This window comes from Rhinatrema bivittatum, chromosome 5 (genome assembly GCF_901001135.1).
Source record: "Rhinatrema bivittatum chromosome 5, aRhiBiv1.1, whole genome shotgun sequence".
In the NCBI taxonomy this organism is placed as follows: Eukaryota; Metazoa; Chordata; class Amphibia; order Gymnophiona; family Rhinatrematidae; genus Rhinatrema; species Rhinatrema bivittatum.
Genome location: NC_042619.1, coordinates 268319773 through 268391376, shown reverse-complemented (window position 1 = coordinate 268391376; position 71604 = coordinate 268319773). Strand labels below are relative to the sequence as shown.

The 71604-nt window shown below is 44.9% G+C and overlaps 2 protein-coding genes across 3 annotated transcripts; both read left to right on the top strand.

Annotated features, from left to right (window-relative positions):
- Nucleotides 1-34074: 34074 nt before the first annotated feature.
- Nucleotides 34075-44341, top strand: FAM136A (family with sequence similarity 136 member A). 2 transcript variants are annotated; one of them, XM_029604005.1, is made up of 4 exons: nucleotides 34075-34203; nucleotides 34906-35169; nucleotides 35547-35687; nucleotides 42987-44341. In XM_029604005.1, exons 2-4 carry the CDS (start codon nucleotides 35083-35085, stop codon nucleotides 43173-43175), a joined length of 417 nt encoding a protein of 138 aa, XP_029459865.1. In that variant the 5' UTR covers nucleotides 34075-34203; nucleotides 34906-35082; the 3' UTR covers nucleotides 43176-44341. The 2 variants fall into 2 exon arrangements, with proteins under 2 accessions (XP_029459865.1, XP_029459866.1); XM_029604006.1 differs by lacking the exon at nucleotides 34075-34203 and adding an exon at nucleotides 34268-34515.
- Nucleotides 44342-53933: 9592 nt separating this feature from the next.
- On the top strand, nucleotides 53934-62568 carry SNRPG (small nuclear ribonucleoprotein polypeptide G). Its single transcript, XM_029604004.1, has 4 exons — nucleotides 53934-54084; nucleotides 54459-54481; nucleotides 56233-56357; nucleotides 62358-62568. The coding sequence occupies exons 1-4, from the start codon at nucleotides 54053-54055 to the stop codon at nucleotides 62406-62408; spliced, it is 231 nt and encodes a 76-aa protein (XP_029459864.1). The 5' UTR covers nucleotides 53934-54052; the 3' UTR covers nucleotides 62409-62568.
- Nucleotides 62569-71604: the final 9036 nt, after the last annotated feature.

The window sequence follows — 71604 nt, the reverse complement described above, 5'->3', positions numbered from 1 at the left end:
GGTGTGTTTTGCTGCGGCCTTGATCGTAGGGGGTATGGTGATCGTGAAGCCCTGGTCTTTTAAGACTGTAGCCGCTTCTGTGACAGTTTTTATCTTGTAGGAAATTCCTTGGAGCATGAAACGCAGTCCAAACGGAAAGAGCCATCTGTAGCGAACGTTTTCTTTGCAGAGAAAGCTAGTGATTTCTTTCAGGTCTTGCCTCTTTTTTAGTGTTGTAGGAGATATGTCCAAGAACACAGCAATTTCATTGCCTTCCATTGCCATAGATTTTTCTTGCGGGCATTCGCTAAGATCCTTTCCTTAGTGACAAAGGAAAGGAAGCAGCCTATTATATCGCGGGGTCGGTTCTGAGCTCTAGGCCCCAGTGTGCTGTGTACTCTCTCAATCTGCGGTATGGGTGCGGCATTGCCATTGGGGCCATTTTGGGTACTTGCCAGGTTCTTATGGCCTGGATTGGCCACTGTTGGAAACAGGATGCTGGGCTTGATGGACCCATGGTCTGATCCAGTATGGCATTTTCTTATGTTTTTTTTTTCTTATGTAAGAATAGTTCAAGGCATATCTTAGTGATCACTGCTGTGCAGTCCGCAAACTCTGCCGATTCTGGTATGCCGTGAAACCTTAAATTACATCTGCGGGTGCGATTCTCAATATCCTCTAGCTTTTTTGCAAGATGCTCAGCTTCTATCGCGGCAGCCATTTGTTCCTCTCTGATCCGCCATATATCTTCCGCGTGGGTGTCCGTGCAGATTTCTGTTTCTTCTATTCTCCATCCTAAGTCCGAGATTTCTTCGCGTAAGTCATTGATTAACTCGGTGGTCTCCGTTTTATCATTTTTAATGTCCTCTCTCAAATCCCTAAACCACTCGTCGTGGCTGGGCACATCTGAATTATTCTGGCCTTGACTGGATTCATGGTCTAGCCCCGCTTCCTTACCCTCCCCAGTCGCCATGTTCCCCTGGGCGGTTTCCAGTTCCTCAGCGTTTTTAGAATATGAGAATTTGCGGATATCGATTAATTTCTTCCTTACCAACATCTCTGAGTTTCAGGCTTTGATTAGGAGGTGGATTCAGCTATATGCAAGTATGGATGCTTTTGTTTTAGCTTGGATCATACAACCTGGCGAGGGAGCTTGCATTCATGCGACTGTTCACCCTACCCTTCACCCTGATGACGTCATTTCCTCCAAGGGGTCATTTATAAAAGTTTGTCGAAGCAAGATGTATCATAAGCCTCAAGCATGGTAAGCACAACAAGCTTCGCTGCACTGTAGAATTTCACATCTCTAGCTCATTTGCATTTTACACAGCAGGGTGCCAAAGATGCCTTTTTCTAACCTGGTGTACCCTTGCATGCAAATGATGCATATCGATGGGGCCTTAATTCTGACCAAAGCAAGATCGGGTCCACAATGAAACAGGGCGACTTTTGTAGAGAAAAAGATTCTCTTTCAAATGACATAAAAAAAGAAAAGAATTAAAAACTACACAGTAGAGATAACTGCATCTGAAAACTGGAAAAACTTTGCATAAAAAAGTGACATTGTATCTTTATGTAATTATATCTTTGCTTCCAGTTGCCTGTAAAGCCACTTAGTGCAAATCTTGTATGTATATGCTATGGGCCATGACTATTGGTCCAGGCAGGGCCTGAATTAAAGTATAGGTCAGGAGCAATGAGGAGTCAAACTAGGCCTTATATTTCTTTTGTAACATTTTTCACATAATTTGCTGGCCTATAAAAAGGGAGCCAAGCTCATGTTATGTTCCAAACTTTGCACTGGGACTTAACACCAGGGGTTGTATTAATCCACAAAATTTCAGGCCCCTGAGAGGTGTTGTTGGGCTGCAGCACCTGGACAAAATGGCCATTTTAGGTTGCGCAGAACATTATACTCAGAGGTGACCTCCATTCAACTGCCTCTAGCTCTCCAACCAATGGAGATCCAGGTGAATAATTTAGCACTGTTTTATTTGAGACCCCTGAGAACACCCGTGCAAAATTTTGTTCAATTTGGAGGTGGCCAAGCGTGGACTCTTTGTCCACTTGATATGGAAAGACCAACAAGTAAATCAGTTGTTTACTCTTTCCAAAAGTACAAAGACTAAGGAATATGCAATGAAGCTACTGGGTAACACATTTAAGACAAACTGGAGAAAATATTTTTTAACTCAATGCATAATTAAGTTCTGAAATTCATTGCCAGAGGATGTGGAAAAAGCTGATGGTGTAGCTGCACAGTTCTATTGGTCATTTAGCTACTTGAACGTTTCAGTAAGTATGTGCGTACTTGTGAGAGAGATTGAATACTTGCTTCAACAGCAGAGGTTACACTCGTTATGACATCTTCTTTAAGGATATCTTAACATAAAAAAAATGCCATGCTGGGTCACATCAGTAGTCCATTAAGCTCATCATCTTTTCTCCAATAGTGGTCTATTTATTTAAAATGTATAAACCGCCTATCAACATTTCTAGGCGCTTTACACAAGAACATTCATAATAATAAAACAAATATGTACTTGGAAGTACCCAGTAGTTTCTAATGAGGAGATACCTTCCCTGCTGCTCACTCCCAGAAGATTGAGTTGGTGACCCCCACACCTGCCTGGCTAATAATTGTTAATGGATCTGTCCAAGCCTTTAGACCTCACCCCGCTAGGAACATAGTGTAGCCGGTACATTGCCCATCTCACGCCTTCCCTTAAACCCATCATGCATCTTTCAGTATTAATGGTAAGGCTGATTGAATCAGCCTGTGGAAAGTCAACAGATTTACACTAACTCCCTTTGTGTGGCTAAACGAGGTCTGAATGAGACTATATATGGCCGTTTGTGAGCTTTCAATAACTGGAAATCATTTTTTTCTTAATCTCTGCCAGGAAAAACTAACACAATCAGAGGAATGTAAAGGTTACCCAGGGTCATTAGATTCAAGGTTTTTCGTTGCTTACAGTGGGCCACCACACTGACCCATGTGTGTCACCCACGGAGGTCAGCATTCACAATGCTTACCGCAAGCTTCCCAAATTAGGGAGGGCAACTAGAAATTCTTTCTACAGCACTGAATATTTGAAAGGTCTGGATCATCTGTGTGGGGTTGCATGAAGTCAGGAGGGGGTTTGCTTCTACAAAGCACTCCACAGAATTGTCATGGCCAGATCACATTTTTTCCTCCTTCAGAGCGAGGGAACCTGTCTATATCCAGCAGTGGTAAAGAGGAACTTATTGTTCAGGAAGGCAGGGAGAGAATCTATGGACAATCTCTGGGGGTCTTTTTCAACTCAGAGCCCATATAAGGCACTGCTGTAGCTTTATATGGAATGAACCTTTAATTCCAGAACAGTAGTGACGGGAATGACTGATCTAAAGGCGGGCGGTTTCTGATGCAAAAATGGGTATTGCTACAACTGGGTCATTGGACAGTCCTCATTCTTGTACTCAGCATGAGAATGTGCACCATGCTGGGGGTGCCAATGAAATGGAGGTAAAGCCCCCCCCCCCCCCTCCCCACTCAGGTCAATCCAAAGAGGTTGATCTGATCCAGCTCTGATTTTGCCTCATTGCATGCATGGAGATATAGTCCCTTTCTTTCTTAGGGAAATCAGAACTACAAATCCATTCATAAAATGTGGCAAAAGTAGGGTGGGAATGGACCCAGCTCTTCAGGATGATCTAGGTGAGGTGGCAAACATCCTCTACTCCCCCTTCCTCCCTGCCCTGTCATTTCACACTGGTATGTGTGAGAGTCTTTCCTTAAAATATGGCCTTTAATCCTTCTACCAAATCTCAGGTTAACTAAGCATTTCTTTCAAATAGGGAAGCAAAGTCACACCAGTCAGATCCTTTCTGTGCTGTTCCATTTTAAAGATCTGTCCCTGTTCACATCTCCCCCAAGAGCCCTGAAAAACTATGCACTGTTGTGTCACAGGCCCCTTGCTCATGAGAAGCAAATGCTTGCTTTTCTAAACCGTGGCTAGCCTGACTTCAGTGCCAGGAAAAATAGTGGAAAGGGTTCTAAACATCAAAATCACAGAACATATAGAAAGACATGGTTTAATGGAACAAAGTCAGCATGGCTTTACCCAAGGCAGGTCTTGCCTCACAAATCTGCTTCACTTTTTTGAAGGAGTTAATAAACATGTGGATAAAGGTGAACCTGTAGATGTAGTGTACTTGGATTTTCAGAAGGCGTTTGACAAAGTTCCTCATGAGAGGCTTCTAGGAAAAGTAAAAAGTCATGGGATAGGTGGCAATGACCTTTCGTGGATTACAAACTGGTTAAAAGACAGGAAACAGAGAGTAGGATTAAATGGACAATTTTCTCAGCGGAAAGGGGGGTGGGCAGTGGAGTGCCTCAGGGATCTATATTGGGACCCTTACTTTTCAATATATTTAAAAATGATCTGGAAAGAAATACGAATTTGCAGATGATACAAAATTGTTCAGAGTAGTTAAATCACAAGCAGATTGTGATAAATTGCAGGAAGAAAATAAAATGTGCGGCTTGGCTACGTAAAATGTGCGCCTTGGATAAGGGAAAACGCGTGTCCAACAACCGGCTAACAGTGCACTCCGTCGGAGCGCACTGTACTGTATCGGCCTGTTAGAAATTAGCCACTGCTATTACTAGCAACGGTAACATGGGATAGACTTAGTTTTTGGGTACTTGCCAGGTTCTTATGGCCTGGATTGGCCACTGTTGGAAACAGGATGCTGGGCTTGTGGACCCTTGGTCTGACCCAGTATGGCATGTTCTTATGTTCGAAATGTGATTTCAAACATTTGTTCTTGGGGCTTCCTCAAGCAACTTATTTTGAACCATTTGAAGTGGTTTAATGGACCCAGTTTTAAAATAAAAGAAACTTCAAACTTTGCATCAACATGAGGCATTTTCCCCAGATTTGGTGCTGTGTATATGACTCTGAGGTAGATAACAACTCACAGATTAGGGCTAGGTGATGCTCCTTGTTGAGTGAGTACACTGGAGCATTATCTCACCACCCAGCAGTGGTTTCAACATCACCACTGGGAAACCCCCTGGATTATGTCATTCATTCAGGGATGGTGTCAACCCCTGCTGCCTTATTGCTCAACGATGCCTGTTTTCCATATGCGCAAGTTCTAGTAATCTCACCAGGTGCCCTGCACACTCCCTAAACCTTAACCACAGGCCTTCTGATCTCAGTCTAAGATGCTTCCAGGTGAAATAGTTGCAGGACAGATACACAATCAGGTTAAAACAGGTCTAGGTCTCTCTCACTCTCATACCAACTGCACATCAGCCCAAACAAGGCACATTTTGCACAAGATTTCCCCCCACGCTCCTCCCACGTCACAGTGAATGTATTTTGGAATTACAGGGGACCACCCCGGCAGAATTCTTTCAGCGTGATACCTCAGACAGGGGTGGGGTGCACACAAAATGTTTTCAGCATGCCCAGATGCTGCAGCCATACTTAGTAATAGCCCCTAACCAGGAAGCTGTCTGATTGGCAGCTGCGTGGATTGTCACTTTCTCATTACTATAAACACACACAAACAAAAATCAGACACTGAAACTATGAAACAGATCCTAGTGATACATGCCAAAGTTTGAAAGCTTTTGGGGGGGAGGATGCATCTGGAAGAGATAATAATGGTACACAGTAATAGAGAAAAGTATGATCCATCCAGTCTGCCCAGTAGCGATTCATCCAGTTTAGGTAGATGCACACACACATACACACACACACAAAGATCCCTTATATGACCCCCTCATCATCTTCCTCTTCTCCCCAAGTCTTTTACCTGTCCTCTCATTCCTTTTTCCCCACCACTCGGTGGGCTGGCCATGGTCCATCCATTTGACACTTAGGCTCACCCAGGTCTGGCATCTTGCAAGCCATGTGGGCCCAGTGGCCAGGAGGCAGCCAGCAGTGTCAGCATGGGGTCAAAGACAAGGAGGTGGGGGTTATTATCAGCACCCTGAGCATCAGCATTGTGAAAGTCAATGTTGAGTGAAGTAGAAAGACTAGGGGGCACTCCATGAAGTTAGCATGGGGCACATTTAAAACTAATCGGAGAAAGTTCTTTTTTACTCAACGCACAATTAAACTCTGGAATTTGTTGCCAGAGAATGTGGTTCGTGCAGTTAGTATAGCTGTGTTTAAAAAAGGATTGGATAAGTTCATGGAGGAGAAGTCCATTACCTGCTATTAAGTTCACTTAGAGAATAGCCACTGCCATTAGCAATGGTTACATGGAATAGACTTAGTTTTTGGGTACTTGCCAGGTTCTTATGGCCTGGATTGGCCACTGTTGGAAACAGGATGCTGGGCTTGATGGACCCTTGGTCTGACCCAGTATGGCATTTTCTTATGTTCTTATGTTCTTAAGAAGCAGGGTCAGCGTTAGTGCTGTGCAGGCCAAAGAACTGAGAAGAAAGCATCAGCCTCATTGCAGCTGTCCCGCGCGCAGATTTCAGACCTGGGCTGGTTAGACTAGAGCGAATCTGAATGCAGCAGCAGTAAGGGCTCGACTCAGACAGACGAAGTGCTTGCTCAGTTAAGAGACAGAAACTATTAAAGGAAAGAGGTTTCAGTCTTTGAAAGAAACTGCTGGAGGCAGGAGAGGGGAAAAGTGCTAGGATCGGGGAGTGAAGGGGAAAAGAATGCTGGGACGGGGAGCGAGAAAGAAAGATTACCTCTTCCCCTTCCCCCTACCCTGTTAGCCTCAGGCCCCACCAAAAAAAAAAAAAAAAATCTGTTTTACTACATCACTGCCACCAGTGCTCCCCATATCTATCCCAAGCATGCCCGAAATCTGCCAAACTGGTGACCTCCACTTCTTTAATTAGTAGGGCATTTCAGGCCTTGCAATATTCAACTTTGCTTCCAACAAACCCAGTACCCACGTTCTCTTCCCATTACTACAGGGTTTCAATTATTCCCACAACCACCAAGGTTAATGATGCTTCCCCTCATGCTCAATGAGGTCTAGGTTTTAACCGTGGCCCCTTATGAAGGTCACACCAACCTTCTTGGATGCCCATTGACATTGGATGCTCTGCTGTTTATGGTTATAATCACTGCTCCATGCATATTTCCTCCGGTACTTTCTTGGATGTCTACTGCAATCCCACCACTGCTGTTATGGGCTGAACTGCTACTCTGTGCAGTTTACCCTGGGCTTCATTGCCATCCTTTTGTCTCCAGGGATCCTTGGTTTAGCCCATTATTTTCTGAATTCTGTTACTGGTTTTTTTTCTTCACCACCTCTTCCAGAAAGTCATTCCAGACATAAACTATCCTTGTTCTTTGCAGTTTCGTATCATGACCCCCTCGTTCTTTCTTTCTAATGAAAATAGTTTGTTTATGCATCAATACCTTTCAGGAATTTAAATATTTGTATCATGTTCCCCTAATCTTTTCTCTCTTCTAATCTAGGGCAGGGGTGAGCAAACTGGGGGGGGGGGCCCTTCAGGGGGGGGGCTTGCATAATCCTGAAGGGGAGCACTTTGGCTGCCCAATTATGAAAAAAAAATGGCTGTGCTGTTGCATCCCAGAGCTGTCAAGGCACTGCAAACTCAGAAGGGAAGAAGCTGCCTGTTGCGTCCGTCAGTCGCAGACAGCTGCAACATCTCTACCTCACATCTTTTTTGCCTTTCTCCGCCTCCATGGGTAAGATGGCTGCCTCCGGTGCCGAAACCCTCGGCGTCTCCAACTCAGCATGGGCGTCCCCATCCGCCATGCTCCGTCCAGTGGCCTCCTAGGGCGCGCGCGCGCACCCTGCCTACAGCCCACCTACAGCAGGGTGCACGCACACGCCCTGCCTACAGCCCACGTCATGGCAGGAACCTCGGGGGCATCCCCACCACATGACATTCATACCTCCGGGTATTTAAGCCTCCGCTCTGCTCAGAACGAATGAGTTAGCAAGGACTTCGGTTTAGCTACTCTGACTGCTTCTAAGCTGCACGCTTAGACTCGCTACCCTCCGGGGTATCTCGTTCCTGAAGAAGCTCTGGGCACCCGCTCCTCAGGGGCCTCTCACTTCCAACTACCCTTCAGGGTTTCTATCACTAACTAGACAACTGCTCCTCAGGGGTCTTTCTTCTCTTTCAGGGTCACCTGTGCTTCCAGGTACTCGCTCCTCGAGGGCCTACCCAGCTCAAGAGTATCCTACACCACGAACCTTGGGTCCCACATTCATCATCCACCATCCACCAGGGGGATTCCTGCACTAGTCTTCAGTGAGTACCTCTATGATCCCGTTCTCCAATTCCACCCACCAGGTTCGGCTTATCCCGCTCTGCGGAACATTACCAACCTTATACATCTGGGTGAGACCTAGTCATCTGAGGCTGTCTGAACATGTTGGCACCTTGCTGGACTTCAGTGCCACATCCTCCTGCACCATTACCATCAATCTACAGCAGTACAATAAAGCTTGCCATCTCCAGTGTCTGCTCTCTGAGTCTAGCCCATCACTGTGGATCCCCACGGGGCCCCTCCCCGTGGGAGGAGTCATCACCATTGCGACTAAGAGTCCACACTATCCTCTAATCCAACACTGCCAGAACGTACTGACATAATTTTAAGCATCCGTCCAAACAAGAGAGGAAACAAATCACTTGTTATAGAAAAAATCAACACCTATTTAAATATGAGAACAACGTCATCAGACACCAGTGCAATTGATTTTAATCCATTGTCTCTCGCCACGCAATGGGCCACAAACAGCATCAGCTGTTTTAGCACTCTACTGTAATCATTTGACATTGTCTCATGTATAACAAACACTTAATAATTCTTTTAATCAATAACAACTTTAATATATCCCAAAAGAATTATTTTTCTTTTTATCATAGATTATATTATTCTAAAAATACTTAGCTCCCACTGTAGCATTCCAAACACTGCCCACCATGGACCATGTTTCGGCTGTCACCAGCCTTCGTCAGAGGACACATATGTGCAAATCATCAAGACGCCTTGTCTAATATTTCATTCATCATTCAAAGTTTGAACGTTGTGGCGCCATTTATCTGACTAGATAGATTAGAAGAAAATTGAATTCTCCGTTACAGATGAATGAAATATTAGACAAAGCGTCTGGGTGTGTTGTATCTATGCTTTTCACTGTCTCATCTGTCTTGGGGTGGGGTGTCTGTGTTTTTCTGTCTGTGTCTCTGTGCCAGTCTGGATGTTTAGTCTGTCTCTCTCTGTATGAGTATGGGGTAGTTCTGGCAGTCTGTGCATGGAGTCTCTGTATCTATCTGAATATCTGTTTCACTCTGTTGGTCTGATGTGGGATGTCTGTTCTAGGAATGAGGTATCTGTTTCTCTCTCTGTCTGGGTAATGGGTTTCTGCCTCTCTGTACTCATTTGTGTATGTGTGAGTTTACTACTTTCAGAAACTTGAAGAGGAACCAAATAGGGGCTTTGAGCCACTGGTTGGCAGTGTGACTACCTGGTTAATACACTTCACTTATCCATGTGTGTGTATATATATCTATATATAGAGATAACTACTGTATCTATTCCTCTATCTATAAATATAGTTACCCATCTTGAGGGGCCCCAACCAATTGCATGAATGGAAAGGGCAGCCGTGGCTGGAAACGTTTGCTCGCCCTGATCTAGGGTAGAGTTCATATTGAAGTCTTCAGTCTCATCTCAGATGGCTTTTGGTACAGATCCAATACCATGCTGGTTGCCCTTCTCTGAACTGTCTCTAGCATCTTTACATCCCTTCTGAGATTAAGACTCTAGAACTGAATGCTGTACTCTAAATGAGGCCTAACTAATAACCTGTAAAGCGGCATTATCATTACCTTTTTCCTATTAGTTATATCTCTCTCTATGTACCACAGCATCCCTCTGGCTCTGGTCACTGCCTTATCACACTATTTCGTGACCTTGAGATATGATAGAGACATTTTAATACCCCTAAGGTATCCATGCACAGGAGAAGAAGGTACAATTAGATCTTACCTGCTAATTTTCTTTTTTTAAATCCTGACAGACCAGTCTTCACCATGGGTTTTGTCCCTCTAGCAATAGATGGAGGCAGAGTTCCAGACCTCTTTCTTGAGGCTCCATCCTATATAGGCTGGTTCCTCAGGAAAGGAGTCAGTAGATGATGGAATAACAGTGGGACAAACTAAACGGAGCAATTACAAAAGCAACAAATCTATATGTTAGAAAAGTAAACAAAAGTAAGAGAAATAAGAAACTGATCTGGTTCTCAAAGGAGATAGCTAAAAAAATAAAAGCAAAGAGATCAGCATTCAAGAAATATAGAGAATCCCATAATGTAGAGCATAGGGAAAAATATCTGGAGAAACTGAGGGAGACAAAGAAAGTAATCAAGAAAGCAAAACGTCAGGCAGAAGAAAGGATTGCCAAAGAGGCAAAGCAAGGTGGACAAAACATTTTCAGATACATCCGAGAAAAGTCCAAAATGGTATAGTGAAATTGAAAGGTGACAAGGATAAATGTGTGGAGAGAGATGGAGAAATGGTGGAAATATTAAACAAATACTTCAGATTGTGTTCACTAAAGAAGACCCTGGAGAAGGATCATCGCTAGTTTGCAAGACTGTGGATGGGAGTGAAGTAGATGAAACTCCATTACAAAAGAGAATGTATGGGAAGAGCTAGGAAAACTGAAAGTGAACAAAGCCATGGGGTCTTATGAAGCAGACGAACATTACCTTTACCATGCCACTCAAACAAGCTTATCCATAACCTGATGAACATTACCAGTAACATAAGTCTTCGAACTTTACTATGACGAACTTTACTATGACTCCCTTCACAGGCTTTTATTGCACCGTTATTTATTTTATCCCTACGTATATTTATTTTAAATTTTCTCTGGTGTTGATGTATAGTTTCTTGCTTAATTGATGCTTCGTTCTCTAAGTGTCTCTTTGGTTAACAGCCGCTAATTCTACCCCCAGTTTTATTCATTGTTTCTCCCAGTTCTATGTTTATTTATTTATTTATTTATTTATTTAAGTTTTATATACCGGGATACGTTGGGAACATCATCTCGGTTGTAATGCTTGTTGCAATATTGTGTTCCACTGTAAACCGATATATGTATCTTGCCACATGAATGTCGGTATATAAAAGTTCAAAATAAATAAATAAATAAATTATGAGGTTCATCCCAGGATACTGAGAGGGCTCCGAGATGTGCTGGTGGGTCCACTGTGTGACCTGTTCAATAGATCCCTGGAAACAGAAGTGGTGCCAAGCGATTGGAGAAGAGTGGTTGTGAGCCCGCTTCATAAGAATGGGAGCAGTGAGGAGGCTGGAAACTACAGGCAGGTTAGCCTTACCTCGGTGGTGGAAAATTAATGGAAGCTCTGCTAAAGGAAAGGATAGTGAACTATATACAGTCAGTAGGATTGCTGGACCCAAGGCAGCATGGATTCACCAGGGGAAGGTCCTGTCAGACAAATCTGATTGATTTTTTTGATTGGGTGACTAAAGAATTGGTCTGAGGAAGAGCACTCAATGTGATCTACTTGGATTTCAGCAAAGCTTTTGATATGGTCCCGCATACGAGGCTTGTGAATAAAATGAGAAGCTTGGGAGTGAGTGCCAAGGTGGTGGCGTGGATTACAAACTGGGTGACAGATAGAAGACAGCGTGTAATGGTAAATGGAACCTTCTCTGAAGAGAGAATGGTGTTAAGCGGTGTGCACAAGAATCAATATTGAGACCGGTCCTGTTCAATATCTTTATGAGCAACATTGTGGAAGGGATAGAAGGTAAAGTTTGTCTATTTGCAGATGATACTAAAATCTGTAACAGAGTGGATATGCTGGAAGGAGTAGAAAGAATGAGATGTGATTTAAGAAAGCTTGAACAGTGGATGAGAATAAGGCAGCTGGGATTCAATGCTAAGGTCATGCATCTGGGGAGTGGAAATCCAAAAGAGATGTATGGGATGGGGGTGAAGGGCTGTTGTGCACAGAACAAGAGAGGAACCTTGGGATGATAGAGTCTAGCGATCTGAAGACGGCAAATCATTGCGACAAGGTGATAGCTAAAGCCAGAATAATGCTGGGCTGTATAGAGAGAGGAATATCTAGTAAGAAAAAGGTGATAATCCCCTTGTACAGGTCCTTGGTGAGGCCTCACCTGGAGTATTGTGTTCAGTTCTGGAGACTGTATCTCAAAAGGGACAGAGAAAGGATGGAGGCAGTCCAGAGAAGGGCGACCAAAATGGTGGTGGTGGTGGGGTCCTCCATCAAATGACTTATGAGGAGAGGTTGAAGGACCTAAATATGTATACTCTGGAGGAGAGGAGGGGCAGAGGAGATATGATACAGACCTTCAGATACCTGAAAGATTTCAATGATACACAATCAACAAACCTCCGTTAGAAAGAAATCAGTAGAACTAGGGGTCACATAATGAAACTCCAAGGAGGACGACTCAGAAACAATGTCAGGAAATGTTTCTTCATGGAGAGGGTGCTGAAGACAAAAACAGTGAAAAATTTCAAAGGGGCATGGGATAAACTCTGTGGATCCCTAAAGGCTAGAGGATGAAAATGAAGAAAAGAGTGAATGGGGGTAACTTGCTGGTGTGGCAGTTACTACCCTTAACCAATAAGCCTTCATAATGTTGATGCAACTCATTATTGCTCTCTGCTTTAACAGCAGGGGGAAAAGAGTAAAAAGGGGAATTAGATTCAGACAGCAACCAACAAAGACATCTGATTTTACGGTCTGGGAAAACAAATAAGCATGGAGGTAACTTGCTGACATGGCTGTTACTACCCTTAACAAATAAGCCTGATACTTTGGATATAATTCCAACATTGCTCTCTGCTTCAACAGCAAGAGGTAACGGGGAATTGGACTCAGACAGCAAACAACAAGGGCCCAGACTTTGACAGTTTGAGAAACTAAGTATGGGGGTGACCTGTATGGCATCGCAGATGCTACCATAAGCATGTTGGGCAGATTGGATGGCCCGTTTGGTCCTTTTCTGCCGTTATTTCTATGTTTCTATGTTTCACCCTCTAATCCTGTTTACGTACCTTGGGGGAGAAAACATCCTTCCCCTCTTGTTTGCTTTATTTACAATCATCTTGAAAAGAAAAGGAAAAATGCACACCCTGCGCTGGGGATCCTGCCTAGGTGAGCAGACCTCCCACTTTCCTACTGTGGCTAGTGGTGAACTAAAAAAAAAAAAAAAAAGAAGAGAAGGAAATAGGTATGTCCTCGTCACCTGCCCTAAGGGGCTATACTACTCTCTATCTCCTATTCCCTTGTATCCCTCGGAGTGGGATTGTTAACTGGTCTGTCAGGACTCGAGGAAAGAAAATTTGCAGGTAAGATCTAATTGTACCTTCTTCTTTGTCCTACCAGACCAGTCTTCACCTTGGGATGTACCAAAGCTGCATTCATCCTGGGTGGGGAAGGCCTAAGGCTGCTTCCAGGAATCCTATGGCAAATTTTGTCTCCTCTCTTTCATGGAGGTGCAGCCTGTAATGCTTTGTGAATGAGTGTACTGAGGCCCATGTAGCTGCCCTACAAATGTCAGTGGGTGTTATCAATCTAAATTCTCCACAATGCAAGGTATTGAGTGAAGCACTGACACTTCCAACCAAACAAAACTTCACTCCACAATTTTAACAAACAACTTCAAGTATGAGTCTATTCAGATATTTGGAAAATGGAGGAAAAAGACTTCAGAACCTCATGTTTGTTCTATCGCTAATGGCAATTTAGCTCTCTAAATCGCCATTAGCGGTGGGAGACCGCATGAAGAAAAACGATCAGATGTTGAATTTGTTGGATTAAAGTGACTGTCTTGAGACAGCCTTTTTGGCGAAACATTGGCTGATGTCGGCAAACATAATGGACTGACACATGGTGCACACATAAGTTGAACAAATCTGTCTTTATAAATAATGGTTTACAATTTTGAGCAACATATTCAGTGATGATTTTTGTACAACAGTGATGGAATGCAAATTGCATCGATTTTAAGAAAAAACAAAAAAGAAAAAGAAAAAAATTTTTGGCATTAATTATCGTAATAAAAAGTGTGGTTGGTTGGAGGTTTTTAAGACCGATGATTAAAATTACCTCGTACATGTTGTATGTTCTTGATAGAACAAACATGAGGCTCTGAGGTCTTTTTCCTCCATTTTCCAAATATCTGAATAGACTCATACTTGAAGTTGTTTGTGAAAATTGTGGATCAATCTAAATTCCACCTTCTTGTCGTTCACTATGTACACTTGTAATAGAGGCTCTGGAGGTTGCCTCTCCTTTTCCTTTCCCTGTATATAGTATGAATAGCCTATCTGACTTTCTGAACCCATTTGTGGCCTTCAAATATTTTAAGAGGATTCTTCTAACGTGCAGAAAGTGGAGATTCTTCCTGTTACTGCCGTAATCCGCCTTCCTAAAACCCAGTAGAGAGATTGATTGGTTAAAGTGGAGATCTGTCACTACCTTGGGAAAAAAGGATGGGACTGCCCTAATTGTTATCTTTTCTCTTGAGAAAGAGAGATAGAGTTCCCAGCACAATACGGCCTAGAGCTCTGATATCCTCCTCTCTGAGAATATTGCCACCAGACTGTCTTCCAGGCCAAGTCCCTTAACTGGATCTTGTTGAGAGGCTCATAGGGGGCCTTAGCCAACGACCTTAAAATTAGGTTCAGGTCTCATGCCAGTATTAGGGGCTTATGCAGAGGCCGTAAGTGTTTTGCCCCCTTAGGAAGTGGACTATCTCTGGGAGTGATGTTAGGGAGGCGCCATTTACTTGATCCTTGTAGCACGTGATTGCTGCCACCTGGACTCTCAGGGAGCTTACTGTCAGGCCCTTATCTAGGTCATCCTGTAGGAAATGCAGAATCGCTGTCATATCTGCCTTCATTGAGGGGAATATCCCTTTCTGCACCAAAACGCTCAAAGAATCTCCAGATTCTGGCGTAAGATAATGATGTAGACCTTTTCCTTGCACTAAGCAGAGTTGAAATTACCTGTGTGGAGTATCCTTTTATCTTGAACCTGTCCCTCTCAATAGCCATACTATAAGAGAGAATTGAATTGGAATTCCCATCATGACTGGTCCTTGATTCAGAAGACCTGGTGCTGGGCTGAACCTGATTAGATCGTCTATTCTTAGTTTCATCAGGTCTGCGTACCATGACCAGTCTGGTGCCATTAGGATTACCTGCCCCTGGAGGTTCACGATTGTCTTCAGGATTCTCCCTATCATCGGCCGGGGGGGGAGGGGGGGAATATAAAGCATTGGCTCGCTGGGCCATTTCTGGACTAATGCATAGATTCCCTTGGACCCCCATTCTCTTCTCCTCCTGAAGACGTTGGTTGCCTTGGTATTGTTTCTTTTGGCCATCAGGTCGCAATGGAGAAGTCCCCATTGGGTTATTATTTGTTGAAATGCCTTATCCGACAGATCCCATTCTGCTGTGTCCAATCTTTGTTGGCTTAGGAATTCTGCTTGCACATTGTCCACCCCTGCTATATGGGTCGCTGAGATGTCTTGGAGATGTTCTTCTGCCCATCCCATTATTAGGGCTACTTCTTTTGCTACATGCAAACTCCTTGTCTGTTGATATAGGCTACTGTTGTGGCATTGTCCAAGAAAATCTGGACTGGTCTCCCCTACAATTGTGCTCTGAAGTAGTACAGGGCTAGCCCGACTACCCTGGTCCCTAGTTTATTTATCGGGCATTCTTTTTCTTCCTGGGTCCAGAGTCCCTGCATCACTTGTCTCTCATGGTGCTCTCTCCAGCCGCTGTTGCTAGCATCTGTCATTAGTAAGACCCATTGTTAAGGTTCTAAACTGGATCCTCTGGACAGTTTATCCTTCACTTTCCTGGTTTGGAAGCTGCAATTTCCACTCGAAATCCTAACTCTGCAGAGCTCCGCTGGCTAGCAAGTACTCCTGAAGTAGTATCATATGAGCCTTTGCCCAGGGTACCATATTGATGGCTGCCACCATTGACCCTAGTATTTGCAGCTATCTCTTTGCTCTGGGCTCCTTGGTGGACAGTAGTGTCTCTATCTGATCTTTCTCTCTTCCAGTAGGGCTCCCAGATATTTCAGCATTTGGGCTGGACATAAGTGACTCACAATCCACTCCAGTACTTCTAGTTGCTGAATGACTCTTGGAGTTGCGAAGACACCCTCCTGCAGGGAATCTGTTCTCATTAACCAGTCTTCCAGATATGGATGGATTCTGATCCTTCCTTCTGTAAGGAGTCTGCTACCGCCACCAGCACCTTTGCAAAGGTCCTTGGCATCATTGCCAGTCTGAAGGGAGTGCCTGGAATTGATAATGCTGCCCCAAGATTGCTAAACTAAGAATGTCTGGAAGCTTTCTCTCATTGGTATGTACAGAAATGCTTCCGTTAAGTCTAGGGAGGAGAGAAATTAATCTTTTCTTACTGCTGCTTTGACAGTCCTCAGGGATTCCAACCTGAAGTGTGGAACTCTTAAGGCCTGATTTACTTTCTTGAGGTCTAATACCAGATGGTATGAGCCATCCTTCTTTGGGATAACAAAGAATATGGAGTATGTCCCTCTTCCTCTTTTCTGGTTGGGAACCGGGACGATTGCCTAGAAGTCCAACAATCTGGCCACCAAGTCTTGAACTGCCTGCCTTTTTGCCTTGCTGCATGGGGATAGGATTAAATCATTCCTTTATGGTGTCCTTTAGTTCTGGTACTAGCTCTCTCTTATGATGCAAGAACGCATCTGTCTCTTGTTACTGTGACCCACTCGTGAAAAAAATGTTTCAGCCTAACCCCGATTTCTGGGGGCTTTGAATGGGCCCACACACCGTCATTGTGTTCCCTTGCTAGGGGGCTGACTCATGCTGAAAGCTTATCTGGAGCCCCGTCTGCCCCCCCCCCTCCCCCAAAAGGACTGTCTCTAGGGGCCTGGTCTGCCTTCTCTAGGGCCTTGATCATCTAGGCTGTCTGTCATCTGTAGGCCACCCCCTACCCATGCTCCCTCTTTGTGCTTTTCTGCCTCTGTCCTCCAGCAGCCACAATGGTTCAGACTCAAGATGCTTCATTAGTTTTTCCAAATCCTCTCCAAAGAGTAGCCTCAAAAGGTAGCTTACTCAATTTGGCTTTTGACGCTGAATCCGCTGCCCAATTCTTTAACCTTAGCAACCACCTGGCCATTAAACTTATAGTGACCTACTTGGCCGTGATTCTAATTAGGTTATATAGAGCATTGGCTATGTATGCTGCCATGGACTCTGCTTGAGCAGCCTTCAAGTTACTCAGGGATCCTTCCTCATTGCCCAGTGGTGGGACTTGATGAAGTATGCTGAGCAAAGCCCTCACTATGTATCCATCATAAATGGCTGTAGGTAGTGCCAAATTGGACAGATCAAATTCCTTCATAAGAAAAATCTTGATCTTCCTATCTTGTAGGTCTCTGAAGGCAGCATTCTCCTCGATCGGGATGGTGGTTTTCTTGAAGAGGACTGCGATCTTATCTATCCTAGATAAGCACAGCAGGTTATTTCTTCCTGCCTGGTCCATCACACATAGATTCTCCATATTCCCTTTACTAAGCAGTCTCATCTCTGCGAGTGTCCACTCTGCTGCAATCATATCTTGAATTGTGGAGTGGATAGGGAAAGTCTTTGCAGGCTTCTTAATCCGTGAGGTTAGGATTCACTTTTGGCTTTGCTTCCTTAGGCTTTACTCAATCTGAGGACCTGGGAAACACTGAGATAAGCGCTCTTAGCTCTTCTGTCCTGAAGAATCTCATGGCTAAGTCATCCTGTTTTCACACCACATTTTCCTCATCCTCCTCTTCCTCTTGGGAGTCTCTTTGTGAGGAGCTTTCTGGCTCACCTGAGGCCTGTTCCTGGAACAGCCTGGGCTTTTTTCCCTTTTTTTCCCTCCAGCTTTCATTTCTCTCCCCTTAGGGGTTCAAACTCAGGGGACTTTGCGGCAGAGTTGTTTGAGTAAGCTGACTTGCCCATCTGAAACATCCAGAGACTGTTTGGAAGCCTGCCCTGCAATGCTCTCAGGCTCCGGAGCTGAGGGCAAAGCTTGGCTGACAGAGGGAAGAAAAATCACTGGCCCTCTCCCCCACTGCCTTCTCCGGGGGATCCTTTTGAGGCACTATCACAATTGTGGCAAAACATCCCTGTGATGGTAGGGACGCAACACGCTCTGCACGCGAGGCATTTTCTCCTCCTCTCCATCGCATCGTGGCGTACTCAGAGTGGGAGTTTGGGAAATCTGAGCTGGACCTGAGGTGTTAGGCTTCTGAGGCCTCCTTTCCACCACCATAAGCACCAATTCCTGCTCTACTTTTGTTTTAGATCGGGAAATGCAAAGCCTGAGGCCGGATTGCCCAGGGAGAGGAAAATGACCCTAGGAGGACCAGTGCCCGTAGGAGGATCCAACCCTGACTCCTGGGGAAACTGACCTCAGGGAGGCTGTAGCCTCTACCAATTCCTCCCGCTGAACCTGCTCCACCTACCATCTGCTGGAGGCAGGTGACGCCATCCCTATATAAGCAGCCTATATAAGAGGGATCCTCAAGAAAGAGATCTGCAGTTTAGACTCCATCTGCTGGTAGAGGGATGAAACCCATAGTGAAGACTGGTCTGGCAGGATGAAGAGGAATCTCTTTCAATGGAAAGGAGGCTCTAGAATGAAGAATTATTTTATTTATTTTATTTATTTAGGTTTTTTATATACAGGCATTCATGATAAAATCACATGAATAATGGTTAAGAAGTAATCAAAGAAAATATTTATTTACAGAAATGGTGGTAAATGCATAAAATAGATTTCCAGTGGGGGAGGTGGAGACAAACACAGAAGGGCCGATGCAGTATCGTGCGCTGAGGTTACTGCAGCAATTGGATGTGCATTTTGGACATGCTAGGCTAACACCCGATGCAATAAGGGGAAAAATAACCCTTGCTGTAGTTACACGATGTTATGTTCCATATTAGGAGCTACAACCCAGGAAAAGGATCTAGGCATCATAGTGGATAATACATTGAAAACATCAGCGCAGTGTGCTGTGACAGTCAAAAATGCAAGCAGAATGTTAGGAATTATTAGGAAGGGAATGGTGAATAAAACAGAAAGTGTCATAATGCCTCTGTATCGCTCCATGGTGAGACCGCACCTTGAATTCTGTGTACAGTGCTGGTCGCCGCATCTCAAAAACGATATAGTTGCGGTGGAGAAGGTACAGAGAAGGGCAACCAAAATGATAAAGGTGATGGAACAGCTCCCCTATGAGGAAAGACTAGAGGTTAGGATTTTTCAGCTTGAAGAAAAGACGGCTGAGGGGGGATATGATAGAGTTCTTTAAGATCATGAGAGGTCTTGAACGAGTAGATGTGACTCGGTTATTTACACTTTCAGATAATAGAAGGACTAGGGGGCAGTCCATGAAGTTAGCATGTGGCACATTTAAAACTAATCGGAGAAAATTCTTTTTCACCAAGGGCCAGATTTTCAAAGGGGTACGCGAGTAACCCCGAAAACCTGGCCCAAACTCCCCCTGCACGCGCCGAGCCTATGTTGGGTAGGCTCGGCAGCACGCGCAAGCCCCAGGATGCGCGTAAGTCCCGGGGCTTTCCTGGGGGGGTGGCGTTCCAGTGGGGGGTGTCGCGGCCAGCGCGTCATCGGGGGCGTGGCTGCGGCCTCTGGACCAGCCCCCGGACTGGACACTGATGCGCCGGCAGCCAGCCCAATGCGCGCAAGTTACGCCTGCTTCGAGCAGGCGTAACTTGTATAACAAAGGTAGGGGGGGTTAGATAGGGCCGGGGGGGGGGTTAGGTAGGGGAAGGGAGGGGAAGGTGGGGGGAGGCCGAAGGAAAGTTCCCTCCGAGGCCGCTCCGATTTCGGAGCGGCCTCAGAGGGAACGGAAGCAGGCTGCGCGGCTCGGCGTGCGCAGGCTGCCGATTTTGGGCAGCCTTGTGCACGCCGACCCCGGATTTTAATGGATATGCGCGGCTACACGCGTATCTATTGAAATCCTGCATACTCTTGTTCGCGCCTGGTGCGCGAACAAAAGTACTCGTGTGCGTACATTTATAAAATCTACCCCTATATACACAATTAAACTCTGGAATTTGTTGCCAAAGGATGTGGTTAGTGCAGTTAGTGTAGCTGACTTTAAAAAAAGATTAGATAAGATCTTGGAGGAGAAGTCCATTACCTCCTATTAATCAAATTGATTTAGAAAATAGCCACTGCTTTTACTAGCAACAGTAACATGGGATAGACTCAGGTTTTGGGAACTTGCCAGGTTCTTATGGCCTGGATTGGTCACTGCTGGAAACAGGATACTGGACTTGATGGACCCTTGGTCTGACCCAGTATGGCATGTTCTTATGTTCAAAATGCGCATCCAAACTCATACATAACTAATAGCACTTATCACATGTAAGTCCCATGTAGATGAGGCTATTAGCTATTACCCCCGATTCAAAAAATTGCCATGTGCCCGACATGCACTTTTTAACACGGCAAATTTAATTCATCAAGAGCTCACTAAGAAACAAAAAAAAAATCCTTTCTGTGGTTCCTCCTACTTTTAGTATCGTCGCAATGCTAAGTAGGAGGAACCACAGAAAGCAGCAACATGAGAAAAAAAGAAAAGTATTGACAGCAGCCAGCTTAGGAAAACGGACATTCAATTTACCAGCGTCCTTTTTTCCTAACCTGTTGCTGTACACCCAATGCCAAGGACACGCTAGGGATGCACAGTTGATCCCTAGTGTGTCGTTTTTAGTGCTGCACCTCATTACCTTACGGCATCTGGAGCCCAGAAGCCCTGACTGTGCGTGCATTAAAAAAACGGGCACCCAGTTTGGATGCATGTTTTTATGCGTGGCTTAGTGTTTTCAGCCCCAGAATAAGAATTCAAGAACTGGACAAGCACAGGGATCTCTGAAGGAGTGGTAGGGATTATAGAGCTGAGCAGTTGTTGTGGATGCAGTCTAGATAGATGTATGGTCTTTTTATGTCAACATGTTCTAGTAGATACTATGAACATAAGAACATAAGGAAATGCCATACTGGGTCAGACCAAAGGTCCATCAAGCCCAGCATCCTGTTTCCAACAGTGGCCAATCCAGGACATAAGAACCTGGCAAGTACCCAAAAACTAAGTCTATTCCATGTTACCATTGCTAATGGCAGTGGCTATTCTCTAAGTGAGCTTAATGGCAGGTAATGGACTTCTCCTCCAAGAACTTATCCAATCCTTTTTTAAACACAGCTATACTAACTGCACTAACCACATCCTCTGGCAACAAATTCCAGAGTTTAATTGTGCGTTGAGTAAAAAAGAACTTTCTCCGATTAGTTTTAAATGTGCCCCATGCTAACTTCATGGAGTACCCCCTAGTCTTTCTACTATCCGAAAGAGTAAATAACCGATTCACATCTATCCATTCTAGACCTCTCATGATTTTAAACACCTCTATCATATCCCTCCTCAGCCATCTCTTCTCCAAGCTGAAAAGTCCTAACCTCTTTAGTCTTTCCTCATAGGGGAGTTGTTCCATTATCATTTTGGTAGCCCTTCTCTGTACCTTCTCCATCGCAATTATATATTTTTTGAGATGCGGTGACCAGAACTGTACACAGTATTCAAGGTGCGGTCTCACCATGGAGCGATACAAAGGCATTATGACATTTTACGTTTTATTCACCATTCCCTTTCTAATAATTCCCAACATTCTGTTTGCTTTTTTGACTGCCGCAGCACACTGTACCGACGATTTCAATGTGTTATCCACTATGACACCTAGATCTCTTTCTTGGATTGTAGCACCTAATATGGAACCCAACATTGTGTAATTATAGCATGGGTTATTTTTCCCTATATGCATCACCTTGCACTTATCCACATTAAATTTCATCTGCCATTTGGATGCCCAATTTTCCAGTCTCACAAGGTCTTCCTGCAATTTATCACAATCTGCTTGTGATTTAACTACTCTGAACAATTTTGTGTCATCTGCAAATTTGATTATCTCACTCGTCGTATTTCTTTCCAGATCATTTATAAATATATTGAAAACTGCAGGTCTCAACTCACGTCTCAACTCATTTATAAATATATTGAAAACTGCAGGTCTCAACTCTAATCGGTGCTCATCATTCCTTCACCACTTATCACTTACTGCTCCCACAGATTTCTGCACCTCAAATGTGTAACTCTACACTCTTTTACATTCCTCAACCAGGCATTCAACCACTCCTCATTCTGTCTTTTCTCTTAGGGGTGTCCATTTTGTTGTAGATGTGTGTGTCATCTGCAAAAAGCCAAATTTTCCCTCTAAATCCTCACAAAAGATATTGAACAGAATTGGCCTAAAGACTGATCCCCGAAGTACTCCACAAATCACCTGTCTCTCCTCAGAGTGAATTCCATTTACCAATACCCTCTGCTATCTGCCACTGAACTGGTTTTTAATTCAGCCCGCCATCTTGGGATCCACCCCCAGGCTGCTGCAATTTACTAATGAGCGTCCTATGCAGGACGGTATCAAAAGCTTTGCTGAAATCCTAGTAAACCACATCCAGCTCACCCTCTTGATAGAATTCTCTAGTTACCCATTCAAAGAAATCAAATAGATTTGTTTGACACAAATTCGGTGTCCTCTTCTCTTGTGCCTGTCCATCAGCATCTCCACAGAGTTTTTTTTATATGGGCAAATTAACTGCACTCTGACAAGACGCTCTTGAGAAGTTTGATAATAATATCTGGAAACCCTATCTATTATGGTTGCAATCTTGTACCTCTTGATATGGTCTTGCTTCTTTAACTTTCATTATTATATTGTATTATATTATGTGACCTGGGCCTTGCTGGGATCGGGGAGTGGGAGGTGTAGGGATAAGCATGGAGATTTGTATTTGCAGAATTGTGTGCATTTATTCTTTTTCCTTTTCTGTTGGATGCGAACGTGTTTGTATTTTGTCTCAATCAACTTTCAATTCTAAAATAAAATTAAAGATCAGTCTGACACAACCTTCCTCTAATAAAACCTTGCTGCCTCAGATACTGCAATCCACTGGATTTTAGATACATCATTATCCTTTCTTTTAACGGTCTCCATCAACTTTCCTACACAGGCCTGTAGCTTCCACCCTCTTCCACCCTGCCCATTTCCAAAGATCTATTGAACAGAATGTCTCTGAGCTTCCTCCGCATCCTGGGGAGGTGCCACCACCTCCTCCCATCCTGGAAGCACCTCTTTAAAGTAATTCCCTATTGTATCAACATCGGTATTTTTGAAATCCAGGAATGTTAGCTTTCCGTGACTCTTCTCCACCTTGGCTGTTATATCAAACTGTTCTCATTAGAGACCGTCTCCATTTGTAAGTGGATTCCATCACCATTTCTCTTAGGAGAGGCCCTTGAAGGGAGTTCAGGATCTCTCTACTTTAGTCTCCCACTAAAATGCACGGGACTGGAGAATGCAATAATTGTTTTGGGCAGCTGAGCAGAAAAGTTAATAGATTATACATTTTTAGACAAGTTAGGAATTCCCTCTTGTAAATAAGAGAAACTTTCAACTCTGTTCAAATTAACCAAGTTAATTAACTGTTGTCATGCACTGCTACCCAAGACAACATTTTCCTGCCATCCAGTAACCGTCCTTCAATGCTCTGTTGATCAATCAACATGAGATAGCCTCAGTTTCCTCCCACAGCAACAGCTGGAAATATCAGGTATACTCAGTTAAAAGTTTCTGCTTTGGAAGCCAAAAGTTCTATGAATCCAGATTTCATTGGCTTTTATTTTAAAGTCAAAATAATAATAATCTTTAATTAAAAATGAACATAATATAAAAATACAGTTTGGGGATCTGCTGCTGTTGCTTTCTTATTTTAGAGGGCTTTGGAAAATAAAAATATTAAAACTGTTTAATAAATGAAACTGAATATAATGTATTTCTAAATGCTCTAGTGATGTGCAACAATTTTCATACAAGCTGCACTAATTTACACAAGTTGTGTTTCATTGGAAATTGTTAAGACAATTCACTTAATCAAGAAATGGACGCCTTTTCTATAATTAAAGTTAATGCTCTACTGCCACCTGGTGGTAAATGAACAGAAATGTAAATTACCATCACTGATAAAGCATAGAGCCAAGGCCTTAAGGTTCACATGCAGTTGTCACTTCTCAAGGCCTGCCTCAGCATTTTGGGCAGGCAGATTTGGCTAAGGCTGCTGAGTACAGTCATGTCTGGTTCAGTGAAGAACTGGGGATAAGGGGCTCTCTGGAACGCTTTTATAAAATTGTTTTGTGATAGTAGTGGCTAGAGCGGCAGAAAAAAGTCCTGATAACAAACTGACAGCACATTTTTATTTATTTAACATATTTTGTATACCGTACATTCGGTTTTGCCATCATAACGGTTTACAGGGCAGGAAAATTAGGAGAGTAACAGAGTTTTAACCAAGAATTTCACATCACTGATTCTGCACTGCGCACAGTTTGCATAGGGGCCCGCTCTGATAAGAGTCTTTTTCTAAGGAAATGTACAATGGCCACACTGATATGGATGGCTACTTTGATTTTTTTAAATGTATTTATTTCATTGTTTAGTCACTTCTCTAATCACAGCTCCAAGCAATTTATAGCAGATTAAAATAACTACAGATCCATTATCATACAATTAAATCTATATATTTTCTGCCATCATCTATAATGGTAACTATGTTGCTAATAACTCCTTGAATAATACAGCCAACAGTTAAATTCACGGCATACCCAACGACCAATACCAACCAGATCTACTATCCTGCACATATCTCACAATGAGTTCTCTTAACAAATCAAATCTCAAGCTATTATATTGTCATGTAAATAAGCCGTCTTATTACAATGTATAGCCCTATCCTTTACAATGTTTATTACTACATATTATAATCCTATCCTTCACAAAACTATACCTCGCTGTATACTTCGCTCCAGTTTTATATTGCCTCAATGTAAAGATAGTGTGACCTGTAAGCACACTATCTCACTAAACATCATGTAAACCGATGTGATACCCTCGGGTGAATATCGATATGTAAAAACAGATAAATAAATAAATAAATTACCATTAGCATCTGGGTGGATTACAATAAAACCAGTAAAAAAAAAAAAGTACGGCATTAAAAAATTCAAGATCAAATTTTACAAATTAAATATGCCAAAACATAACACATACTCATAAAACATCAACCATTTGGCTGAATCAGTTTCTCAAAACAGTTTCAGTTCCCTGCTTAAAATGCAGGAGCTGGGCATCCAAAAGACAAAGGGGCCGATGAAATACCATGAGCAGCAGCTAGCGCACGGTTTAACACGCAACTGGATGCTCGCTTTGGATGTGCATCCATAACCCCCAATGCAATACGGGGAATAACACGTACAAAACGTGTGTCCAAGTCACCACATAGCTAATAGAGCTCATCACATGCAAATTCCACGTAGAGGAGGCTATTAATTAATCCCCACGATGCAAAAAATGTCCCACGTGGCCAATGCGCCCATTGAAATGCCGCAAATTTTACGCCAGCCCGGGGTTGATGTGAAGGTGTGTCACACTCAAGGGCGCATTGAAAAACAAAAATGTAAATCCTGCTTTCTGTGATTCCTCCTAATAGTACTGAGGCGATACTAAGTAGAAGGAATCAAATAATGTAAGAACATAAGAACATGCCATACTGGGTCAGACCAAGGGTCCATCAAGCCCAGCATCCTGTTTCCAACAGTGGCCAATCCAGGCCATAAGAACCTGGCAAGTACCCAAAAACTAAGTCTATTCCATGTTACTGTTGCAAGTAATAGCGGTGGTTATTATTAGTCAACTTAATTAATAGCAGGTAATGGACTTCTCCTCCAAGAACTTATCCAATCCTTTTTAAACACAGCTACACTAACTGCACTAACCACACCCCCTGGCAACAAATTCCAGAGTTTAATTGTGCATTGAGTGAAAAAGAACTTTCTCCGATTAGTTTTAAATGAGCCACAGGCTAACTTCATGGAGTGCCCCCTAGTCTTTCTATTATCCGAAAGAGTTAAAAACCAATTCACATCTACCCGTTCTAGACCTCTCATGATTTTAAACACCTCTATCATATCCCCCCTCAGCCATCTCTTCTCCAAGCTGAAAAGTCCTAACCTCTTTAGTCTTTCCTCATAGGAGAGCTGTTCCATTCCCTTTATCATTTTGGTCGCCCTTCTCTGTACCTTTTCCATCGCAATTATATCTTTTTTGAGATGTGGCGACCAGAATTGTACACAGTATTCAAGGCGCGGTCTCACCATGGAGCGATACAGAGGCATTATAACATTTTCCGTTTTATTCACCATTCCCTTTCTAATATTTCCCAACATTCTGTTTGCTTTTTTGACTGCCGCAGCACACTGAACCGATGATTTCAACGTGTTATCCACTATGACACCTAGATCTCTTTCTTGGGTAGTAGCACCTAATATGGAACCTAACATTGTGTAACTATAGCATGGGTTATTTTTCCCTATATGCATCACCTTGCACTTGTCCACATTAAATTTCATCTGCCATTTTGATGCCCAATTTTCCAGCCTCACAAAGTCTTCCTGCAATTTATCACAATCTGCTTGTGATTTAACTACTCTGAACAATTTTGTATCATCTGCAAATTCGTATTTCTTTCCAGATCATTTTTAAATATATTGAAAAGTAAGGGTCCCAATACAGATCCCTGAGGCACTCCACTGCCCACACCCTTCCACTGAGAAAATTGTCCATTTAATCCTACTCTCTGTTTCCTGTCTTTTAGCCAGTTTGTAATCCAAGAAAGAACATTGCCACCTATCCCATGATTTTATTTTTCCTAGAAGCCTCTCATGAGGAACTTTGTCAAATGCCTTCTGAAAATCCAAGTACACTACATCTACAGGTTCACCTTTATCCACATGTTTATTAACTCCTTCAAAAAAGTGAAGCAGATTTGTGAGGCAAGGCGTGCCTTGGGTAAAGCCATGCTGACTTTGTTCCATTAAACCATGTCTTTCTATATGTTCTGTGATTTTGATGTTTAGAATACTTTCCACTATTTTTCCTGGCACTGAAGTCAGGCTAACCGGTCTGTAGTTTCCCGGATCACCCCTGGAGCCCTTTTTAAATATGTGGGTTACATTAGCTATCCTCAAGTCTTCAGGTACAATGGATGATTTTAATGATAGGTTACAAATTTTTACTAATAGGTCTGAAATTTCATTTTTTAGTTCCTGGGGTGTATACCATCCGGTCCAGGTGATTTACTACTCTTAAGTTTGTCAATAGGTCTACCACATCTTCTAGGTTCACCGTGATTTGGTTCAGTCCATCTGAATCATTACCCATGAATACATTCTCCAGTACGGGTACCTCCCCAACATCTTCTTCAGTAAACACCGAAGAAAAGAAATCATTTAATCTTTCCGCGATGGCCTTATCTTCTCTAAGTGCCCCTTTAACCCCTCGATCATCTAACGGTCCAACTGATTCCCTCACAGGCTTTCTGCTTCGGATATATTTTAAAAAGTTTTTACTGTGAGTTTTTGCCTCTACGGCCAACTTCTTTTCAAATTCTCTCTTAGCCTGTCTTATCAATGTCTTACATTTAACTTGACAATGCTTATGCATTATCCTATTTTCTTCTGTTGGATCCTTCTTCCAATTTTTGAATGAAGATCTTTTGGCTAAAATAGCTTCTTTCACCTCCCCTTTTAACCATGCCGGTAATCATTTTGCCTTCTTTCCACCTTTCTTAATGTGTGGAATACATATGGATTGTGCTTCTAGGATGGTATTTTTTAACAATGATCACGCCTCTTGCACACTTTTTACTTTTGTAGCTGCTCCTTTCAGTTTTTTTCTATTTTTCTCATTTTATCAAAGTTTCCCTTTTGAAAGTTTGGCACGAGAGCCGTGAATTTTCTTACTGTCCCCCTTCCAGTCATTAAATCAAATTTGATCATATTATGATCACTATTGCCAAGCGGCCCCACCACTGTTACCTCCCTCACCAAATCCTGTTCTCCACTGAGAATTAGATCTAAAATTGCTCCCTCTCTCGCCGGTTCCTGAACCAATTGCTCCATAAAGTTATCATTTATTCCATCCAGGAACTTTATCTCTCTAGCATGTCCCAATGATACGTTTACCCTGTCAATATTGGGGTAATTGAAGTCTCCCATTATTACCGCACTACAATTTGGTTAGCTTCCCTAATTTCTCTTAGCATTTCACTGTCAGCTCACCATCTTGACCAGGTGGACGGTAGTATACTCCTATCACTATAGTCTTCTCCGACACACAAGGGATTTCTACCCATAAATTGTGCATTTAGTCTTGTGCAGGATGTTTATCCTGTTGAACTCTATGCCATCCCGGACAGAAAGCACCACACCACCTCCCTGGTGCTCCTCTCTGTCATTGCGATATAATTTGTACCCAGGTATCCTCCATCCACCATGGTTATCCTCCTTCCACCATGTCTCTGAGATGCCAATTAAGTCTATGTCATCATTCACTGCTATACATTCTAATTCTCCCATCTTACTTCTTAGACTTCTGGCATTAGCATACAAACATTTCAAAGTTTGTTTTTTTGTTTGTATTTTCATTCTGCTTTTTAATTGATAGGGATAAGTTAGAATTTTTTAGCTCAGGTGAGTTTTTAGTTACAGGCACTTGGACTACTTTTCTAATTATTGGAACCTCACTGTCAGGATGCCCTAATTCTAATGCATCATTAGTATCCTTTGAAGATACCTCTCTCCGAACCATGCGCTGCTGAGTGACTGTCGACTTTCCCCTTTGATTTAGTTTAAAAGCTGCTCTATCTGTTTTGTAAAGGTTAGCGCCAGCAGTCTGGTTCCACCCTGGTTAAGGTGGAGCCCATCCCTTTGGAGGAGACTCCTCCTTCCCCAAAAGGTTCCCCAGTTCCTAATAAAACTGAATCCCTCTTCCTTGCACCATCGTCTCATCCACGCAATTAGACTCCAGAGCTCTGCCTGCCTCTGGTGACCTGAGCGTGGAACAGGGAGCATTTCAGAGAATGCTACCCTGGAGGTTCTGGATTTAGGTTTTCTACCTAAGAGCCTAAATTTGGCTTCCAGAACCTCCATCCCACATTTTCCTATGTCGTTGGTGCCCACATGTACCACGACAGCCAGCTCCTCCCCAACACTGTCTAAAATCCTATCTAGGATTCTGGACGCGTAATAGACACACACAAGATACACGGTCCAGCCGTGTGTTTTGTGCATGTCTATGCCGGTAGCAGGAGAAAACGGACGCTTGTAGATTGTGCGTTCATTTTCCAAACCCACTTGACAGCCACCTCTCCTATGTGCCCGATGCCGAGGAAGCGCTAGGGACGCACACATTTTCCTTAGCATCTTCTTTTTTGTGCAACCCCTAATTTAAATATTGGATCATGTGCCCAGGAGAGGTGACTGGGCACGCGTTAAGAAAACGGGTGCTCAAATCCTACATCGACTCCAGAGAGTGTGTGTGTGTGTGTGAGAGGTGGGGCTATCTAGGAGAGACCTAATTTCAAACAGGCCGATATTGTCAAGTGCGCTCGGCTGAGCGCACTGTTTTACCCACAGTTGGATGTGCGTTTTCGACACACATCCACTACCCCTTATACAGTAAGGAGTTTAATGCATCGAAAATGTGCTTCCAACCCCCGTCGCCCCCCCCCCCCCCAACACTAATAGTGCTCATTACATGCAAATGCATGTTGATGAGGCTATTAGTAATCACCCAGGATACTGAAAAAAAATGTTCGGCTAATCCACACATTTTACTCTCAGAGCAGGTGTCAATTTCTGAGCGGCTCGAAAACGTGTACAGAGAAGCAGAAAATACTACTTTTATGTACACCCTTCAATTTAATATCCTAACGATAAGAACATAAGAAATTGCCATGCTGGGTCAGACCAAGGGTCCATCAAGCTCAGCATCCTGTTTCCAACAGAGGCCAAACCAGGCCACAAGAACCTGGCAATTACCCAAACACTAAGAAGATCCCATGCTACTGATGCAATTAATAGCAGTGGCTATTCCCTAAGTAAACTTGATTAATAGCAGGTAATGGACTTCTCCTCCATGAACTTATCCAAACCTTTTTTAAACCCAGCTACACTAACTGCACTAACCACATCCCCTGGCAACAAATTCCAGACCTTAATTGTGCATTGAGTGAAAAAGAATTTTCTCCGATTAGTCTTAATGTTGTGAATCTGCCCGCTTCTGCGGACAGATTCCCTACCTGCTGGCTCCCTCGACGCGGCTGGACGCCGCCAGCTCCGTTTGCCGTAGCCCGGAGGCCATGGCAGTCTCCCTCTCTCTGCGTCAGGACGCCGCCAACGCAATCCTTTCTGGCCTGGAGGCCACAGCAGCTTCTGCCCCACTTGGCAGGGCCGCCCCCGCCGAGCAGTCGCGGACACAGACGCCCGCGGCAGGGCCGCCGCCAGCTCCATCTGTTGCGGCCTGCCCCACCGCCGTGAACCACGGCCTAGAGGCCCTGCTTCCCTACCTCCTCCTCACGGCCTGGTGCCGCCCCGGGTCGGCCTACGCGGCAGGGAGCCGCGTCGTCATGTCTGAGGTCCTTGTTTGGCAGCCTGGAGGCTGCCCCGGGGCCTGCCTGCGTTCCATCCGTCTCCGCGGCGAAGTGCAGGAGAGCACCACTGTCCAGGGTCCTGCTCTCTGCTCCGGCCTTCCTTAGGCGCCGGCGCGCGCCTCTTCACAGCTTTTAAAGGGCCAGCCACAGGAAGTGTTGCTGGTTCCACCTCACGATGACTTCCTGCTTCTGCCCTATAAAAGGGATTCTTCGTCAGTCTCTCAAGGCTTCGGATCGAGTCTCACAGTTGTCTGTGCTCCTTCGTCGATCCAGGTCCTCCATGGTCTCCTTGCTTTGATGGCTTCATGTTCAGTGTCTTCTTGTTCCTTGTTCCCAGTCCTGGTGTTGGCCGAAACCGGATGTCCGTGTCTTCAGCTGTTTCCTTGTTCCAGATATTTATTGTCCTGGTCTTCAGGTCCCTGACGTCTCCTGTCCTTGTCTTCAAGTTCCTGGTACCTGATGTCCCATGTCTCTGTTTTCCAGAGGTCCCTCGTCCAGGCATCCTCTTGTCTCAGCCTTCCTGGTGCTCCAGTGCCTTCCAAGTTTCCTCCGCTCCGGAGTCTTCATGACCTGCAGCTCCATGGTTCTCTGAGTGACACTTCTCCGTCACTAGAGTTGCTGCAGGGGGATTGGTTCCCTGTACTCTGGAGTTGTCATGTCTTGCCAGCTTTTGTTGAGCTCCGGATGACATCGGCTCCGTCATCAAAGTTCTGCCTCGGCTGGATTCTTCCCTGTGCTCGTCCCGCTCTCCTTGTGGTCCGTGGCCAGCCTCCTTGGGCTGTGTAGGGCGCGTAGTGGGATAGGGTGGTCCGCGACCAGCCCATTGAGTCCGCCCGTGAAGGTGGGCTGTGTAGGGCGCCCTGAGAGACAGTGCCAATGTCTACCTTCCCAGCTTCTCGTCTTGTTTGGGATGCCGTTGCATCAAGCCCTCGCCTGTGATGTCTTCGTCTGTGATGCCATTGCATCGACCCTCGTCTGTGATGTCTTCGCATCAGCCCGTCTGTGATGTCTTCGCATCAGTCCCTTGTCTGCGATGTCTTCACATTAGTCATAGTCTCAAGGCTTCTATGTTCCAAGGACTCCGTCTGCCCTCGTCCTCGTTCCTGCCTGCCGCCCATTGCCATACTCAGCGGCAGGTCCGAAAGGGCTTGGAACGGTCGGAGGACTGTTCATCAATCAACATTGCATTGTTGGTTGTCTGGGGTGTGCAGGTCCGGTTGAGGGTCAGACCTTGTATTCTAAGTCCTTGCGCCTGCCATGTCTTGCCATGTACCCATGCTGGCACCAGCTCACATCCCACGGTTTGACTTGGGGCTCCTCCCTGGGTCATGCCGTGGCCCAAGGACTCACAACCCTGCTTAGAGACGACTCGCCTTCATGCCTCGGAGCGTGACGGCCGACGGAGGTCGTGCTCGTAACACTTAAATGTGCTACTTGCTAACTTCTAAATAACTGATTCACATCTACTCGTTCAAGACCTCTCATGATCTTAAAGACCTCTATCATATCCCCCCTCAACCGTCTCTTCTCCAAGTTGAACAGCCCTAACCGCTTTAGCCTTTCCTCATAAGGGAGTTGTTCCATTCCCTTTATCATTTTGGTTGCCCTTATCTGTACCTTCTCCAGTGCAACTATATCTTTTTTGAGATGCGGCAACCAGAATTGTACACAGTATTCAAGGTGCAGTCTCACCATGGAGCAATACAGAAGCATTATGATATTTTCCGTTCTATTAACCATTCCCTTCCTAATAATTCCTAACATTCTGTTTGCTTTTTTGATTGCCAGAGCACACTGAGCCGACGATTTCAAAGTATTATCCACTATGATGCCTAGATCTCTTTCCTGGGTGGTAGCTCCTAATATGGAAGCTAACTACAGCAAGGGTTATTTTTCCCTTTATGCAACACATTAAATTTCATCTGCCATTTGGATGCCCAGTCTTCCAGTCTTGCAAGGTCCTCCTGCAATGTATCACAATCCGCTTGTGATCTAACTATTCTGAATAATTTTATCTGCAAATTTGATAACCTCATTCGTCGTATTCCTTTCCAGAAAAGCACTGGTCCAAGTACAGATCCCTAAGGCACTCCACTGTTTACTCTTTTCCACTGAGAAAATTGCCTATTTAATCCTACTCTCTGTTTCCTGTCTTTTAACCAGTTTGTAATCCACGAAATGACATCGCCTCCTATCCCATGACTTTTTAGTTTTCTTAGAAGCCTCTCATGAGGAAACAAAAATGTTTAAAAAAAAAATGTACCGGACAGTCAGGTTAGGAAAATGGACACTCAATTTTACCAACATCCGTTTTCCTAACCCATGGCTACCAGTGGGTTCGGAAAACCGATGATCGTACTATTGAGCATCACTATTCTGAACCCACTGACAGCCACTTCTCCTGGGCCAAGGAGGTCCTAGGGGCGTGGAATCATCCCTAGTGCCTCCTTTTAATGCAACCCCTCATTTAAATACAGGATCGCATGCCCAGGAGAGGTGGCTGGGCAAGTGTTGGGAGAGCTGATGCTCAACACTGAGCGCCATTTTCCCATGGACCTTACAGAATCAGCCTGAAAGTGAATGGGATCAAAGAAATTACACTCAGCTGACAGACTCCAGCGCCAGCTATGAATCTGCTGCATAGTTGGGCCTTTCCAGGAATGCACAAGCACAGATTAATAACTTGAAATCAAAAGTTTGCATTTCAAGAGAAAACGTCTAGTCTATTCTGTTATGTTTGAAAACTAACTAGGGTTGCCAATTGCCAGGTTTTGGACTAGACAGCCAGGTTTTCAGTTGTGCTGTATAGGGTCAGGTCAGAAGTACTGACTGGACACTGAAAATCCGGTTATTGCAAGAGGCTCCTCTTTCTCACAGCTTCCTGGTTACAGGGAAAGACAGCGCCCAGAGCTGTGCTGTGTCCCCGTCCTCTTGCCTCCTTTCCTCTGTTGTGATTGGCTGGGATGGAGAGAGGCGGCACGGCATAGCACAGCTCTCAGTTGCCAGCGCTCCACAGATCTTGAGGGCAATGCCCTCTGGGTCCTTCCCCCTTCCTTACTGAGAGCTGGGCTGCAGCGACTCAGCTGAGGGAGACCGTCATAGAGGAGGGGAAAGTGGAGAAAGAGACAGTCAGAGTCACAGGGTGGTGAAAGGGTAGAGACAGAGGGGACATGGAGAAAAGGGGAGGGAATGGAGCAAGGGAGGAAACAGACACAGAGAGGGTATGGAAGGAAGGAAGGTCACAGGGAAGGGGAGAGGCACAACTGCAGCATAAGGGAAGGCAGGAGACATAGATGAGGGAAGGAAGAGAGAAGAGGCACAAAGGAAGAGGGGGACAGGAGGAAATGAGATAGAGAGGAAGATGCTGGGGAGGTGAAAGAGACCAGCTGAGGGAGGGGACTAGAGACGGGAGGGTAGTACAAGAGAGGAGTGCACAAAGGAAGGGGAGGGCATATTGAGAGACAGGTGGCACAAGGGAGACACAGATGAAAGGCTGGGAAGGTTTTAAGGAAACAGCGCAAACCACGTGTGTGTGAGAGAGGTAACTGTTTGGGAGTGTACAGTTTGGGAGTGTGTGTGTGTTTATGGGGAAGTATGGAGGTGGGTATGTATTAAAAAGGTTTTAGTTGTAGAGAGTAAAACTGCATGAGAGAGGCTGCAGTTGTTATGCTTATGAGGATAGTTGAAATAACATTTTATAAAACAAAGTAAATCGAGGGGGTACTTGAAAGCCAAGTAATGAGTGGATAGACAACTGACAGTAGTCTTTAGCCTTCCCCCCTCCCAAAGCATGAAGTTTAGTGGGGTGTCCAGTTATGGTCTATGAAAAGGTTGGCCACCTAAAAGAAACGAGGTAGAGTATCAGTGTTTATAAAAATGCTAGTTTGGAAAAGCAAAAATATTTACCCGTAAAAGTGAGTCGTTTTTTCCACTTTCTCCTGTTTTTTGTCTTTGTTGTAATAAGCACTGTTAAATTCATAAGAAAAATAAAATAAAAATTGAAAAATAAGGTCCCTTCTAAAAACAGTTTGGGAAGTACAGATAAACAACCTTGAGAGTTGAGAACCAGGGGCTCGAGTGCTAATCATAGCTCTCTCACTGACTTGGGTTGGGTCTCTGCATCTTTGCTGTACTCTTTGTTGTTTTTAGCACTAGGGCGCTCACACTTGTATTTTGAATTTCTGTTGCACACTGTATTATTTTTTTTGTCACACTCCTGTAATTTGCGGCACCTTTCTTCCAGTTAAGCTCGCGACCACACAATCCTTGCCAGGCCAGCAAAGAGCATTCCTCCCCTTAAAAAAAAAAAATCCCACCTCCCGGAAGTGACGTCCAGGAAGAGAGGGGCGGAAGTCGCTTGCCCTTGTTGCCATGCTGGTGTCCTCGATGCCGGGTGCTTAGTGTCTTGAGTAGCGACAGCATGGCCGAGGAGCAACAGCGACGAGTGGAGAGCGCGGTGGATCACATGGTGAAGGGGCTGGAGCGGGAGCAGATCCGCAAGATGCAGGTAAGAGGCCCGAAGAACTGCAGGGTGAAGGCAGGGGAGGAAAAATGCACCTTATTCACCGAGGTAGGGGGTAAAAGATATGCCCCTCCGTCCTTCAAGGCAATGGAAGGTGTGTACGGCACCTCCCGCAGGGATGTAGGAAGAAGGTGTGACCCAGCACCTGTAAGTCGTATGGGAAAAAAAAATGCGCGCCTTTCTTCCTCTGAGGAATGGAGCAAGCTATAGCCTACACAAATATCCAAAAAGGCCCAAACTAATATCGCATGAGTACTCCTATTTTCGTTCTTTCTGTAACTCTTAGGTAAAGGTAGAGAAAATTTGTAACCAGGAAGCAGTAGACGGTGTGATATGTGTTGACTTTCTGTGCATCCTTCTAGGGGAAGATGTTTCGCTGTAGTGCTGATTGCTGTGACAATGACACTGCCTCTATGCAACAGGTTCATAATTGCATAGAGCGCTGCCACGCACCCTTGGCCCAGGCACAATCTCTTGTAACCAACGAATTGGAGAGATTTCAGGTTAGTGTAACCAGGAATTGATTAAATGATTCCAAAGGAATTTAGTTTTTAAGGAACATTATGGAAGCTAGCAAAAGCTCTTGACACTCAAAAGACTGCAGATCCTCTGTTTCCTTCAGAAATATGTCTGTTTTTGTTGGGTTTTTTTAATTATTATTCACACTCATACATGTAATGTTTGAGGTGGAATGCAAGGAGCCTATACACAATCTAAAAATTAAGAAAACAGCCCAACACCACCTCTTTCCTGCTGATTTCAGGGGCAGTGAGGTAGCCTGGATGACAGGTGTACACTGTGGCTCCTACACTGACTAGTGCACTAGCGTTTTGGTTATCTCACAGCAAATACCATTTTGTGAAGGTGGAGAATTAATTTTGTGGTGATATTGTGTCAGCCCTTGAAGTGAATCCCAGAACTGAACAAGCTTGTCAAATTGAGGATTTGATGGTCAGAAGTGAGGGCTAGAAATCAGGAAGGTGTGAGTTTGAACTCTCTCCCCTTTGCCACTTGCTCACTGTGATACCTTTAAGCTAGTCATTTTATCTCCCTCCACCTCAACTTTCCCAACTGACTAGCAAAAAATTAAATAACACTGTGCTTTTCCCCTTCTGCAGATGTTACATAGCATACATATATTGCAACTACTATGGTATCCATCCCAGACATGGTTGCATGTATCTTTATGAAATAATGTAATTATAAAGTGCTTTGGGATCCTGTTTTAAATTAAAGGCAGAAAGTAAGTGCAAATTTATGACTGCTGCAGAGCAATGGCATAGATAGGCTGATAATAGAATATTGTATCCGTCAACAACTCCATCAACAAGCAGAGCTGAATTAGCCATGATATGTGGGGTGGTGATGTCATCCAGCACTGAATGTACCCATCTCACAGAGCTCAATAAAACCATGTTCTTTCTGTAACTCCTGGATAAAGGTAGAGAAAATTTGTAATCTGGAAGCTATTGACAGGAAGCAGTAGAAGAGGACCGGAAGCATGCACTGGAATTTCAAATCTTTGAGTGAAGATCAATTTAATAGTGGTTAAAGAGGATTGGTAAGTATGGCTTTGGGAAATCTTTGGACTTAAAAAAAAGTTTGGAGAAGGTGAAGTAGTGGGATATACTCTTTAGAGTTTGTGTGTGTCTGAGATAATAAGTGAACCAGAGGTAGTTAATTCTAGTGTCTGTCTTTCCCACCCACTCAACCCTTGATTTTTAAGCAGGAGCACTTTCTCATTAAAAATCAATCAGGCTCTTATCTAAATCATACTATTGTACCATCTTCATTGAGAGTTTAATCATCCCCTTGTATGACACTAGCTGGTTAATTAGTAAATATACCTATACATGTAAAGTACTCTAATTCCAACTCCCTTAGTATCCTAAACTTAACTCAACAAAATTAAGATGAAGGCAGCAGTTCAGCTGCAAGAGGGGGACTTTCCAGTCTTTTGCATTGTGTCACAGGTATGATTTTTTTTTACCCGCCAGTGAGAGATTGTATGTGTGCACCCAGTGCAAAGAGCTCCTAGCTGTCAGGGAACGAGTGCGATCTCTGGAGCCTAGAGTGGCAGACTTGGAGGAGCTGAGGCAGACAGAGAGGTACATTGATGAGACCTTCAGGGACATAGTAGCCAAGTCCTAAATCCAGTCTGGCAGCCCCAATGCTGTCTTGGATCAGAAAGTTCTCCTGGTTTAAGAACATCACCCTAGTGTAACAGGATGTGATCCTATAGCAAGGACCTGCTCTCCAGATTATGTATTGTCCTCTCACACTGAGGACAAGTTTCCCAGGGCTACTGCCCAGGAGGGAAGGGTTAGGCCGGCCATTATAGTTGGCGATTAGATTATTAGAAATGCAGATAGCTGGGTGGCTGGTGGACGAGAGGACCGCCTGGTAACTTGCCTGCCTAGTGTGAAGGTAGCAGATCTCACACTTCACCTAGATAGGATTATAGACAGTGCTGGGGAGGAGCCAGCTGTTGTGGTACATGTAGACACCAACAACATCGGAAAATGTGGGAGAGAAGTTCTGGAAGCCAAATTTAGGATTTTAGTTAGAAAGCTGAAATCCAGAACCTCCAGTGTGGCATTCTCTGAAATGCTTCCTGTTCAACATGCAGGTCCCCAGAGGCAGGCAGAGCTCCAGAGTTTCAATGCGTGGATGAGACGATGTAGGGAAGAGGGATTCAGTTTTGTAAGGGAAGGGGGAGACTTTTCCGAAAGGATGGGCTCCATCTTAACCAGAGTGGAACCAAGTTGCTGGCAATACCTTTTAAAAAGGAGATCGAACAGCTTTTAAATTAGAATAAGGGGGAAAGCTGACAGTCACTCAGCAGTGCATGGTTCGGAGGAATATATCCTTGAAGGATACTAATGAAGCAGGAGAGTTAGGGCATCCCAACAGAGAGGTGTCAATAAAAGCAAACTTGTCCATGTGCCTATATGTAAAAAAATCACGTGCTAAAAATTTCCAAATTATCCCTATCAACTGAAAAGCAGGTTATTAATACAAACAAAAACCACACATTGAAATGTCTAAATGCCAATGCCAAATGTCTAAGAAGTAAGATAGGAGAGTTAGAATGTATAGAGGTAAATGATGAGATTGACATAATTGGAATCTCAGAGACCTGGTGGAAGGAGGGTAACCAATGGGACAGTGCTATTTCAGGGTGCAAATTATATCGCAATGATAGGGAGGATCAACTTGGTGGGGGTGTGGCACTTTATGTCCAGGAGGGTATAGAGTCAACAGGATAAAGATCATACAAGAGACAAATTGCTCAGTAGAATGTATATGGGTAGAAATCCCATGTGTGTGGGTAAGAGTATAGTGATAGGAGTATACTACCATCCACCTGGTCAAAATGGTTGGACAGATGATGAAATGCTAAGAGAAATCAGGGAAGCTAACCAATTTGGCAGTGCAGTAATAATGGGAGTTCCTGAACATCCCCAGATCAGTCCAGACAAGCGGGTTTTATTCATCCCTACCAGCAGATGGAGGTAGAGAACAAAACTGCGCACTGCCACACATATACGAGAGTGCCACCTGCAGTCCCTCACTATCTCTCTACCTCCAGCAGATGGTAGAGGTGCTAACCCTGCAGTACTGACTGGATATTTTAAGGAAAATTGCTCCCCGAGGTGACAGGCTCCTGCAGAAGGGTCGTCCCTCGGGTTGAGCCGGGCGAATGGGGGGGTTGGATGCCCCTGGCCAGATTCAGCCCGCGACCCTGGGACCACTGACAGCCAGTGGTCTGGCTCCCTCGGTGGGCCCAAAGCCCCTCTGCCTGCCCAGGACAGGGAATTACCCTTACTTTTATTTTTGTGCTTTCTTGTGTGTCTGGGCCTTTAAATCTTTGTTGTAAAAAAAAAAAAAAAGTCACCTGTAGCTGTCTGCTCTTGCAACAGCATGTGCAGCCTAGAAGGCTGAAACCCTCGTCGAGATCGTCGGGTGCAGGCCGGGCAGCCAGTGGGTGATTCGGGGGATCATTCGGAGGAGGGTGGTCCCAGTCGGGGCAGATTCACTCCGGTGGGGGCTGGCTATACTCCCGAATGAGCCATGCGGTTTTCAGTCGCGGCAGCAGCCTGTTCACAGCGCCAGCGGAAAATTCTTGGGGCAGTGTACCCTCTTCAAGGTTTGACAGCTGCCGCGTGCTGCGCCCCTCCCCCTCACAATCTGGGCCGCGTGGAAGCGCGGCAAGCATAGGATTGCCTGTTTGGATGTTTATTTTGCCTTGCTTTATTTCTTGGTGCTTGTTATGACAGACAAGCAGCTCAGAGAGACCTCCAGGGCCTGTAGTAGCCCGTCAGTCGGCCTGAATGGCCACCTCCTCTGCACAGAGTGTGCTGGAGGGGGAGAGGGAGAGTCTGAAAGGCAAGCAAAGCCGCAGAGGCATTCGTGGATTGCGGCAGTAGCGCTGGGATCACAGGAGGCAGTGGCTATGGCCGCAGAAGCAGAGCTGGATAGGGGGGCTTTTCCCCAGGGGTCCAGGAGGTCCCCGCTTCTCTTGTCTCCCATGGTTCCACCTGGGGAAAAAGGTCCAGATGTCTCGGGCCCTAGCAGCCCCAAGCGCCCTTCGAGGGCCCCAGGGGGGTTTTTGCCCAAATTCATACTTTTACTGCACGAGGCCTTCCTGGCTAAGAAGGCAGGTAAGTGCGGTGTCCAAGAAGGCCCGACGGGTTCGGTAAAGCGGGAGAAGGTCCCCCTAAAGGTTCCATGGGCCCGCAAACTCTGCCTCCCAAGGGACGGCTAACGTGATTGGAATCTGACTCGAAGATTTGGACGAATCTAAGCAGGAAGATAAGGTCTCCTCAGAGGCCTATCAGGATGGGGACCCGATTGGGGGTCCCCCTCTGGACCCAGGGGACTCTAAAACTGAACAGGGGACCTTGGAGGGTCCGGAGGCTGAAGGCGATGATCCGGCCTTTCAAGAGAGAGGAGCTTCGCCCGCTTATACCTCAGCTGTTGGAGGAGCTGGGGATTAAGCTCACCCTGGAGGATTCAGATGCTGAAGGGTTAATCTGGTTCTGGATGACCTACGGAGACCCCCTAGCGCTTTCCCAATTCCGAAGAAAATCCAGAAATTGATCAACCAAGAGTAGGATTCCCCCGACTCGGGTCTGCGAGTTAGCAGAGCAATGTCCAAGCTTTATCCGCTTCTGCATCACCATCTGGACGTTCTCAAAGTCCCGAAGGTGGATGCGGCAGTTTCGGCAGTCACTAAGAAGATCACTATTCCGATGGCTGGAGCTTCCACTCTGAAGGATGTTCAGGATCGGAAGTTGGAAGTGCATCTTGAGGTCTTGGGACTTGGCCTGCAGGCAGCGGTATGTGCAAGTCTGATGCAGCGGGCCTGTGTTGGATCCAGAAGCTGCAGGACCAGTCGGCCTCCGGGACTCTTTCTCCAGTCCAGGTGGCCCACCTGGAGGCAGGGGCTGCCTATGGCACGGATGCCTTGTATGACCTGGTGAAACCACGGCCTGTGCTATGGTGTCGGTGGTGGTGTCCAGACGACACGTGTGATTACGCAACTGGTCAGCGGATCTGTCATCAAAATTGCAGCTCTGTAATCTGCCTTTTCAGGGGAAATTGCTGTTTGGTGAGGACCTCGATCGTCTGATGAAGTCGCTGGGAGAGACAAAGGGCAATAGGTTGCCAGAGGTTAAAAGGTGAAATGAAAGAGGCTTTTTTAGCCAAAAAAATCTTCCTTCAAAAATTGGAAGAAGGATCCATCTGAAGAAAATAGGAAAAAGCAAAAGCATTGTGAAGTTAAGTGTAAAATATTGATAAGACAGGCAAAGAGAGAATTTGAAATTAAATTGGCTGTAGAGGCAAAAACTCATAATAAAAACTTTTTAAAATATATCCGAAGCAAGAAACCTGTGAGGGAGTTGGTTAGACCTTTAGATGACCAAAGGGTTAAAGTGGCTCTTAAGGAAGATAAGGCTATTGCAGAAAGACTAAATGAATTCAGGGGAGACACCAGTTCCGGAGATGATTTTCAAGGGTGATGAGTCAGATGAACTGAACCAAATCACTGTGAACCTGGAAGATGTAGTAGGCCAGATTGGCAAACTAAAGAGTAGCAAATCACCTGGATCAGATGGTATGCATCCTAGGGTTCTGATGGAACTCAAAAATGAAATTTCAGATCTATTAGTTAAAATTTGTAATCTATCATTAAAATCATTCATTTTACCTGAAGACTGGAGGGTGGCCAATGTAAACCCAATATTTAAAAAGGGCTCCAGGGGCGATCTGGGAAACTATAGACCAGTGAGCCTGACGTCAGTGCTGACAAAAGTAGTGGAAACTATTCTAAAGATCAAAATCACAGAGCTTATAGAAAGACATGGTTTAATGGAACACAGTCAACATGGATTTTCCCAAGGGAGGCCTTGCCTCACAAATCTTCATTTTTTTGAAGGGGTTAATAAACTTGTGGATAAAGGTGAACCGGTAGATGTAGTGTATTTGGATTTTCAGAAGACGTTTGACAAAGTCCCACATGAGAGGCTTCTAAGAAAACTAAAAAGTCATGGGATAGGAGGTGATGTCCTTTCGTTGATTACAAACTGGTTAAAAGACAGGAAACAGAGAGTAGGATTAAATGGTCAATTTTCTCAGTGGAAAAGAGTAAACAGTGGAGTGCCTCAGGGATCTGTACTTGGACTGGTGCTTTTCTGGAAAGGAGTACGACAAGTGAGGTTATCAAATTTGCAGATAAAATTATTCAGAGTAGTTAGATCACAAGCGGATTGTGATACATTGCAGGAGCCTTACAGCCTCTCCTATCCAAGATAGAAGACGTTGTCTTACAGGCTAGTGCATCCTACAAGATAGTTCCACACCAATGCATAGTCCACATCCATTGAGTACATTTGCAAAGCTGCACTTTGGTTGACTGTGCACACCTTCACACCTTGCTACTGTCTGGACAATATATACAGTATCAAGAGGTGACAGTAGTTTTGGACAAGCAGTTTTTCACAGCCTGTTCTCCCAGAAGTCCACTGATGGGGCAGGCTGCTTTTTAAGTAATTGCGCTACTGCAGCCCTCAGCTTGGCACTTGCTATGTGTCATGGCTAATTCAGCCCTGTTTGTCGACAGAGAAAGCAGATTTGCTTACCTGCAAACAAGGTTCTCCAGAGACAACAGGATGAATTAGCCATGCTTAATTTCCTCCCGCCTTGTTGAAGTTAAGCTCTGCAAAAGACTAAGAGGTTCATGAGGCAGTGCAACCCCTGGGAGCTCCCGCACATGCCCGGTAAAATTTTACTAAACTCTGCGAGATGAATCCATTTGGTGCCGTCAGATGACATTCCTCCGCCACCCCTTCCCCAGTGTTTGATATGGCTAATTCATCCTGCTCTGTACATGTAAGCAAACTTGCTCTCTATGATGCTCCTTTTGAACAGGAAATTCCATCCACTTTCAGTTGAGAGCTGACTTGTAAAATCTGATAAGAAAATGGTTCTGCCATTTTAGTTTAGGTGAGGTTCTGGAGACAAAAGAAGAAGAAACATTTTTGGATGGCATCATAGGGAAGTGATGCACAAGAGTTTTTGGGGGCGGGGGGGAAGACCACAGACATGATTTACATGAATGAAGAATTGAAATGAAAAAGCCTCCATGGGTATCTATTTACATTGTTTAAAAAAAAAAAAAAATCATCATCATAGCGATTTCCTGAATAGGTTTTGAGGTGTATATGTGTGTAGGGCGGAATGAGGTTATGATTTTTTTTTATCTGAAATATTTTCTTTTGCTACGTTATTAACTGCAGGATCGGCTGGCTCGTTGCACCATGCATTGCAATGACAAAGCCAGGGATGCCTTTGATGCAGGCAGCAAAGAGCCACAGGTGAAAGTGCAACTAGAGACCTGCATCACTCAGTGCGTGGATGATCACATGAACCTCATCCCCAGCATGACCAGGAAACTCAAGGATACACTGACTACAACTGCGAAGTAGAATCTTCTCCTTTCCCTGCTATTAAAGAATCCTACATTTTTTTATATCTGAGCGGTGTAGAAAAATGCCAGAAATCTGAGAGAGGACAGCACCTTTAATCTTAATGCTGTGCCAACGGTTATCAAAGCTCATATTTTAAACATGCAAAGGAGCCTGTTGGTGGTGGTTTATCAGAGATCAAAGACAGTAACAGGGTCCAGGTTCAAACCCCCCCCCCCCTTGTTTATTGGAGTTGGATTTTATCTTTACACTGGTAATATGGTGTCATTTCTTTAGTCTTTCAGAGAGGTATGTTATCAAAAGCTGTGCAAAAATGGAAATCTTTACCTCCTAATTTCAGTGACACAAAGTATGTTAACTGTAGCAGGCATTTAGTAATTCTGCAGCTCCCAAGCTCCACCATCCTGCTTGCTGCTTTAAAATCCAGATGCAGGAACCCCTTAGCAGGAGGATTAAAAAGCTGTAGTTTGCCATTCAGCATGGGATGTGTGAAGCAGAACCTGGAGCCGGCCATTTTTCTGCTGTGCCACTCAGAGCAAAATGTTTACTGTGCTGAAATGGACATACTACTCAGCTAGGTGGAAAAAACACAGGCAAGAGAGTTTGTGTATGTGTGGCTTTCTCGAGGTCATACAGGACGTTAATTCACACTTGTCTGCTGATTTCATTGCTCTGTGCTCTGAAAGTGGCGGGACAGCCAGCAGGGGAAGCCCTTTTTTTCTTTTTTTACATGACATTTCTCCCAGAGATGACAAATGGAACGTGCTTTGCTGCTCCTGGCCTTCCGAGCTTATGACTGAAGAGGAATCTAATGAAATTGTCAGCGTCCACTGAATAAATTATTTTAATGAGAAGTTCTGCCAGTGAGTTCCAGTATTAGTGCTGCTGTTTCTAATGGGAAATACAGGTCGCTGCTCTCTGTGAATATATATTCAGAAAAATCTGTGGAGAACAGTACCTGTTAATCCTGTCTGACGCACAGAACTACCATGGAGTGTGATACTTCTCTTCTGTTAGCTCTGAAATCTCATGCATACTGTCTCTTCTTGATGGAGCATTCTAGCATTTTGCTCATTTTTCTTTTTATTTTGAAGTATTTTCTAAAAGCTTGATTTGGAACTGGTGTTTCTGAATCAATAAAAGATTATTAATATAATTTGCACACCTCTAATGTGCAGAGTTGTTTTCTTATAACAAAAAGTAAAATATTTCTCCTCCATTCACCTCTGCCAGGGTTATCATGATTCTTGGCTGAAGAGAGAGTTTCTCAGTGTGTATGAACAAGGTGTTTAAGCACTGATTAGCTTGTGTAAGTGAAAAGGAACAAATACCTCATCAGGTGGGGCTGTTTTGAGTATCAGCCTAAAACGTTTTTCAGAAGAGGTGCCAGTATGGTGGTAAAACACAGTTCAACAGGCTGCTCACACAAGCTCTCTATGATAAGTCATATGTTCTGTAAAGCTTCCGAGCTGTGAAAATGGCCAAATAACTGAAAAACCGCTGCCTCAGGTGGTTATTTGGCACCTCTCTTCCCTATGTCGGGCCGATACAGTAAAAGTCGCAGGAGAGCGGGCAATCGCCCACTCTCCTGTGCGCGCGATTCACTAAATTAATTTATTTAAATTAGGGCTCGCAGCAAAAAGAGCGGTGGCTGTCAGCGGGTTTGACAGCCGATGCTCAATTTTGCCGGCTTCGGTTCTCGAGCCCGCTGACAGCCACGGGCTCGGAAACTGGACGCCGGCAAAATTGAGCATCCGGTTTTCGAGCTGTGGGCCGATTTCAAATTTTATTTTTTTTTTTTTACTTTGGGGGCCTCCGACTTAATATCGCCATGATATTAAGTTGCTGCACATTTTACTTACTGTATCGCGCGGGAATACCTAATAGGGCCATCAACATGCATTTGCATGTTGATGGCCCTATTAGGTTCGGGGGGGGGGGGGGGGGTTGGACGCGCGTTTTTGACGCGCTATTACCCCTTACTGAATAAGGAGTAAAGCTAGCGTATCGAAAACGTACGTTCAATCGCAGGTTAACAGTGCACTCCGCCGGAGTGCACTGTACTGTATCGGCCTGTGTGTAATTTCACTGAACGGAGACCTATAGGGTTTGCCAAGTGAAATACTTACTCTGGCATTTTCTTTTATCTTTTTATATCCAACAAAGTGCTGCAAGCCTACAGAAGGGCTTATGCTTATTCCTCAAAGCTGAATGGTTAGTTACTGGAAGCAGACTGTATCTTGCAGTGATAAATCATTAACCAAAATAAACTATGCAGGGATCAGTACACAGTTGGGAGGCCTTTGGACAGTAACAGCAGTACAACACAGCATCAGTTTGACTTCGTATCGAAGACATTGTGGGCTGACAGATACCAGTGTTAGGTTAACCATTAGAAAGCTCTTACTCTTTATCATTGGGCGCAGCTCAGTTATTTTAAGAATGCAACAGACAAAGCTGACAAGGACTGATCTAAGTCAATGGTGGTGAACTCTGGTTTTCAAGTACTGCAAACAGGCCTGGATTTTAGGGTAGTCGAGCTCTTCAAATGAGCCTAGATCTTGGACTGAATGTATGGAAATATATCTCTTGGATATTCTTTGTGGAAACCCTAAAAACCAGACCTATTTGTGGTTTTTAAAGACCAGAATTCACCATTCTTGATTCTAGTCCATGCTGGGAAGTATGAAGAGTAACATTACCCTTTCTTTACCATACATCATAACGCTCACCAGTCTTACATGAATTGCATCACTACTGGGAGGTACTGCATCTATAATATATTACAAGTTACTCTTTGGATTGCCCACAATAATTAATAATAAATTGGTTCACTAAACAATTTTAACCCTAATGGGATTTAAATGCACTTTACAGATAAATCCTAGTATAGAGTATTACTGCTTTTCATTTCTATAGCACTACTAGATGTATGCAGCACTGTACAGATAAATATAAGAAAGAGTTCTGCTCTATGGTGCTTACAATCTAGTTAAGACACACAAATAAGCAAATATAAGATTTCATGAAATGTATTTATTATTACAGTAAACATAGTTAAAATTGACAAAGCTGAGATTAGGAAGAGACAGGATTTAAGATTCAAAAGCAACCTAAAAAAAAGTAGTTGTTTAGACAAGGCAGAGAGGTGGGATAATATATCAACTCAAGAAGGCTGTTCCAGCACATTGTGTAGCAATGTACTGAGAGTTGGCAATAGAGGAAAAGGTTACAGAGGAGAGCAGAAATGATGGGGATGGGTATCGGGGGAGATTAAAAAAAAAAAAAAAAAAGTACTAATAAGGAGCTGCAGAGTGAAGTACTAATGTCCATATTGGTCCTGGACAAATAAAAGACAGTGTTCTGCCTTCACAGTATATTTAAATGTATATATGTTTTCTTGTTATGCTGCCACCTGGTGTTGTTTTATGATATTGTTCAGCTCAAATTCTCTGCATGCTGTAGAGTTCTTTTTTCTTACTGGATACTGTTTGAATGTTGCTGAACTCTTATTGGATATGTTCCTGTTGCTCTCTCTATCTCTCGCTAGCTGTGTGTTCTCTCTTCTCTTCCTATTGCTTGACTCAAAGCAATCTGGGATTGTCTAACTTCCTGCAGAGGTTTCAGTTACAAGCAAATAGCTCTCTTTCACCCCCTTCTAGCTCCTAGAAAGCCATCATCCTTTCACATTACTTTCTCTGTTTGTTTCCCATATGCTGCTAGTCTGCCTTAATTGCTAGTAGCTACAACTTCTGCCACAAGTTGCAGAGGTCCTCGTCTGACTGTTGAGCTCCTGAACTCATAATAGTTAACCAGGCTGCTGTCTGTACGGCTACTTTTCTTACCTTGGTGAAACTTTCTCTTCATTCTTATAAACATTTTTTGGCTTTAAGCACCAACAGCTAGATTTTAAAAGCATTGCTCACGCAAAAACGGCCCCATACACACGTACGTGGGCCACATGCGAGCAACACAAATTTTTAAGAAAGCGGGAAGTACGCACGTACATACCCGTGCACGCATCAAGAATAAGGAGGCAGAAAAGGGGTAGGGCATGGGCGCTTTGGGGTGGGGGCAGACTTACACACACAACCCCTGAATTTTGCAAGTCTGGAGATTTTGAGCCAGAGAGATCCTAAACAGTGGGGGAGGAGAGAGAGAGGGAGACTGTTAGAGAGGCAATCTGACACTACATCCAACTGTAAGAGGGGCACTTTCAACTCAGGGTGGGTTTTTAGGGGGGCGGTGTTACATTGGTCTGCCTAGAGTGCAAGTGTCTGTAGACCCCCCCCCCCAAAGTGTATGTTTTCCTGTGTGCCTAATACGTTTGTTTATGGGCATATGCACACTCCTTTTTAAAATGTACCTGTGAGTTATTTGATATTTGGAAGTTGGAAGTTGGAAAGACCAGGCTTAGCTAACTGTACACAGGCTCTCAAGCTAAGAGAGCGAGAGCTGAGGGCAGGACCGACAGAAGGAAATTGATATATGCAGAAAGTTAAGTTTGCTAGTTTGCTGAATTTGTCGATCAATGCTTAGACCACTAAAACAGGCTTCCCAAACCTGTCCTGGGGATCTCACAGCCAGTCTAATTTTTCAAAATATATACAATTGATATGTATGAGATACTACATCTTCAATGAGTGCAATGTATCTCATGCATATTTTTTGTGGATATCCTAAATACCTGACTGGCTGAAGCCTGACAGTAGAAGAATTTGTGCTTGTTTCCCTATGTAACTGCCTAAATCTGTGTTAGGGCCAAACTGGTGCAGGGGACACAGTCCTGGGGCTGAGTCCTAGTTTCTCTAGCACTACTCCTAGTTTCTCTAGCACTACTCCTTTCAAACCTGGAGTGTGGATTCTCTTAATGGGGGAAGGTTTAACCTCCTGGGTCCAAGGTGTGCAGGGGAACAGAGGATCCACGTTCAGTCTTTACTCTCCCAGGTAGTACTCGCTGTCTGTTGGCTCACAGGTATGGTATCTTCCTTCAGGATAAAGAACAGGCAGGACTCTATAGGTGGTGTTCAAATAAAATGTAATGTAACAAAACAAAAATGCACAGTTCAATCAAAAGATAAAGTACAGGAATCTTCACAAAAGCCCAAATGTTCACAGTGCCTATTCTTACTTCATTGATCTCTGAGCCAGTAATCCCTACAGGGTAGGGAACAGTCCTGGGTGACTGAAAGTGGGCTTCTCTAAGGTAATCAGAACTCTTCGGACTTTGGATGGCAAAGTCCAAAAACTTCCAAAACTGCAACAAATTACTTGGCTCAAAAAACCTTTTTTCTCCTAGAACAAGCAGGATGGTAGCCGTCAAACATGGGCGACATCAGATGGAGCCCGGCACGGAACTTTTGCCCAGCATGCCACGAATCCACGCATCCTCTTCAGTCTCTTCTTTTCCACGCAGCTTTCGCCTCGCGGTTGTGGAGCTCTGCTCTCTTCAGAGCCCCTTTTTGTGTTTTTCCTGGTCTTCGGCCGGGTGCCTCAGTAGGGTGGCACGGTAAGTTTTTCCCATTCTTTACGGTCGATTCCCAGCAGTATCGCTTTTCGGTGGCTGCTGGTTATCGACCGCTCGCCGGCTTTTTTTTTTATGGCGTCTTCGGATTTTCACCGATTGCCCCCAGTGCCCATGAACCATGTCTATCACGGATCCTCTGCCTAGGGTGTCGCACGACGTCCGGAGGTGATGTTTTGCGATCAAATGACACCCAAGGGTCATTGGACCCATTTGGATAAGATAGAGAAGCTTTTCGGATCCAAAAAGTGATCCTTTGACTCTGGCATCGGGTGCATTGATGCCCAAAGGCTGCAGGGAGCCTATGGACATGGATCCATTGATGTCCACTCCTCCACCAGGGCCCTCTCTCTCGAGAGGGGCCGGGGACAGGCCATCATTGGTGTCATCGCACTCCAGGACATCAGGATCATTTCCAACCTCAGCGTCGGGGAAAGACCAGGCCAAGCGCCGAGTGAAATATCGGAAACATCGCCATCATGCCCCCAAAGCAACCCCGCGGAGAGGAGGCATTAACTTCCATCAAACCTGGGAGTCCCAGGCATTCCCCGCTGATATCTGTGCCAGACACAGAGCTCCCTTGGGGCTCCGAGGGAGTTCTAGTGACGATTCCTCCTCCATCCATTCTGTCTTCGGATTTTCAGGAGGAGCTGGACCACAAGGTGCAACTGGCAGTGCTCCGAGCCTTGCAGAGCATCGAACCGCCGGCGCCTCGACGTCCTGCTGACCATCTTGCCCAAGCAGCAGCTGCCGATGCCTGGGGGTCCTTCAATACCCCAGCAGCCACCAGGGCCTCCTTCCTCTGGGGTGATTCCTGGTGTAGGTTCCTCCGAAGAAGATGATGTGTTGCGGCCCGGGGTACTGTCGAGGGCTTTGGTAGCGCTCGTGCCTTCAATGCCCACGGTGCCCTTGTTATCCTTGGTACCTTTAGTACCAAAACTGAGAGGCTTGGGTGGGGGCCCTCTACAAGGCTCTCTAGGGGACCTTAGTGAGGAGGAAGCCCATATGATCCCTGGGGGATTCTACCTCAGAGTCATCTTCTGATGACTCAGGGTATCTCCACTCTGATCCATTTCTACCGGATGAGAGACGCCGGTCCCTGCTAGAGGATCTAACCTTTGTGGGCTTTGTGCGGATTATGGCAGAAGCCATTCCTTTCCAACTCCTGAAGGAGGAGGATGCCCGTCAAAAGATACTGGAAGTGCTTCAGTTCTTTAATGCGCCATAGGAGATAGTGGCTGTTCCCATTCATGACATCTTTAAAGATTTACTCCTTCAGATTTGGGAGTGCCCCATTTTGGATCCTCCAGTGAACTAGAAGGCAGATGCAGTCTTAGTACAGCAGGCCTTGGGATTTGAGAGGCATCAGCTTCCACATCAATCAGTAGTGGTGGAGTCTGCCCTCAAGAAAGCCAAGTGTTCCTGCACCCATGCTTCTGCGCCTCCAGGTTAGGAGCATAGGGCATTCGATGCCTTAGGTAGGAAGGTGTACTAAGGCGCTATGCTGATCACCCAGATTACTTTCTACCAGTTGTACATGACCCAGTACACTCGGAACCTCTGGAAGCAGGTTCAGGAGTTGTTGGAGTGCCACCCCCAACAGCAGTATGAAGCCTTCTTGGCAGTTGCCTAGCAAGACTTGGAGTGTGACAAACACGAGATGCGGTCTCCTATGATGTGTTTGAGAAGGCTGCTAGGGTGGCGGCAGCAGACATTGGTGCCTGTAGAATGACATGGCTTCGTGCCTCTGATTTCCATCTGGAGGTCCAAGAGAAACTTGCAGATCTGCCCTGTACTGGTGAGAATCTCTTTGGAGATAAAGTGAGAGATGCCGTGGCTCAGTTGAAGGATCTAACAAAGCAATGAAAAAGAGCCAAACTCTGTCCTGTGTATAAAAAAACAAAGAAACAAAAGGAATCCGCCACTGTATAATTTAAACCGCAGCACCAATCAAAAGGGTTTAGTTGAAATTGTGAAAAAGTTGCATCAGCAAGCCTGACAACTAGTTGCTAGAGAACGTGTTCTGCTGAATTCAGAGCCGTCCAGTCTTTTAATCATTTGTGGCTATTGGAGTTGTCAAAAAAAAGCACCAGCAAGGTGCTTACAACAATTTAAAGAAAGCGTTGTTTGTAAACGTATTTGTGCTTAGAGAGAATTATTTGCTGTTATTTTTGTAAAATATGTCCATCTGTACCCGTTAAACAATTGCTCACTATTGACCTGACAAAGGACGGTGTTTCGCAACATAACACGTTGTTTTTTCAGGAGTTAGTGAAAAATATTGCTAGGTGTATCTGTAAACAATTAATAGAAGGTAGTCAGACATATTGTAAAATACAAAATTTTGAGAACTTGGCTTCATTCAGATGGTGCTGCGAACCTCTTCATTCGGGCCTTTACATAGGCCTTCCCAACTACACATTACATCCATTCCAATTAATCCAAAATTGTGGAGCTAGATTCACACCCTATGCAGGAATCACATAATCCCCATTCTCATGCAACTGCACTGGTTACCCATTCGCCAGCGAATTGAATATAAAATCCTAATGTTAATTCATACTGTGTTACACAGTACTTCATCTATATGGTTATGTTCTACTCTTTGAATTTATTAACCCTCTCATCATTTAAGATCTGCCGACAAAAATTATCCACAAATTCCCACAGTAAAAAATACAAGATTGAACCTAACTTGTAATGGTGCCTTCTCTATTGCAGGGTCCAAATTGTGGAACTCCCTACCTAACCATATCAGTCAACTTACCACAAAACATGATTTCAAAAAAGCAATAAAAACCTACTTATTCTCACAAGCTTTTCCCAACCTGCAAACCTAATCTAGTTCACTACCTGTACTACCTACTCCTACCTTTTCAAGCCTGTTACTTTTTGTATGTGAAAATTTCTTTTGATTTCTATGTTTTTATTCTTGTTTTATTATTAACTAGCTGTTCCCGGCCATGCGTTTCCGTGGCTCAGTCTGGTTTAATTTCACAATGCGCATTTGCTCTGCTCCAGCCATCCCAACTCACTCCCCTCCCTTCCCTGGCGGTGGACGGACTAGCTTGGTGACTCTTCTATCCTTTCCTCCTCCTGTGTGTAACTGTCTGGCAGTCCCTACTCCCTCCCCCCTTCCCCAGCGGCGGAGGAACGGGCTGAGCCGTTTCTCGGAGCGGAGACTTGTTGGCCCTTTCCTCCTCCCCTCTGTGACACCCAGCACGTAGCGCAGAGCTCTATGGTCCGCACATGCGCTGCTCTCTACTGCGCATTTGCAGTCCGTCGGTCAGAGCCCATTTATATTGTAGATAGCGTGTGTTGCTTTTACATCCAACAGATGGCGCTGTTTTTCCCAAAAGCATGTTTTTACCTGTCACAGGTGTGACATCTATATAATATAGGTATATAAAAACACTCGCATATTGGAATGCAAAGTTGTGTCAAAATTTCAAAGCAATCGGTGAAGAACTTTCGGAGATTTAAGATTTTGAACAAATGAACATTTACATTTTTATTTATATAGATGTATGTCTCTTAATTTTTAAACCGCTTAGATCCACTCTTATGTGTGTATTTGTGGTATATAAAAATCTTTGAAATAAATAAAATAAATACCATCTTTGCTAGGTATAGGACAGGGTGGCATAAAAGATGCACCCCCTTTTTTCTACCCATTTTTAAGGAAAAAATAATTTTCTATATTGGCTTCTCCATTGCCAGAGTAGGAGGATTAAAGCTGCTAAGTATTGCAGAATACTGACAGCATGCAGTGGTTGGGGGGGGGGGGGGGGGGTGACGCTGTGGTGTTGGGGAGCAAGGGCTCGCCGCCCAATTGGTCGGTGCTGGGCAAAAGGGGCTTGCCGAAGCGCGGCAAGCCCCTTTTGCCCAGCACCAGAGAATGATTAAGGTCCAGAGCAATTTCCCTGTTAAAGACTACAGCAGGCAAGTCACTAGTAAGGGCTCAGTGATGGCAGCCCTGTAAATAAAAATGCTTTAGCTCTAATTGCACAGACTACTTCCACTTCTCTTCCATTACGTTCTCTTCCGGTAATTGCCCAGCAATGGAGAATGATGCACAAGGCAGGGAATCAAAATTATACTAACAGTGTCCGGGCGGGAAATGATGTGGTGGCGTCGGGGAGCGAGGGTGCGCCGTCCATTGGCCGGTGCTGGGCGGTAGCCCTTGCTCCACACACCCCCCCCCCCCCATCAGACGCTATTAATTTTGATTACCAGCACATAGGACGCACTCCATATTTTTCCCCTTTTGAGGGGGAAAAAACTGTGTCCTATACGCCGGCAACTATGGTAAATAGGCCCATGCAATATCAGCAAGCATTAAACGGGCACTCAGGAGAGGTGGCTGTCAGCCAGTTAGGAAAATGGAGACTTGTTAATTCAGCATCCCTTTTCCTAACCTGACCATTGGTACCCTTTTTTTTTTGGGGGGGGGGGGGGGGGGGCATTTCTAATTTTTTAGTTCCTTTGACTTCCTTTTGCTACGATGTTAAGTCATCGGAAGTATAGAAAAGCAGTATTTTCTGTACACTTTTTGGGTTCCTCCAAAATTAATGCCTGCCTGTTTTCTGTGTTTTGCTTGGGACAGGTGTTAATTTTGGTGAGTAAAAATGTGAGCATTGTGCACACTTTTTTTTTCACATCGGGGGTAATAAATAATAGCCTCATCAATCTGTATTTACATGTGATGAGCACTATTACCTATGTGTGCGACTGGATGCATGTTTGAACACACTAATCCCCGTTTTGCATTGGAGGGTTATGGACACGCATCCAATTGTGTGTTGAGCCGTGCGCTGCGGCCAGCAGCTAGCCATGCTTTACTTGATGCTCATGATTACACTTCAAGACTCATACTCTACCTAGGCAGAAGAGACAAGCACGACTTCACTTGTTCTCAGAAAGGAGATCCTACATGTGTAAGTGCAGAGAGCAGAGTCCAGCTGCTGATTTTAGATGAGTATCAAATCCTGTGGCATGCTAGGAAAGCAATACTGCAGCAGCCTATACTCCTCCAGTCCAGGCCCCACCTTTGTCTCAGCACATGGCCGACTGCTGACAAGTACCATCGTCCTGACTCTCCTCTATTTTCATTACTTTTAACATTTTTGATCGTACATTTTACCAGAATTCTAGTAAATCATGCAGCACTGAAATGAGTTCCCAGTGTCGCGCGCGAGCGGGTAAGAACCTGTATCGATATGGGATAGATTGCTCAGGTCTGACGCGCCTTTCAGGACCTACTTCGTGGGCGTGGTGACGTCAGACGCAGTGGTCGAAGTGTGGCGAGGGACGGCGCGAGCTGGGAAGTGTGAACTGAGAACGTTGGGAGAAGATGAGCAAAGCGCACCCGCCGGAGCTGAAGAAGTGAGGCCCGTGGGGATGGGATAGAGGGAGGGAGCCACCAGTCTAGGCTCAGCGGGGCGATAGGCCTGCGCTTTCCCGCTTGGGAGCTGGATTGAGCGGTGTTGCCTAGCTGCTGGCGACTAACGCCAGGGCTGGTGCAAAGGGGGGGGTTTGCACACCAGATAATCCTCGGTCTTGTATCCCCCCAACCCTCGAGACTTTACCTACCGGCAGGATGGTCTCCGCTGGTGGCCCCGGGCCTTATCTCGTGATTTTGATGCCGCCCCCCCCCCCCCCCCCAAGATGTGGCGCTTTAGATGATTACCTAAGTTTATCTAATGGAAACGCGGGCCCTGCTAACGCCATCTTTTTTTTTTTTTTTTTCTCTTCCGCAGGTTCATGGACAAAAAGTTATCATGTAAGTGTGTGGCTGGGCTTCCCTCGTGTTACCATCTACAGTTGCTGCAGACTCTGTAATTCTGGGGGAAGGAAACTCCGCGAATTATAGAGCTACTTAGCTCAGTCGCAGTCCGCAGAGAATCCAAATGGGTATCTCGTGCCTCGGTGCACTTGGTGTCGGAGTGGATGGGATGTTTAGCGGGCCGTATTCCACAGGTTCTTCATTTCTGCCAAAAGGCGAAGAAGGATCTTAGGCGACAGACGATGAGAGACACGGGGCACTGAAATTAACGTAGTTTAAAAGGATACTGGATGTGTCTGAAAATTGATTAACTAAGCCTAATAATGACAGAACTATATATTCCCTATGTGTGCATTTGTTTTCTGTGTTTTTTTTATAAAAGTTTTTCATTTTGTCTAATAACCATAGTGTGCCCAAAGCTATAACGTGATATTTTTTCACAGCTAGTGCTATAGCATTGTGAATTTTTTTTTTGACCGACAGTATTCATAGTGAGATTGGAATGTTGTAATGAAAACAGTGGATTTGAGAAGAAATTCCAGGAGGTGCTGAGATATATAAAATGCTTTTTAAACAAGCATTTTATAAAGATAAAGGAGAAAAATAGTTGAGCGATAAGGATGCACCAAGCTAGAAGTTTTTAGTAACCTACATAAGCATATTAATGTTAAAATCAAACTGCCTAATTTGTTCCTAACAATCAGGTTTAATTTACACACCTAGTTTATTATTTTACATTGTTACCATACTATGATGGCACACGAGTAATTTGTAATCTGTACCACCCATATTTCTCTTTATCGTGCCCTTCTGTAAACCGTTGTGATGGTATTTAACTTAACGACAGTATAGAAATTTTTTTTAATAAATATATACTAGCATTATGTATGTTTTTATGTGAGCTGCTTTGTGCTTGGCATTAGCAACATATAAATAAATACGAGTGGGGGTCCCCAGGTTGGGTAGACTAGTTTGGTATTTCTTTAGTCTAATTAAAGTTAAATTATAGACATTGTAGGATATTCAAGTTAAGCAGGGCACTTGCTAGACTAGCAGATACCTGTTGAAACATCACCAGAAAACACAGTGGTTCTACTTCCAATGTTCCAATTGTGCTGATACTCAGCCTTACTATGAGGATATGAGCATATCCTTTAAATGCTCGTCTACTACCTGGGGAGGGGCTGTATGTCTGCCCTCAAAGGCTGAGACAGTACCTTCTCTGTCTACTGCAGTTTATCTGCTGCAGAACATCACTGCAATGAGCAGGCACCAACAGATGAGCTCCACCAGCATATTATATATATAGAGAGAGAGATGTGCAGTGAGGCTGTTTATGGTACTGCTTTAAACAGCTTTTAACATATTTTGAAACAGAGCTGTAAAATTTTTACATAGGTTGTAGCAGAGATTGAATTTTGAGGTAATTTATCCACCACCAAAAAAACAAAAAATATAGTGAGCAAGAACATTCTATAGATGTAAATGGAAGAGCTCATATGAAATTGTGAACAATAACCATGTGAATACAACATTGCACCCTATGCAAAGCTTTTTCCTAGTGTGAAAGTTGGAATAAATTGTGCATTAGTTCAGGGAGTAGTAAGTTTCTAGTGGGGAAGGGAGAATGGTAATCATAGGTAAATTCAACTATCTATTGTTGTCCTTTTTAAAATGTATATCTTAAACACATTCACGTTCATTTGAAGAATTTTTTTTTTCTTTCCTTTTGAAACTTTTTCTTCCAGTGAAGTTAAATGGCGGCAGACACGTCCAAGGAATCCTGCGAGGGTTTGATCCCTTCATGAATCTTGTAATAGATGAATGTGTGGAAATGGCATCAGGTGGACAACAGAACAGCATTGGAATGGTGGTAAGTATGCAGATGACAGTCGGGAGAAAATATCCAACTATGCTTATATCTGGATAAAGACTGCCTCCTTAATTGTGATCCGTTGTATGTTTCTTCAGTTGCTGGAGCTAAATGTGCAGTGCAGGCATATTCAAGGAAGATAATTTTGTTTTGTTTTGAAACTGAGATAATTGTTAAGCCAAGACTGAAGAATGTGTATGTATTTACATATATGGTGGTGTGCAAAGGTTTAGGCACCGTTGGTCAAATTGTATGAATCTCTAAGTGAACAGAAGCTGACACAACCTCTTTATGGTGCAAAGTTAAATTTGACATCTTTCTGCAATTTTTAATGCTAAGTTACTATTACTTGGTGATTTTAACAGATTAAAATAATAAAACAGCGAGTATGGTATGTGCAAAAATTGACACACTTCCAGTTGATTCACTACTATAGGGGTGGCCAATTCCAGTCCTTGAGAGCCACAAACAGGCCAGGTTTTTAGGATACCCACAATGCATATGCATGAGATAGATTTGCATACAATGGAGGCAGTGCATGCAACTATCTCATGCACATTCATTGTAGATATATATCCGTGCTGACACCAGCCTGCCAGTAGTCTCTATGTCCAGAAGATGGTAGGCAAGCATCTTGTGCAGTGGACTAGGGCCTAGTTAGGCTGGGTAAACAGGAAGATTTTAGAGGGCAGCTCCTGATGTAAAAAATTCATTCCTCTGCATTCAGGCAGGCCAGCCCATATAAGTGGATTATGCACTCCGACCAGCAGATGGGAGACTAATTGCCTCTGTCACTTATATAGTACTGCACTGACAGCAGCCTGCCAGTATTCTTCGTTTCCAGCAGAATGGACTACCCCAGCAGGAATGGTGGCCATGTTTGGGATGCGATTATTGGAAACCTTTTTGGGCCCCTGTGTTCTCTCTCCCAAAGAGTGGGAAGCCAGCAAGTTAATGGCTGTAAAGGCTTCTATTCTTCTTCTCCCTCTGGTGGCCTTCCCCCTTTGCATGGTCCATGTTCCAAGAGGTTTATTGAATGCATGTAACAAACTTTTTTGCAGGCAGAGATTTTGCAGGGGACCCTTTGGATGCTAACGACATGGGATCCCATCCTCTGAGTATAGCAGATGAAGACCTTGAGTTCCCTTAAGTCATGTTCCTAGATGTTAAGTTCTAGGTACCTGTTCTGTATTTATTATTTTACCCTTAGATTTGGAAGGCACTGCGGATGATGCTGCAACTCTTTTTTAGGAAGACCTGGCATCCCTATTTTCTAGTCTTTGTGCACGGTTCTTGTTGCAGCGGAGAAGGGAGAGTTTCCCACTTCCTCACAGGATCACATTGTGGTCAGCGTGAGAAAGCTGCCTGACTTCTTCCTATTTAAAGACTTAATTATTCTAGCGTGGGTGTCTCCAGGGGCTGATTTTAAGGGAAGTTGCTAGCTAGCGTAGGTCTTTTTGGGGACCTGCAGAGCCCTGATCCCAATGCAGGGAGGAGCTGTGCTTAAGATTTGTTTCTCAGGACAATGCTTAGAAAGATCTTGAGGTGGCATGGCACTGTAGATGGCGGATTACAGTGGTAATATGACAGGCCCAGCTTGTCTGATACAGCTTGTACAGGAGCATTCCACACATTGGAGCCAGGAGCAGCATATTTAGTGGATGCCTGTTTTGATTTAGTGCAATCACTTTGGCTGCCGAGCTGGTCAGCAGATTTAATCTCTGTCTGTCTATCTTGTTTAACCTTCCCTCTAAAGAGCAACCTTTGTTCACTTAGGACCTTGAGAAGAGGGCGAATGTTTTGGGGAAGTCCGGGCTACCGAGACTTCAGGAGGATAGTCAAAGGGCTTCATCTCTTACTTTCCTGTCTCGGAGCAGTTTTTCGGGAATGTGAAGGGTTCAAGAAGGATGAAATACTAATAGATAACAATGTTTCTCTGACCTTGGCGGGTACCAGTTCTTGTCACATGAATGGAGGTGAGGATCCTCTTGAGCAGTGCAGTGAGTGCTTTGGGGGCCTTTATCTCTGTTTCCAGAGATAGGTGGCTGTTCCAATTCCTTTGAAGAGGGGTTCAACTTAAATTAGATCAGAGAGTTACATTTGGCTCTTCCGATTTATAGTGCTGGACTGGCATTTTCAGTTCAGGCACTGCCCTTTGGATATCATCTGCCTCGAACCTTTTCAAAGGTAATGATGGTGGTGGCTGTGACATTGTGCAAGGAAGGTATTTTGGTTCACTCTTCTCTGGACAATGGTTTATAGGAGCAAAGTTGTGTTAGTGTATCGGCCACACAGCAAGTGATTACAGCTGTGTGGCTGTAATCACTTGCTGAGATGGTGTGGCTTGTCAATTTCCCAATCTACAGTGGTCTGAGAGCTCAGTTCATTATAAAGATAGGATGTGTTAGTCTAATGGATCAAAGAATTCACAAGTTGTGTGGTCAGATCCAGGCATTCTCTAGCTCTGAGTCCATCATGCTAGGGTGAGAGAACATAGTACAAAATTTCATCTTTGTTAGACTTTCCTCACTTCAAATGATGTCAAATCTTCACTGAGGTGTACTGTGCTGTTCATACGTCTCACTCTACATGTGAAAACTGGCCCCTAAACACAAAACCACACTAACACCTCACCTCGACCTATTAGGCAGCCCTCCTATAGAGATTTAAATAGGTGCACACAGTGAGACCCTCCCCAGAGTGTGTGTGTGTGTGTCTCTCTCTTTCTCTCTCGCTCCCCAAGCCCAGAAATGGCCAAAATGCAATTCCAAAAATTTATCATGAATTGCATTATGGCCATTTCGGTCTTAATGCCAGGGAGAAAGGTGTAGTTATTACTGTACGATAGTATGTGTTATGCTATCACATGGTGCAATATGTCCTCTAATTTTATTAATTCCTGCCCAAAACTCCTCCCTGATACCCCCAAAAATTTGCATTTGCACCATGTGCTACAGCATTTTTTGCATGCGTTATCGCGTGTGTTAATGCCATGATGCATTTTGAAGAATGATGCGGTTTGTTTTCACAGAATCGTCTGATTGGTTAGTCCAGGGGAAGGGTGTATCCTTTAAAAATCCCATGTGTGCTTGTTTTTTTTTAATAGCTGAGGAGAAGCATGGTAAAGGGAAAAACAGAGCAGTCTTGAAAGTATAAAAGTGGAATAGTCCTGGCAAAAACACGCTCCTGGAGCAGATATATGGAACACAGTAGGCTGCAGATGTTTTTGGTCCTGATACTAAGTTTTGAATAACTAAAAAAACTGAAAAAATATAAAGTTTATAGAAAATCTAGCTGATTTATTTTTTTTGTTTAAATTTCTCAGTTTCACTTAACTTTTTGGATTATTAGAACTTGGTACCATGTAGTCATATTCTATTCATTTAGAAATTAATTGAAACACAGATTTGACCAGGGTGTCTAAATTTTACCTGCTGCAGGATATAGCCTTGTTATAGTTGTGTGCAATTTTAGGATTAAAAGGGAAAGGTTGTTATGAGGAAGTTTCTAATTACTGATTTAACAGATATTTGTAGGGAAGGATTATGTTACTGCATAATTATGTACTTCACCCATACTTTTTTTAAAGTGTTTTATTGAAAGTTTTATTTGAAACATCGCCTCCTAGCTAAAAGTGGGACTGTTTTTTCTCAGATTTGATAGGAAAATGTAGAAACTAAGAGGCAAATAAAATTTACAGAAAAATCTTGAAGAAATTTTCTGTTCTTGTAGACTCGAGTGCTAACTTCTCCCACCCCATTTCCAAAGAAAATTGGAGTGCTGGTTACCTAGTTTCTGATTAGTCTTATTGCAGTATCTAGAACACAGACAATATTTGTCACTTTATAGTTTACAAACATTTCTTAATGGCCCCCCCCCCTCCTCTCAGACTTGAGTATATTATCCTATATTTTACAGTAGAGTAATAGAAATGCTTTTGTTTGACTGCTGTAAATTGCATTTGTCAAGCTGCTTCAGAATAAAACTTGTCATGTTTATAGGTCTAAACTTAAGTCTGTTTTTGTTATCAGTGGCCTGAATTGTTGGGCTGGGAAGAAAACATATTTGATGACCGAGGGGTTAAAGGGGCTCTTAGGGAAGATAAGGCCATTGCAGAAAGACTAAATGAATTCTTTGCTTCCGTGTTTACTAGTGAGGATGTTGGGGAGATACCAGTTCCGGAGTTGGTTTTCAGGGGTGATGAGTCAGACGAACTGAACGAAATCACTGTCAACCTGGAAGATGTAGTAGGCCAGATTGACAAACTAAAGAGTAGCAAGGCACCTGGACCGGATGGTATGCATCCCAGGGTACTAAAGGAACTCAAAAATGAAATTTCTGACCTATTAGTTAAAATTTGTAACCTATCATTAAAATCATCCATTGTACCTGAAGACTGGAGGGTGGCCAATGTAACCCCAATATTTAAAAAAGGCTCCAGGGGTGATCCGGGTAACTATAGACCAGTGAGCCTAACTTCAGTGCCGGGAAAAAATAGTGGAAACTATCCTCAAGATCAAAATTGTAGAGCATATAGAAAGACATGATTTAATGGGACACAGTCAACATGGATTTACCCAAGGGAAGTCTTGCCTAACAAACCTGCTTCATTTTTTTGAAGGGTTAATAAACATGTGGATAAAGGTGAACCGGTAGATGTAGTGTATTGGATTTTCAGAAGGCGTTTGACAAAGTCCCTCATGAGAGGGCTTCTACGAAAACTAAAAAGTCATGGGATAGGAGGCGATGTCCTTTCGTGGATTACAAACTGGTTAAAAGACAGGAAACAGAGAGTAGGGACTAAATGGTCAATTTCTCAGTGGAAAAGGGTAAACAGTGGAGTGCCTCAGGGATCTGTACTTGGACCGGTGCTTTTCAATATATATATCAATGATCTGGAAAGGAATACGATGAGTGACGTTATCAAATTTGCGGATGATACAAAATTATTCAGAGTAGTTAAATCACAAGCAGACTGTGATACATTACAGGAGGACCTTGCAAGACTGGAAGATTGGGCATCCAAATGGCAGATGAAATTTAATGTGGACAAGTGCAAGGTGTTGCATATAGGGAAAAATAACCCTAGCTGTAGTTACACGATGTTAGGTTCCATATTAGGAGCTACCACCCAAGAAAGAGATCTAGGCGTCATAGTAGATAATACATTGAAATCGTCAGCTCAGTGTGCTGCAGCAGTCAAAAAAGCAAATAAAATGTTAGGAATTATTAGGAAGGGAATGGTTAATAAAACGGAAAATGTCATAATGCCTCTATATCGCTCCATGGTGAGACCACACCTTGAATACTGTGTACAATTCTGGTCGCCGTATCTCAAAAAAGATATAGTTGCAATGGAGAAGGTACAGAGAAGGGCAACCAAAATGATAAAGGGGATGGAACAGCTCCCCTATGAGGAAAGGCTGAAGAGGTTAGGGCTGTTCAGCTTGGAGAAGAGACGGCTGAGGGGGGATATCATAGAGGTCTTTAAGATCATGAGAGGTCTTGAACGAGTAGATGTGACTCGGTTATTTACACTTCGAATAATAGAAGGACTAGGGGGCATTCCATGAAGTTAGCAAGTAGCACATTTAAGACTAATCGGAGAAAATTCTTTTTCACTCAACGCACAATAAATCTCTGGAATTTGTTGCCAGAGGATGTGGTTAGTGCAGTTAGTGTAGCTGGGTTCAAAAAAGGTTTGGATAAGTTCTTGGAAGAGAAGTCCATTAACTGCTATTAATCAAGTTTACTTAGGGAATAGTCACTGCTATTAATTGCATCAGTAGCATGGGAACTTCTAGGTGTTTGGGTAATTGCCAGGTTCTTGTGGCCTGGTTTGGCCTCTGTTGGAAACAGGATGCTGGGCTTGATGGACCCTTGGTCTGACCCAGCATGGCAATTTCTTATGTTCTTAAAAACTCTTTATTCCTTTAGCTATTAACAATATAGTTTATTTTTGCAGTGAAACTTACTCTCCTGTCATTCTCTGTATTTTAGGTAATACGAGGAAATAGCATCATCATGTTAGAAGCCTTGGAACGAGTATAGTGTTGCTACTGCATTCAGAATTGAATTTTTCCCCTCCCAGTTGGAGAATAACCAAGATCAAAATGAAGAAAACGGCTTAACACCTACTTGTTACTTTTGTTTCTTTTTTATTAAAATGATTTTTTTTTACTAAAGCATTTTTAGTTTATAAATTGGTTCTTTTAACAAATTGTTGAGTCTACCAAAGAATTAGGATGTATTCTCTGCTCGACCTTTTCTCATTTGTTTGGTCCTTGAGCCACACCTATCCAAATCTCATACAATCCTTGTCTTTCTGTTTTAATTTAGTTTTTATTCATTTTAAACTTAAACACCAAGAGAGCCTGTACAGAAATAAAGCAGTGATATTTTAATTATTTTTAACAGAACATAAAAATAAAAATTGTTTACCTGTAATTTTCGTTCCTGTAGTACCACAGATCAGTCCAGACTCATGGGTTTTGCCTCCCTTCCAGCAGAAGGGGAGACAGTTTCACAGGCACTACCTTTTACCTGCAGCTCCTCAGTATTACCAAGTACTCAAGCATAAAAAGTCAAAGTTTCTAATATTTCTCAACACTATAAAATTCCCCAGAACGAGCAGAGGAAAGATCAAAACTTATAATACAATTCAAATACTCTATGGATAGGATTAACGAGAAATCCAGGACATTCTTCAGAATTATTCAAGATGAAAAACAGATCGAGTGGACTTTCTAAAACATCTCTCAACCACTGGGTGGGATTCTGGACTGATCTGTGGAACTGCAAACGAAAATTAGCAGGTAAGAACCAATTTTCCTTTTCCTGTACGTAACGAGAACAGGCCAGACTCCTGCGATGTACCAAAGCTTCCCTAACCAGGGTGCGATTGCGAGAGTTCTGCTCGAAGAACACTTTCACCAAAGCTGTCAATGTCTGGATCCCGGACCTTCAATCAGTAGTGCCTGGCAAAAGTATGTAAAGACTTCAAAGTAGCTGCCCTGTAAATCTCTTGTGGCGACACAAGTTGCCCAGGAGGCTGCCTGGGAATGGGTAGAATTCATCCTTTTGAGAGAGGATGACTGTGCTAGACATGTGCAGACCCTTCAACTACCACGCAATTGTGATCTTTGACACTGACTGACCCTTTTTCACACCACTCCATAGCACAAAAAGGTGATCTGACAATCTGAAACTTAGTGATCTCCAGATATTGCAACAAAGCCCTTCTGACATCCAACAGTCTTAATTCTTTTGCATGAGGTGCACCAACCTCTAAGTTTGTAAAGGCTGGAAGCTCCACTGACTGACTTAAGTGAAAATCTGAAACTATCTTTGGCAGAAAAGACAGAACCATTCTCAGAGACCCTGGAATCTGAAATCCGCAGAAAGGATTCTCTACATCAGTGGTCCCCAACCTTTTTTGCACCAGGGACCGGCTTCAAGCAAGACCATTTTTCCATGGCCCGGCAGGGGGTGGGGCTTTGGTCATATGAGGGCGGGGTTATGGAGGGGGGTTGGATTTTAGTGCACACTTATCATTTAATTATGACATTTATAATGTGAATGTGACTCAACTCACCATAGGTTCTCATATGCATGGCACACTGACCCATGATTGTCACGGGGCTAGATGTAAAAGTACAGTTTGTATCCACGGGAACCCCCCTGACCCACAATAATGGATGTAAAGCAGAATTATGGCATTCCCCATACAACTCACCCTACAAAAAAGATATTCTGGTTCTGGTGACATCTCAGTAACAGTAACTCAAACTCCTTCTACTTCCAGGCTCAATAGCCCTACTTATGAAAAGACAGCAGTTTACCACCAATGCATGTCCTCTTGAGAAAACACAACAATAAGACCGATACAAACACTTACATGCTAGCAAAATATTTCATCTCGGTAACAGACACAGAACCAACCTAACATACTCCCAGGATCTGTAGTAATGCACATAAACTAATCTGCACACAGTTACACCTGTATTATGGAATACACTCAAACAGCAGCAACCCTATCTTTGAAATGGCAACACTACAAATATTAAATCAGGTCCTAAAAACCAATACACCTCTTATTAGGTTATTAGGAAAACAGAGCTAGCAAGCAGCTATAGATCCCCACACAGAAATAATTGTAAAACTATACTAATAAGCAGAATAAATGTTTCAAAACAGCTATGAACAGAATAACATCCAACAATTAAAAACTCATAGCCAGATAAACATTCTCCAAACACCAATAAAATATTTCAAAAAAGTAGACATCACACAATTAAAATGGCAGTCAAGAAAAATAAACTTAAAAAGCCACTTTTACTTACCCCCTCCAGCAGCTGTCCTACTCCCCTTCCCTGGAGGCCGTGGCACACACCAGAAGCAGCAGTAAAAGCTAAGCTCTATACTTATGGTCCTCTTCCTTAGTGCCCATGACTCACACACACACCATACCAGTCATGCCCCCATGACCAGTTTCTGTCTCTCACATACCAATCATCTCCCAAACAGTCTTTGGCACACACACACCAGTCACCTTCCTGAACAGTTTCTCTCATGCCATACACACACACACACAGGCTTCCCACTCCCGTGTTCTACTTACATATATGGGCTTCTCACTCTCATAATCACTTTCTCTGTCTCTCTCTCTCACACACTCACCAGTCTCTCACTCCCATGTTCTCTTTCAGATATACAGGCTTCTCCCTCCCATGATGTGTCTCACACACACCCAGGTTTCTCACTCCCATGCTCACTCTTCACATGCACAGGCTTCTCATTCCCATAATCACTTTATTTCTCTCTCTCTCTCTCTCTCTCTCACACATACACACACACACACCAGTCACCTGATCTCGCTCATGCATACACACACACACAGGCTTCACACTCCCATGTTCTCTTTCAGATATACAGGCTTCTCCCTCCTATGCTGTGTCTCACACACACCCAGGTTTCTCACTCCCATGCTCACTTCTCTTCACATGCACAGGCTTCTCATTCCCATAATCACTTTCTCTTTGTTACACACACACCAGTCTCTCTCATTTCCATGCTCACTCTCCACGTGCACAGGCTTCTCATTCTCTGAATCACATTCTCTCACATTCACACACACCAGTCTTTTTCTCTCACACACACCGTCACCTTACCAAGCAGTCTCTCATGCATGCACACTCACCCAGGTTTCTCACTCCCATGCTTTCTTTCACCCCCACAACACCAGGCTTCTTACGCCCATGCTTTCTCACATACCCAGACTTCTCACTTCCATGCTTTTTCTCTCTCACACACACACATCAGTCACCTCCCTGACTAATGTCTCACACTCTCACATACACATCAGTCATCTCCCTGAGCAATCACTTTCATTGTCTCTCACATATACACACACACATCAGCTCTCTGACCAGTCAATCACACACAGGCTGGCTGCCTGCTTCTCTCTCTTTCTCTCACTCACTCCCTCCCCCCCCCCCCCCCCCCCCCCCCCCCCCCCGAGCACAAACGGTAGCTGCACCACCTCCTCCTCCTCCAGCCCCCGCAGGCCAAGAAAGAAGAATCCCATCGGCCGTGGGAGGCTCACGCTGCTGTCTCCTTTACCTATTATCAGCTGCTTCGATTGCTCGGGGGCCAATGCTGCTGTCGCCGCTGCGATTTTTTCATGCGGCACGGCTCTTTCTCCGCGTATCACTTCCTGTTCCGGGTCGGGAAAAAGAAAAGGCCAGCCGCGGATACCACAGCTTTTTTTTTGCACCGCTGCCGTTCCCGCTGGGCTTGAACGTGCTGATAGCCCAGCGGCAACAGCAGCAGGGAAAGAGCAGCGGGAGAGACCAGGAGTGCACGACACACCTGCCGGTGCTTGGCGGCGCCGTGGACCGGCAAGAAACTCCCACGGCCCGGTCCTGGTCCGCGGACCGGTGGTTGGGGACCCCTGCTCTACATGACAGGGCTTGAAGTTCACACACACATCGCCACCAAAAAAAAACCATCTTCAAAGTCAGATCTTTTATGGTGGCCCTTTTTCGAGGCTCAAATGGTGCCTCACACATGCCCTTGAGGACCAAATTAAGACTCCAAGAAGGGGCACACTTGAACTGGAAAGTGCAGGTGCTTTGCCCCTCAGAAGAAACCTACCACATCTGGATGTGCAGCTAGGGCTGTTCCATGAACCTTGCCTTACAAGCAGCCCAGGGCCAACACTTGCACTCTCAGGGAAGTAAAGAACAAACCTTCCACCAGGCCTCTGCAAAAATCCCAGAATCTGCGCCACCGAAGCTCACCAAGGATTAAGCCCCTGCTCTGTACACCAAATCTCAAAAACTCTCCAAACCCTGACATATACCAAGAAAGTGGAAGTCTTACAAACATGCAACAGAGTAGAAATAACATCTTCATGATATCCTTCCCTTCTTAATTGCTTCCATTCAAAAGCCAAGCTGCTAGAAAAAACCACCTGCTTGATCTGAAAATATAGGGCCTGTTGTAGAAGCTTTGGCAGATGGTCCAATCTCAAGGGGCCTTCCACTGCTAGATTAAATCTTCAAACTAAGGCCTTCGTGGCCACTCCTGAGCCATGAAAATCATCTTTCCCTTTACGTACCCGGATGAGTCCAGACAGTGGGTTGAGCCTCCTTTCCAGCAGGTGGAGACAGACTAAAACTTGAAGGATGCCCTATATCAGGACAGAGCCTATCCTCTAACCCTTCAGTATTCGTCTGTCTCCAGCAGGTGTAGCATCTCCCCTTTGGTTCTCTGCTGTAGGCTAGTCAGCCTTTTCTTCTCTTTTAGGCTCAAGCAAGTACTTCTATTTGTTCTCTCTTGTAAGAAAAAAAAAAAAGTGACGGTTTTACTGATTTTTCTTTTTACTGTGTGGGAGATGGCTCCGTCTCCCAGCTCTTGCCGGGCTCAGGGGGGCTTTGCCCCTTTTGCGCTGCATAGCCTGAGTCCATGTACGCTTCCAGGTGTGGGGACCAAGGCTCTCGGGGTCTCGTTCCCCCCTCTGGCTGCCGAGAGGGTTTTTGAACCTGCTGCTGCGCTCAGTGAAAAAAAAAAAAAAAGTTTTAAACTTCAATAAGTTGCAGGTACTCACCTACCTCTAACTTATTTGCAGCAGTTGACCAGCATTTTTTTAATTTTTCTGGTCATAGCAGGCCTTGATCCGGCAGCCAGACAGGCAGGAGGCAGCAGGTTTCCCTCCTGCTCTCTCCGGCCCTGCAGGCTGTCAATCATTTTTCTCTCTGCAGCCTTTTTTCTCCTCGGAGCGGCTCTATCTTTGCCGCGGGCAGGCAGCCTGCCTCTTTTTCTGCCAGCCCCCATCAAGTTTTTGCCGTGGGGGTTCCTTCTATGCCTCCCTGCCGGGTGGGGAAGGTCCCTCCTCGGCAGGGAAGGCAAATTTAGCCCGGGGATCCCGTCCCCAGAGCTTGGCCAGTCCGTTCTCGGGTCGGGCAGCCCGGGAATGGTGGCCATTTTGGATTTTTTATCAGCTCTGTTTTCGGAGCTCCCTGGGGCTGGGGGGCCGATTTTTTTTTTGCAGCTACCCCCCCCCCCCCAGTCCCCCGATTTGAGCCCCCCAGGAAGGTTTTTTTGTCACCTCCTCGCCTCCCCCACCCGGAATTTTTTGGGTCGTTTTTTCTGTTTTTTTTCCCTCCTGCATAAATTCCCTTTAGTAGGCATGCAGGAGGAGGTGGAAGGTCCCCCCTTTGCCCCCCCCCCCGGCGACAAATCAATTAAAAAAAAAAATTTAATTAAATCAGTAAACTAAAATTTCCCCGCTCCATGCCGTTGCTAGTTCAGCCGGCTGCTGAGCCCCGGGGGTCCCTTGGGGCACAGGTAGTCCCGGAGGTGCCCCCTCCCTGTCCCCCGACGGATCCCGGTACTCCTGGATCCTATAGCCAACCCGGGTGCGTTAGCTAATCTTCCTGGTGCCGCCTCTTGTCCACGGATGTGGCCCCAGTCCTGGCGGGATCCTGGTTTTGTCAAGCGCCTTCTCCTTCCTTCCCCGCCCAAACAGTTGCGCCTGCAGTTTCGTAGGCTCCCCGGTCGGGCCGTGCCCTGAACAAGCTCCCCTCTAGGTGGCATGCTTTGTTTAAAAAAAAAAACAAAAACCTATAATCACTCGTGGACTCTGCGGTCGCGTTTCAGGAGGGTTTTCCCGGTTTTCAAGCGGCCCTGGTATGCCTGCTGGCCACGGTTCGCGAGGCTCTTTTGAAGCGCACTCTGATGTTTTAGCGCCGGGGATGTGTTCCACTATTTGCTGCAGTTCCTGCTGTGCGCAGGTCTCTCATGGGGTCATCGGCAAGATTCCTCTGCGCCCGGGACCTCCCGTGACCAGAGGCTGCGCATTTGACCCTTCGCCGCCTCTAGCCAGAGGCGATTGCCTCGGAGATGTCCGCCACACGGCTCCTGTAGCTGCGCCACTGGTCGGCCACTCTGGCCTCCTCTGCCCGGTGGGGTACGTTGCCATTCAGAGGTAAGCTGTTTCTTGTCCAGGACCTTGAGAGACTTTGGATTCCTTAGGGGACGGTAGGGGCCATCAGCTGCCGGTGGCCCGTCTGTAACCATCCTGGTCCTTTATACCCTCTAGTCCACGCTTTCGGGGCCAGAGTCGGTATACCCCACGTGGGCACGGTATCTCCTCAGGGGGTTTTGTCTTTCGTGATCGCAGTTTTTTGTCGCAGCATTCTTGTGGGTGCCTTCTCTTGCACAAGGGTTATCCCACGCGCTCAATCCTTACGCCTGCACATACTCCGGAGTATCTTTGCCTCGTTCCTCGGTCCCCTTCTGAGGCGGTTGCCTTTCCCTCTTCTCCGTGGGCTGGGTCGGGCTCCGGTTGGACCAGGGGGTCCTCGACGTTCTCAGGCACGTCTTTGCCTTCCTCGTGTTTGGTGGGATCTTTTTTCTGTTTCCCCTGGTGGTTGGTCCCTGCGACATACGGTGGAGCTAACCCCCGCCAAGCTCCTGTGTCTGGGCACGGAGGCCCCAGTCCCAGCCAACGTACTTGCCGCAGGCCACTATCCTATTTTCTTCGTTCACTCTTAGACCTCACAAGAGTCCCTGGGCTCTCAGTTCCCGCTTCTCCACATGCACACTCTGTGAGCATACTCGTGCCGTCCTCCCCCCCCCCCCGGTGCATTCCTCGGCCCACTCGTTTCTCTCAGTGGCATATTCCATTTTCCATTTCATCGTGGCTGCCATAGTCTCTGTGTTCACGTTCTCCGCCGGGACTCCGAGTTCTGGACGCTTCCCTTTGATCTCGCGACGGAACCTTGCATCTTCACCAATGTCTAGGTGTTGATGGCCGCAGCTCTCCGCCGGGCAGGACTCCTCGTCTACTCTTATCTAGGTGTCTGGCGCATCAGGGCCAAGGCGGAGGTTCTTTGTTGGCGGTCGGTGTATCGTGGGCTAGCTTTCTTTGCATCTTGGGGGTGGATGCTTTATTCCATCTTAGAGCAATCTTAGAGCCCTTCCCGGAGTTAGAATACCTGAGACTCTGCTTTGACACCTGGGTAGGCAAGGTCTTCTTGCCTTGGGTGCAGGCCCTCAAGTTGTTTGGCCGGTCTCAGAGTCTGCCCTTGCTCCCTTCTTTGACGGCTTGTGTCTGCCTGCAGATCTCGGGCTCCTCGGCTCCTACCCTCGCCCTTGTCCCTTGGGCCCTTGCTCCAATACGACTGTTCTAGATAACTTTGCTGTCCCGTTGGCAGCCACTGGCAGAACAGTCTCACACAGTTCTCCCATTCTTGGGCTCTACCGTCGCTGTCTCGCAGGGGTGGATTTCCCCTTCTTTTTCTTTTGCTCCCGGGCCTACCTCTCCAAGTTCCCCAGTGGACAATAGTGCCCACGGATGCTAGTTGTTCGGGCTGAGGAGTGGTCGGCCTCTCCTAGTATGCCCAGGGGATCTGGCCAGCGTCTCTGTCTCGCTGGCACATTACGGAGTCTTGGGCGATGTTCCTAGCTCTTCTGGAGTTTCTTCCTCTCATACGCGGCAAGGCACTATGGGTCTTGCCCGACAACTCCACCACCGTGGCTTGCTTCCATCGCCCAGGTGGTGCTCGCAGTCCGTGGGTGGCCCTGGACACCAGCCTTCTCTTCGCCTGGGCAGAGCAACACCTTCAGTGCCCGGCGGGCTAGGGGAATGTTCAGATTGCTTTCTCCATAGTCAGTTGCTAGCTCCCGGGGAGTGGGAACTCTTGGCTCAACCATGGTTTTCTCATCGACAGGTGGTCCCCTCCCACCTGGGCCTCATGGCGACTCTTCTCAATGCCATGGTAGATTGGTTCTTCCGCTGGAGGGACCACGGCTTGGCGGGCGTAGTTGCCTTGGCTCTCCCTCGGCCGGCAGAACGTCTTTTTTTTTTTTTTTAAACACCCCCCCCCCCCCCCCCCGTGGTCTCTGGTCGGGAACTTGGCTCACAGTTTTTCTCAACCTAGCAACGGTCGGACCCCTGCAGCCATGCCATCTTCCTCGGCTCCTTAGTCAGGGCCCTGTATTTTTTTCAACCAGGCTGTTCATGCTTGTCTAGCGCCCTGCTTTCTTGAACGGCGATGTCTCCGGTGTGAGGACTAGGGATTTGGGCCTTTGAAATTTGGAGGGACCCGAATTTTGGGTTAGTGCGCACTAATTCATCCTAAACGATAGCACATTCCTACTAGGGGGCACTCCATGAAGTTAGCATGTAGCACATACAAAATAAATGGAATAACGTCCTGTCCCCTGCATGTCCTGGGGGTTGGGAATAATGGACCCCAGCATTCGCAGCCACTGGATGATCAGCTTCTCTGCTGAAGCACAGGGAGACACCAGAAGCAGATTTCTGAGTGGCCAAGCAAATTCTAAAGTATAGCCTTGTCCTATCACGCTTAGAAACCACTGGTCTGACGTGATTTTGATCCACTCCTTGTAAAAATGAGTCAGATGATTCCTGATGACTGGAATCGAACCAAGGAATGGGCCTCATTGCTTAGGCTTGCCTCTGCCACTACCTTGGCTGGAGCTGTCTTGGCCTGCTCTGTGCCCCCAAAATGGCTGGCTCCAGAACCGCGACTTCTCCTGAAGTCTGCCAGCAGCCGGAGCTCTGCTCTGATGGAAATGCCTTTGCCCCAGAAACTGAGAGCGCACTGGGAGAAATCCATTGGACCCTTTTGGCTTCTCCTTCGGTAGCTTGTGCACATTATCCTCCAGATGCTTGATCAGCTGCTCCAAGTCTTCCCCAAACAGAAGTTTGCACTTA

Excerpts from the sequence above, each read along its gene's own strand:
- FAM136A (XM_029604005.1), top strand. The coding sequence starts at position 35,083 with ATGGCCGAGGAGCAACAGCGACGAGTGGAGAGCGCGGTGGATCACATG. Across the intron at positions 35,170-35,546 it reads AGCAGATCCGCAAGATGCAG|GGGAAGATGTTTCGCTGTAG; the intron begins GTAAGAGGCCCG and ends GCATCCTTCTAG. Across the intron at positions 35,688-42,986 it reads ACGAATTGGAGAGATTTCAG|GATCGGCTGGCTCGTTGCAC; the intron begins GTTAGTGTAACC and ends TATTAACTGCAG.
- SNRPG (XM_029604004.1), top strand. The coding sequence starts at position 54,053 with ATGAGCAAAGCGCACCCGCCGGAGCTGAAGAA. Across the intron at positions 54,085-54,458 it reads CACCCGCCGGAGCTGAAGAA|GTTCATGGACAAAAAGTTAT; the intron begins GTGAGGCCCGTG and ends TCTCTTCCGCAG. Across the intron at positions 56,358-62,357 it reads AGAACAGCATTGGAATGGTG|GTAATACGAGGAAATAGCAT; the intron begins GTAAGTATGCAG and ends TCTGTATTTTAG.